This window comes from Schistocerca cancellata, chromosome 8, assembly GCF_023864275.1.
Source record: "Schistocerca cancellata isolate TAMUIC-IGC-003103 chromosome 8, iqSchCanc2.1, whole genome shotgun sequence".
Taxonomy (NCBI): domain Eukaryota; kingdom Metazoa; phylum Arthropoda; class Insecta; order Orthoptera; family Acrididae; genus Schistocerca; species Schistocerca cancellata.
This window is the reverse complement of record NC_064633.1, coordinates 506,845,600-506,917,688: the sequence shown is the minus strand read 5'-3', so window position 1 is coordinate 506,917,688 and position 72,089 is coordinate 506,845,600. Positions and strand designations below refer to the sequence as shown.

Here is a 72,089-nt window from a genome sequence, read left to right as displayed (position 1 = left end):
ATCGATTTGAGCAGGAGAATGCTGTCCCCCAGGGCAATGTTTTAAGTGCTATCCTCTTTGCCGTAGCTATCAACAGTATAACATCTACAGTAAGGAGTCCAGTACAGTGCTCCTTATTTGTGGACGACTTTGCTGTTTTCTGTTCCTCCTCCAGTGTGGCAACAGTGAGCCGTCAGTTGCAACTAACAGTGCGGCGGTTAGAGGAGTGGGCTGCAAAGAAGGGTTTTTCAGTTTTCTGTGGATAAGTATGTTTGTGTTCATTTTAATCGTTCTCGTCGACCTTGTAATTTGCCTGCCTTGCATGTGGGGGATACTGTCCGACATTTTAGAGGCACAGTGTGGTTTCTGAACCTAATTTTTGACTCCAGGTAGTCATGGCTGCCACACCTACGAGACTTGAAAGCCAGAACCCTGAAGGCACTGACCAACCTGAAATGCCTCAGCCACAGGTCTTAGGGAGCGCACAGGGCGCGTCTCCTCCAGTTTTATCGGGCCTTTGTGCATTCACGGCTGGACTATGGGTGCACAGTGTATGGGTCAGCGAGGCAGTCTCATTTGCGGATCCTTGACTTTGTCCACCATGCGGGGATTCGACTGACCACGGGTGCTTATCGGACCAGTCCCCAGCTCAGTGCTGAGGCTGGGCAACCGCCATTCGCAGTTTGGCGGCTGCTCCTGCTGGTGCGCGAGGCTTGTAAGTTTCTTGCGGCCCCAACCTCGCCTGCTCACTGGAGCAGATGAGACGTTCTCCCAGTATTAGATTTCTCGTCTGTTCAGATTCTTTGAGCGCGCTTTACTCTCTCCAGCGTTTGTATCCAGCAGATAAAGGAACCGAGACTATTCACGTCGCCCTCCTCCAACTACAGCGACTGGGAAAGAAGGTGTCTTTCTGCTGGGTACCAGGGCACACGGGAATTATGGGGAATGAAAGGGCTGATCGAGCAGCCAAGGAGGCGCGTCGTGGCCGTCAGGTATTTCAGTGTGTTATCCCATTGCGTGCCCTCACCTCGCTGTTGAGGTACAAAGTCCTGTGTCGTTGGGAACGTGAAGTAACGGACAACAAGCTCCGTGTGATCAAGCCCACAACTTGGCCGTGGCATACTTCCTTCCAGCCTCGTCGACGGGACGAGGTCATCCTTACTCGTCTTCGCATCGGCCACAGCCCTATGACGCATGGATTATTACTTCGGCGAGAGGACCCTCCGATGTGTGGTGCTTGTAGCGTGCAGATCACGGTGCACCACAATTTATTGGACTGCATTTTATATGCTGATTAGCGGGCTGCAGCGGATTTGCCGGAGGATCTGAAGTCTATTTTATGTAATGCTCAAACGAATGTGGTTCGAGTTTTAAAGTTCTGTGAATTGTCCCACCTTTTTAACAAGATTTTGGGGAGATATTTTTAATGTGTCAACGGGTTGGCTGGCTCACCCAAATTTTTTCGTAAGTGGTCGGCCAGTCTGTGCTGTTCTTTTAGCTCCTTTGTGGTTTATTTTCCCTCTTTTACTTTCTTGATTAGCTATCTTGTCTCCTCATTGGTTTCAGTGCATGTGAGAGCGCCTGTGCGATGGTCGTTGTGTGGTTGTTTCGTGTGCACGCGTGTACTACAGTTTTCGTTCTTATCCACATTCGTTTGTTTTCGTCGATGTCAGGGCGCCGATAACTTCGCCGTCGGGCGCCCATGATGTTCCCAAACCACACAGACACTGCATTTACACATGGTATTTTCCTAGAGTCGTTTATTCAGATACATATCACTTATTAAACGCCCAAATTATACGAGGCTCAACGAATGACTGAATATTTTAAGTATTTAGACATTAATATTAAGAAGGTTGATTACAAACATAAATTATCGATTTTCGGATAGCCTACATGCCATTTCACGCCATCCGCCACGATATAAAAGGGCCTTTTTCACCTCTATGATGAACCGACTCTGTCGATTGCCGTTGGCCGACAATGAAATACGCCAAGAACTTAGTACATTAAAGCAAATTGCATTAGCCAACGGTTTGTTGGCAAATGATGTTATGCGCCCGTACAATAGGATAAAAAAAACAGAAAGTGAATAGTAGGCAGACCACAATCACTAGGAAAAAGTTATAATAAAGAAAAGCTGAAAACTATTCCAATGAAATTTTACGGAAAAATGTCCCAACAAATAAAAAAGTGTTTAAGGAAATCTAAGGTTAGATGTGGTTTCCAAGTTAACAACACTCTGAAACTCCGAGTAAAACATGAGTTGAGTAATAATTCTGATAAATGTGATGGTTTTGGTGTTTACACGATCGCTAGTAGCAGTTGTGACAAATTTTATATCGCTAAAACTAGCCGTTGTTTTAAAATAAGATTCGAGGAGTATTTGCAGCAAGCAACGAAACTGCATTGCGAATGCATTTAGCAGAAACTGGCCACAGTACACGGAATACTGAGAGTTGTGTACTTATTTTACAGAGGGCACAGAAGGGTCACGCTCTTGACATGCTAGTTCAATTGAATTTTACAATGCAAAAAACATTAGGCCGCAAGAGCACTCAATGGACAAAACGATATTGTGCCGAACGCGTACATCCCTTTGTTTGATACCATACTTCACTGGCGACTTAATGCCACTCTTATTTATACCTACTTGCTGATTTATGTTGAGAACAGTTTGCATTTGCCTTACATCCATACATTAGCTCGCTCTAATCCTGTAACTGATTATATCCTACCTATTTGTGGACTCTATGGTCAGACTATATAGTTTCATTTGTTGACTGTTAATATTCTGTATAAACGTTTTCTGTGGGAGACACATCACGATGTATGAAAAGGCGTCTAGTGATTACGTTCTTACGATCGCTGCGTGCCTACGTAACATCCTGACAGCCGAGCCAACAGAGGGCGCTGATCATTGATCTGTCCTTTCTTCAATTATTTTCTCATATAGACATTTCATCTTTCCTAGGTAATTTATAGGTTGCTATAGGCAATGTATTACGTATATTTGATTTTTAAGCGTAAAATTGCAGATCTATTATCTTTATATATTTGCTTTTAACAATCATATATGATATTCATCTTTCATTTTATCATAATTGGTTTCTATAATAGTTATAAAAATTTAAAAGTCTGCGCATCAGAGGGTTGGATCCCCTCAGTCGACGACGTCAGGTTGCAACGCCTGGGCTACTCTCAGGTTGTAATCTCCGTCTTCGACGGTTGTGTCCGTCTGTCTGTCTGTCTGTCTGTCTGCCTGCCCGCCGCTTCCTGCTGTAGCTGTTCGTCCGTCCGTCCGTCCGTCTGTCCGCCTGCCTGCTCGCTGTCCGCCGCCGCCGCTACCGCTGCTGCCTGCTGCCTGCTGTCCGTCCGTCCGTCCGTCTGTCTGTTCGCCACCGTCGCCGCCGCCGCCGCCGCCGCCGCCGCCTGCTGTCCGTTCGTCCGTCTGTTCGCCGCCGTCCGTCTGTTCGCCGCCGCCGCCAGCCTGTGGCCGTCCGTCTGTTCGCCACCGCCAGCCGGTGCCTGCCGCCGCCGCCGCCGCCGTCGCCGCCGCCGCCTGCTGTCCGTCCGTCCGTCCGTCTGTTCGCCGCCGTCCGTCTGTTCGTCGCCGCCGCCAGCCGGTGGCCGTCCGTCTGTTCGCCGCCGCCAGCCGGTGGCCGTCCGTCTCTTCGCCGCCGCCGCCGCCAGCCGGTACCCGCCGCCGCCGCCGCCGCCGCCGCCGTGACCCTGGTCTACGGCCGTCTTCGTCTTCATCTGTCTTCATCTTCATCCGTCTTCGTCTTTCTCTGTCCCCAGTTTCTGTCCTTTCCTATTCGTTCTGTTCGTTATTGTTTCTCCCTTCCGTCATGTCCGCCCCCACCACCACTGCCACCGCTACCACCACCGCCATAGTTTATACTTCCCCTTCCGCCGCCTCCACCACTATCACATGGTGTGCCCAGTCCCACCCCCCTCCTTCCATCCCTCCTCTTCTCACTCTCCCTTCGCCCTCACTCTTTGTCGCCCCCTCTCCAGCTTCTTCCTCTCGATCTGATCCTTTCCCCCCACTCCCCCAGCCTGTCACTGCAGCTCCGGCTCGGGTGGTGGCCCGTTGGGCCACTGTCCATGCCCAGCTCTCCCCGTCGCCTTCGCCATCACTGCCGCCACCGCCACCGCCGTCGTCACCGTCGCCTTCGCCTTCACCGTCCCCGTCACCAGCTCCGGCGCCGACTCCGGCCCCAGGACCTGCCCCTCCCCGCCACATTCCAGTTGCTCCCATCCCCCACACCTCCTCCACCGCCGTCAAGCGCCCCAGTGGCACCCCTGCCTCCTCTGCTTCCAAAAAGGCTCCGCCTCGTCCTCCTTCCCCCACCCATGATGCCATGGATGTCTCCCCACCCGTCCCTGCCCCCTCATCCTCCTCCTCTACCACCTCCTCCTACCACTACCTCCTCTCCCGTCCTGATACCTCTCTCCTTGAAGCCTGGAACCTCACACTCTTCCTTCGCCAGCATTGTCCTGGTGCCCCCATCTCCCTCCTCACTCCTCGCCGTGATTCGGTGCTAATCTCCTCCCCCAGCCCTACCCTCCACACAGACCTCCTTTCCCGCATCCCTGTCGCCCGCTTTGGACCACATGCCTCCCTCACCCCTGCTCCTTCCCCCCCTCTCTCCCGCCAACCCCAACCCCCGCGTCGCCCGCCGACCCTCACCGCCGTGATCACTCGGTACAGTCCGGCGATCACGGAGGCGAAGGTGTTGGCAGAGCTTCAGGCCCAACCCCATCTGGAGGTGCGTGCGGTTCGTCGCATCCACAACGCTGCCGGCCCCACCCGCCTTATGCGGGTTTTTTCTGAGCACGCCCCCTGCATAGACCGTCTCCTGAAGGATGGTGCCCTCCTTTTTAACCAACGTTACAAAGTCGACCCCTCCCGTTCCCCTCCTCAATCCCTCCGCTGCCAAAGGTGCTTTCGGTATAATGCGCACCCTACATCTGAGTGCCGCGAGGCCCCCTCCTGCCCGCACTGTCGGCAAGCCCACTTTTTACGGCAGTGCCCCAATCTCCAATCCCCCCCCCCTCCTGTAATACCTGTAACCTCCCTCATCCCACCTACTCCCAGAAGTGTAAGGCCCGACCCCCTCCTACCACTCCCGAACTCACCGTTCCCGTCCGCCCTCTGGATGCCCCCACCCCTCCCGGCAACTCCCTTCGCCCACCCCCTACCACTGAGGACATCATCAGATTCCTCACCATCGTCCTTCAGAATGTCCATCCTTTTCAGCGCCCGCACACCCTCCAACAGATCTCCCTCGCCGCCCGTTGCGTTTTCCAGCTCAAAATGTACGCCACTTACTCCAACAACCAGGCCCATTTCACCTTCTCCCGTCTTGACACCCTCGTTTAAATCCCTATCATGGCGCGACAGCACCGTATCCTTTTCAACAACATACGCTCCCTTCCTGCCAACAAAAACCTCTTCCTGCACACCCTTGCCACACACCGCGTGGATGCCTTCCTCCTCAATGAAACCTTCCTGCAACCCCACCACACAGTACACGCTTCGCCCTGCCTCCTCCGCCGCTTCGATAATCCCCTCCCGATTGCGCGTGGCGGAGTTGCCATTGGGCACCACCGCCAGATCCCCGTTAGGCTCCAACCTCTCCTTCCCGACCCCACCGAACTCCTGATCCTTAGTGTCTTCTTCCCCGGCCTTACCGTTACCTGCGCCACCATCTATGTTCGCCCCAACACTCCTCTTCCCTTCGACTTCCTCTCCCACGTCGACCGTACCTTCTCCTCCTACGTGATCGCCACCGACCTCAACATCCATAGTCGTTCTGCTGCCTAGTTACGGCGGTGGCATCGGTTCCTCTCCACCCTTCAAGGCGACCTCATCCCCATCCCCCAGCACACCCATCCCGAATCCAACTCCACTCCAAATGTTATTCTCTCCTCCCCCAACCTCCTTTGTCGCATAACGGTGGATGTCCTGGAGCCTATTGGTAGTGACCATCTCCCTGTCCTCCTCACCATTTCAGACGGACGTCACCCCCGACCCGACCCTCATAATGACCCTCCCCCTAAGTCCATGACTATTCCCGTGCCAACTGGAATGCCTACCGGGATACCCTCTCCGCCCAGGTCGATAGCCACCCTTTCACCTACCACCACCCCGATGATGTCACCCATGCTGCCTCCTTTCTCCAGCAGACCTTGTCTGAGGCCGTGGAGGCCCACGTCCCTACTGTCGCCATCCACCCCCACCGTCCTACCTTACCCCCACAGGCCGTCCTCCTCGTCCGTGAATCCCGCCGTCTCTACTGTGCCTTCCTCCACACGCGTGACCCGGACACACTACGACGCCACCGGCAACTCCAACGACACATTCGTAATTTGCTCGCGGCTAAGAAACGCCGGGACTGGCGACAGACATGCACCCGTTTAAATGCTACCCTACCAATCAACTCGTCCAAGTTCTGGTCAGCCTTCCATCGCCTTACCGGAACTAAACCCTCCCCCTACTATCCTCTTCCCCACGATGATCACCCCTTCCCTGACACCCTTAGTAAGGCCAACCACTTTGCCTCCTACCTCTCCGATGTTTTTTCCATCCCCGATGATCCCCAGTTCAATTACTCCCTCTTCCCGGATATCCGCGATCGAACTGACACCTCTGTCCCTCCCCTCGCTCCTGGTTTCCAGTACTTGGACAACATTACACACACGGAACTCAATGCCCCTATCACTACACAGGATCTCATTGATACACTCCGCAAAAAACGCAACACCGCTCCTGGTCACGATCGTGCCACCTACCGTCACCTTCGTGAAGCTCCTGTCTCTTTCCTCTCCACCCTGGCCCGGCTCTACAATGTAGTCCTGTCCACCGGTTACTACCCCGACCTGTGGAAAACCTCCCATATCCTCATGTTCCTTGAACCTGGCAAACCGCCGTCCGCCATCTCCTTCTACCATCCTATCAGCCTTACCTCGGTCTTCAGCAAGGTCCTGGAATCTATCCTGACCCGACGCATCCACCAGCATCTCCGCCAGCACCGCCTCCTTCCCGTTACCCAGTGTGGCTTTCGGCCGTCCTTCTCTTCCGACGACCTTCTCCTTCAACTCACTCATCTCCTTTCCGAACAGCTTAATTCCCGTTGCTCCGCAATCTTCCTCTCCCTGGACCTCCAACGTGTCTATGACTGCGTATGACATTCCGGCCTCAAGCTCCAAACCTTCGCCCTTCCCATTAACTACGTCCGTCTGATCGGCTCCTTTCTCTCCCGCCGTCCTTCCTATGTCACCGTCCATAACACAGATTCCTACACCTTTTTCCCCTCTGCCGGTGTGCCCCAAGGCTCCGTCCTCTCCCCCCTTTTGTACCTTTTGTACATGGCGGACATGCCGCAACCGTCACCACCCATCCACCTTCTCCAGTTTGCCGATGACACCGCCTTCCTTACCCTTGCCACCACCCTGCAGCTCTCCCAACACCTACTCCAATCCCATCTTGACCGTTTCATCGCTTGGTGCAACCAGTGGTTGCTCAAGGTCAATCCCTCCAAAACCCAGGCGATCATTGTAGGCAAAACCACCCCTTCCTTCCGCCTCCTTGATTTCTATCTCACCATCTATGGCCGTCCTATCGCCCTCACTCCCACCCTTCAGTACCTTGGCGTCACCCTCGACCGTCGCCTTTCCTGGACTCCCCACCTCCGGACAATCCAAGCCAAGGCACGCTCCCGCCTCAGTCTCCTCAAGCTCCTCTCTGGCCGTACGTGGGGTCTGGACCCCTCCACCATCCTCTACACCTATAAATCCCTCATCCGCCCTATCCTTCATTATGCCCATCCGGCTTGGATCTCCACCCCCCCTCCCTTTTACAAATCCCTCCAAATCCTTGAACACCATGCTCTCCGCCTCGCCTATCGCATCCATCTCCCCTCCCCCACGCGGATCCTCTACAATCTCATCCCCTTCCCCCACCTTCTCCTCTTCCTTGAAAGGATACGGATCCAGTACACCTCCCGCAAACTCGATCCTCCTCACCCGCTCGTCTCCTCGCTCCTCTCCCACCCCTGCCTGCTGCCGCGCCTGTATTCCCACGTCCCACCCGGTCTCCATCTCTCCACCCTCGTTACTCTCTCTCGAGGTGGCTTCCGCCAGCTCCCCCTCCCTGATGATGTCCTCCTCCCTTCCATTTACCCCTCCTATCAACTTAGATCCTCCCCCCCACTCCCTGTTTCCTTTCCTTTAGGCACCCTCCCTCCCTTCTCTTTCCTTTTTCCCCCGTCCCCCATCCTCCTCGCCTCTTCCCCCGGGCTTCCCCTCCCCCCTCCCCCACTCTCTCCTGCCCATTGCATCTCTGCTCTCCCCTCTCCCTCTCCCACTTCCCCTCCTCCTCCTCCTCTCTTGGCAGGTCCCCGGGCTCGCACACGCTCTGTGAACATTCGCGCGCCGGAGATCGTCGCCATCAGTGTCTCGTGTGTGTGCCTTCGTCTGTGTTTAGTGTTCTTTCGTCGTCACGCCTCCTCTGTTCACGTGTTCCGTCGCAGCCGTCCGTGTTTTGTGCGCCGTGTCAACTAGTGTCAGTGATGTTTTTTCGTCAGGCGTGAACGACTCCGTGTTTTTTTGTTTTTTGGTGTCTACATTGTTATGCCCTCCATTTTTGATTGTATTCTCTGTGTCCCCTCTATTTTATTGTAAATCTCAAGGCTGAAGAGCGGCGTACTCAGCTGCTGACAGCCCACCTTATGTAAGGTGTTCAAAATTACAATAAAGGAAAAAAAAATAAAAGTCTGCTGCATGTATTTTACCTAATGTTTTTATCGGATTATGGTTCTTACATAAATGAAGAATAAATCTTAGCCCACAGTAGCGAAATGTATGAAGGATGTGGGCAAACAGATTTCTGGTAGCTACTGCACTTTAGTAGGTTTTGTACAATAACGACAGTTGCAAAATGATTGTGTGGACGTCGTGGCCTATTTTACACAATATTTTAGATCTATGTGATGACCTTTCGCTGAGTGTATTTATATGTTTTGACGATGCCATTATGGCTTTATCACATTAGGACATGGTGTAGAACAGGTACGCTTTACCTTATTTTATCTGTTCATTTCAAAGTTTTTACGATATTATACAGAGAGGATACAAAATATAGGCTGGCAATGGCAAGAAAAGCGTTTCCGAAGAAGATAAATTCGTTAGCATCGGGTATAGATTTAAGTGTCAGGAAGTCGTTTTTGAAAGTACTTGTATGGAGTGTAGCCATGTATAGACGTGAAACATGGACGATAAATAGTTTGTACAAGAATAGAATATAAGCTACCGAGATGTGGTGCTGCAGAAGAATGCAGAACATTAGATGGGTAGATGACATAACTAGTGAGGAGGTATTGAATAGAACTGAGAAGAAGAGAAATTTGTGGCACAAGTCGGAAAGATGAAGGGATCAGTTGGTGGGACATGTTCTGAGGCATCAAGGGATCACCAATTTAGTATTGGAGGGCAGCGTAGAGAGTAAAAATCATAGAGGGAGACCAAGACATGAATACACTAAACAGATTCAGAAGAATGTAGGTTACAGTAGGTACTACGAGATGAAGAAGCTTGCACAGTATAGAGTAGCATGGAGAGCTGCATCAAACCAGACTCTGGACGGAAGACCACAACAACAACAATGATAGTATATTCTGATACGAAATGCTGTATTGTGTTGAAAGATAGACTGCCCACTAGCTGTATATATATTTTATGTTGTCGATCTGAAGATGGCCATTACTGACTGAAAATGGTAATCGTCAAAGGAATTTGTAATGTGATCAAAGACTGGAATAAAAAAAAAAACATTTTAATAATGACAGGTACGGGAAAAACGCTTTCATATTACACCGAATGTAACTTTTTTGCGGGATGTATTCAAAAGAAAATAAAAATTGTACCATGTAAGTATTGTTTACCAACCAGGGTGACATTAACCAACGTGACAGCCTTTCTTTATTCGTTACTAAAACGTGTTCACGAGTACGTGTTTTTAAGAGATTCTTTGGAACACCCATGACATGCCGTAGATGATGGCGTGCGTCACGTAAATGGCACCGACGACCAGGCCTCGATCGCTTACGTTGAGATACTGTGCCCAAGCTAACGTCCAGTCCAAGTGCTGACGATACTTAGATCATATATAGTCAACAGAATATCGTCGACACATTCGGAATTAAAAACTACAAGGCAAGTTGTGATGTATCTATCAACAGTTAATTATTATAACATAGTGTAGGACTAAATAAGTATGAAAGGACAGCACCTAACACATAAATTTTCAGACAGTGTATTTTATTAAGTAAATCGCGTCTATTAATATGGAAATATTCGTAATTGTTGATACTCTAAGTCCAGTCAGCCGACAAATGGACCTTGATTCACTAATCACTCTGCTATCGACTACAGTAGTTAAGCAGAAGTTTTTTGCTTTCCTGTTTACACGTATGTAGTTTAGTTTTTTAGCGATAGTACAGGTGGCAATAAATCTCTATTGTGGCACCTCTGTTTTGCGGAAAGTAATTCCCCCTGCCTTCCCCTACGTTAGAGAACGGGTCTAAGCAAGAACTGCCGCCGATGCGCAATAAATCGCAGAGACAAAAGAAAAACTGTTAGTAACGATTCGAGGTTAACACACGCCCGTGGGGTCTAATGCAACTTTTTCTTGACTCAGTCATATACTGTCGTATCCACTGAAGGAAGCTGAAAGAGGTATTAGGGCACGTGATCGTACCATCATGTTGTTTAGTGAAGTGACGTTTCGGCCAATGACGTGAGACGTATTGTCTTGAACAACTTTGTAAGCTTATCTCATGTGAACGCAATGTAACCTTTATTTTAGACAGGACTGCAGAAGATAATTTTGATGTAAATCCTCCCCTAAGAGATACCGCTCTGATATTATCATCAAGCGCGTGATTTACTGGCCGAAAATCAGTTTCGTTCCAGTCTGGTTCATCGCTAAGACGTGATTTCTTCGTAGGCATTTCACTGTCACTTTCTGAGTCTTCAGTTTCAGAACAATTAACATCTGTTGTAGAAACACGAGACTGCATTGACACCCCTGCTGACGTGGAAGGTTTACGACTACAGCTTCCCGATTCTGTGGAAGAGCTATCAGTTCCGTCAAAATCAAGTAGTTCATCCTCACTGTCGCTCCTCGTTAGAATCTCCACGATTTTTTCCTAGGTGCATCCACGAGGCCAGCCCATTTTATTTGTAAAATACAGGACGCGAAAAACACTGAAGTAAATTCCGATGAGCAGTGAACTGTAGTGCGAAACCTAGCTTCACAACAGAATGAGAATCGGACGACAAGCTAGCGGCCTGAACTGCGAAAAGCTACTGAGACATGGGATGGGAAGTCCGCTGTGCGACCTAACTCGTCACCAGCGTTCCGGAGAAAACCAGCGGTCGCGACTACACACGTCATCAGCACCCAGGGAGCAGTAGGCGGCATGACGGGCAAACTCGTCAGCAGCAGTCAATGGGTTGATTGTAACCGTACGTAGCTCGAAAATGTGAAATTTGAACTTTTATGAGGAATTTAGATTCCTTACTACGAGATCTATCAGACAACAACAAGCAGTCAATAGCGTGTGGTCATTTCAGTCTAGAGTTTCTAAGGGATGCCGATAGGAAAAATTATGTGTAAACCTTTTTTGGGGCCTACAGGTTGATCTCAGTAATGAACTTAGTAACAAGGGTAGATAAATACAGTAGAGCCCTGACTGACACTGCTTCCTTCAATTAGGTTCAAAGCAAGAAAATAACTCTAGACCCAAACTGTCTGTGACCATGATGCACAATTAGCTAGCGTAAAATAATGAGATACTCCTCAAAGTAAATCAATTAGGATACTAAATGACTTCTCAAAAGAGATTTTTAAGAAGAGTTTAAAAGCAGTTATGTCAGAAGTCATAATTTCGACAACAGACTTAACGCTATAGCCAATATAGTAAAAAGGGAAACAAGGCAACCACTTAGAGAACAGGTTAACGTAACTATTAAACTGAATGGAATAGCTGTGAATGACGTGTCACAGATAGCAAATAGGATTAATAATCATTTCATAAGTATAGTGGAAAATATAGGACCAACACTTTAATTCAGAACTGTAGTGCCTTGAAATTTCACCTTTCATAAAATTCAGTGACAGGAATCTCCTTCTGAACTTAAGGAATTTCTGTAATTTTTAAAAAATAGAAGCTGATGCTTTATCTGAAGTGGTGTTTCTACTAGATATGTTAGCTTGAAATAAGCCCTGAAATATATAATGCTTCACTATCTCAAGTCGTTTTTCGAATGAGATTGAAATATACACTGGTAAACCCCACTAATAAAAGGTGATAAGGGGGATATGAATAACTGCTGCCTGTACCACTTACTGACACATTTTCTAAAATTTCTTGGCAATTAATACTATCTAGAAAGGAATCTTAGCTGTGCAACAATAATATCCGCAGTAAATCGTGGTTTGAATTTGAGGAGAGTTGCTCTCCTGAGAATGTCACTTACATGATCATTCACCATATTTTACAAGGATTAAGTAACAAAACAACGCTATCTGGTATTTTCTGCAACTTATGTAAGGCATTTAACTGCGTGAACCACAAAATTCTCTTGGATAAACTAAGGCTTCTGGCATCTGTTGGTGTAGCCAACAAATGAATACTATCATATCTAAACAAAGGAGAGCAGAAACTTGCAGATAGTAACTCAGCCAGTTTCGTCTGGGGACATTATTCTGACTTGCGATAAGTCACGTTTTGGCTTCCCCAAAGCTCTATCTTATGTTTGTCATTGTTCCTCGTATATGTAAGCGATCTTCCATCTAATATACCACAAGCGGAATTAGTCATTTTTGCAGATGACTCTAGTAGTGTAATCAATCCAAGTGTATAAACATTAGCACAAGAAATGGTGACCAGTGTTCTAAAAAGAATTCTTGACTGGTTTTCTGCAGATGACCTCAGCGTCTAAATTATAAATGTTCTACAGATTCAGTCTTTTATATATAGATGTACTGCAGTATTCGTGAGGAAATAATGAATAAGGTGGAAGCTTCAATATTCTAAGAAGTCCTTAACAATGAGGTTTTTAACAGAAAAATATCACGTTTTGGAACACCTACAACTACTTAGTCAGCTATAATCGCACTTCAGTGTAAATATTCGTAGAGACACGTCAGTAAGTAGATGTATTGGGCATTTATTTATTCAGTAAAGTAATATCGAAATTTTTTTTAGTTAACTTATCCTTAAGTAAGAAAGTATTCCATACTCAAAAACGAGTTGTAAGAATAATATGCGGTGCTCAATCACGATCATCCCGTGGACACCTCATTAAGGAGTTTGGAATCTTGACTACTACTTCATAGTATCCGTATTTCTAAGTATCTACTGCAGTTCAAAAGGAACAACGATGTACATAACTACAATTCCACAAGAAAAAGTGTTGTTCTTCACATCACATTAACGCTACAATTCTAGAGGAATGAGTGATGTTCTTCACACCACATTAAGATTGTGTTTAGCACAAGAAGGGCCGCACAATGCTACAGGAAAAAATAACTCTGTGATATAAAGTAACTGACAGACAGAAAACTAAAATTTTTAAACACACTGAAAAAGTTTCATGGTTTGTAGGAATTACTAACTTGTGTTGAAAGGTTTGTATATCATGATAAGTAGGAATGTTTGCCTGCATGAACGTCTTTGTATGTGTGAACACATGACTGATCCATTACTCTTTGGCTACCAGATCATGTAATAGGAGTTAGGTGACCGAGTGATAGAGACCACTGTGTGAGAGAGAGAGAGAGAGAGAGAGAGTCACGTCATCGGTGATGCAGGAGCTTTGATGACAGACGTGCTGAACAAAGACCAAATTTTATTTCAGATACTGTCTGTTGTGACAGGCAGTAGAGAATGTTTTTGAGTTGATTTCATAGTGTTAGTGCTCATCTGGAAAAATGTAACATGATACAAGTTCTCTCTTGCTGCAAGCTGTAACCGTGTAGCTATTGGAGAGTCATCATTACATTTTGCGTTGACTGACTGTTCTGTCGGTTCGTGGTACATTATTGAATACATTATGATTAAAAGCACCTAGAATACTGATTTAATATTCTACAATGTTTATTATTAATTTCACAAACCGATTTCGGCTGTTATGCCATCGTCGGGTACAAAGGTATCATTGTATCTGATGATGATGTAACAGCCGAGAACCAGTTAGTGAATTAAGCAACAAATGTTGTTAAATATTACTGCAGTGTTGTGTGTGTTTTCATTCATAATGTTTCCATTTTGTTCAACAGTATCTACTATACGGAATCCAGGCGAAATTACCAGTCATGTGCTCTGAATTCAAATAGTTTTTCTCCTTAACTTTTAGTTACATGCATTTAAAAGATAAACAATGATCGACGTTAGCAACTTTAACAATGATTGTTTCAATCAGTCTTCATTGTTCATGATAATGCCGAATAAAGAATATTCCTTGTAAGTTAATTTGATCCATTTCTGTGGTACTGTGTAATCGTAGTACCATTTCAGCTGAAGTTTGTCATCTCAGTTTGAATGCAAATCCGAATATTACTGCGTTGCCTCGCCTTACACTACTGTGTGGACAGCTAACTAAATTTTTGCAAAGATATCAAAATTCTTATATAGAAACAAAATAAATACTAAAGCCGTTGAAGACGCTGTGATCTGTTTCATGCACAAGCAGTTCAGCGTTTCACTGTACGCAGTTAAACAGACAGAGCAGAGCTGAGTTATCCTTTGCAGGCAGAAATCAGTGATAGTGCCTCAACGAACTTTGTGAGACTAAATTAGGAAACAGTATTGACCTTCCTTTTTTTTTGCATAACTCATTACAACCATTTTCTAACAGGGCACAGTTATTACGTAACAGAAACTGTGTTGTGATTCTTTGACGAGGAAGCCATTCTGTGAACCGTTGATATCCATTATTTGTGTTCAGTTTCATTTATAAATAAATTTAGCTTCGAGTAATTGCCATTTCACACACACGTAAGCAAATCACACAGTTAATATTTCTCTTCAGATATAAAGAAAAAAATACTATTCTACATCAGATTACACGGTCGACGCAGGACTCGGAATTTAAAGCACTTGCTTTCAAGTTGCTAGTAACACTTTCAGGCATTGTATTCTTGTAGAAACACAAAAATAAAAGTTCATGTTTCCCTTAAAGTGTGCAAACTGAACAGTAATGGTAAGTAAGAGATTCTGTCGCACACTGTCATCATGTTTAAGCATATAACATTCATCTATCTACTTTTTTTGTCTAGATTACTGTCTTGTTGGTCTCTTCTGAGTCAGCCGTTAGACAAAAAGCTCTGCGCTGCAACAGCACCCACAAAGAAACTAAATTTTTTTCGCTTGTCTTTTTGCCTATTTATTTAATATATCATCAGTATCACAAGTGTTCGAATTCGACATTGCATCGTAATTGAAAAAGATAATTTTATGTGGCAGCAGAGTATAAAAGTTCTTTAGCTTACTTGCAGTTTGAAGTGAAGGTGCTCTCTTTAAGCAGCTGTTTTACGTTTTTGCCTCCGGGACAGTGGTTAACTTGAATATTACATGATTATTAATTTTTTTTCTTGGTACCTTCACCTTTCTCTCATACCAAAATATATTCATTTTTTGCTGCGTTTTTGTTTCTTTTACTCTGTCCCTCTTTTGCCTATTATCTCTTTTTTTGTTTTCCTCCAAATTTCGTGTTTATAATTTTGCTTCTGTTATTTCAACATTAATACCTGGGTGTTTGAAGTCTTCTTCTGTTTCTTGAAACCAATCTTTTCTATTGAACTATTAACTACATCAAGAAGCCTCTTTGTGAGTCTGTTGCTGTTGATTCTGTGTTTGTATGTTAGACGGGGTTTTCGGATCATGTCTGTGAGACTGTGTTCATACAATTCTTTGGTTGGTCCCTTCGTCCATATACAATTTCGCAGAGACTTCATGGCTGCAGTCCAGTGATTCTTGCGCTTCTTGTCTTTTGTTGATAAGTACTGCCAGGTCATCTGCACAGCTTGTTTGAACACGTTATTGTTTACTAAATTCCTTTAAGTTTTCTTCCCATTGTTTGATAATTTTCTCCAAGACAATTTCCGTAAAAGCGGCGAGGAACCATCTCCTTGTCTGACCCCTGTATGTACACTCCTGGAAATTGAAATAAGAACACCGTGAATTCATTGTCCCAGGAAAGGGAAACTTTATTGACACATTCCTGGGGTCAGATACATCACATGATCACACTGACAGAACCACAGGCACATAGACACAGGCAACAGAGCATGCACAATGTCGGCACTAGTACAGTGTATATCCACCTTTCGCAGCAATGCAGGCTGCTATTCTCCCATGGAGACGATCGTAGAGATGCTGGATGTAGTGCTGTGGAACGGCTTGCCATGCCATTTCCACCTGGCGCCTCAGTTGGACCAGCGTTCGTGCTGGACGTGCAGACCGCGTGAGACGACGCTTCATCCAGTCCCAAACATGCTCAATGGGAGACAGATCCGGAGATCTTGCTGGCCAGGGTAGTTGACTTACACCTTCTAGAGCACGTTGGGTGGCACGGGATACATGCGGACGTGCATTGTCCTGTTGGAACAGCAAGTTCCCTTGCCGGTCTAGGACTGGTAGAACGATGGGTTCGATGACGGTTTGTATGTACCGTGCACTATTCAGTGTCCCCTCAACGATCACCAGTGGTGTACGGCCAGTGTAGGAGATCGCTCCCCACACCATGATGCCGGGTGTTGGCCCTGTGTGCCTCGGTCGTATGCAGTCCTGATTGTGGCGCTCACCTGCACGGCGCCAAACACGCATACGACCATCATTGGCACCAAGGCAGAAGCGACTCTCATCGCTGAAGACGACACGTTTCCATTCGTCCCTCCATTCACGCCTGTCACGACACCACTGGAGGCGGGCTGCACGATGTTGGGGCGTGAGCGGAAGACGGCCTAACGGTGCGCGGGACCGTAGCCCAGCTTCATGGAGACGGTTGCGAATGGTCGTCGCCGACACCCCAGGAGCAACAGTGTCCCTAATTTGCTGGGAAGTGGCGGTGCGGTCCCCTACGGCACTGCGTAGGATCCTACGGTCTTGGCGTGCATCCGTGCGTCGCTGCGGTCCGGTCCCAGGTCGACGGGCACGTGCACCTTCCGCCGACCACTGGCGACAACATCGATGTACTGTGGAGACCTCACGCCCCACGTGTTGAGCAATTCGGCGGTACGTCCACCCGGCCTCCCGCATGCCCACTATACGCCCTCGCTCAAAGTCCGTCAACTGCACATACGGTTCACGTCCACGCTGTCGCGGCATGCTACCAGTGTTAAAGACTGCGATGGGGCTCCGTATGCCACGGCAAACTGGCTGACACTGACGGCGGCGGTGCACAAATGCTGCGCAGCTAGCGCCATTCGACGGCCAACACGGCGGTTCCTGGTGTGTCCGCTGTGCCGTGCGTGTGATCATTGCTTGTACAGCCCTCTCGCAGTGTCCGGAGCAAGTATGGTGGGTCTGACACACCTGTGTCAATGTGTTCTTTTTTCCATTTCCAGGAGTGTATTTCGAATGACTCTCAGATTTTTCCCATTAATTTTATTTTCGATGTGGTGTCTGTAAGTTTTGGTTGTATGAGTGTTCCAGTGTGTTTGTCTATTACATATTCTTCTAAGGAGTCAAAGACAATCTGCCTATCTCTGGAGTCGTAAGTCTTCTTAAGGTCCACGAATGTGACGACAGTGTTGTTCTTTGTCTCGCCTCCAACGGCGTTTGCAAATTACATATCTGTTTAATACAGGACCTTTCTTTTCTTGAGTAATGCTTTGGAAAGAGTTTTGCAGGTGACCGGCAATACGGAGAATCCTCTGCGGTTATAAGAGTTTGTCTTGTCGCCCTTTTTGTGGAGTAGGTGTCTCAACATATATTTTCCTTCATGTGGAACTTTCTCTGTACTCCATGTTTCTGTAAAAATTTCATGGATTTTGTTTGTGATGGTTTCGTTTTTCAGCTTCCAGATCTCAGAAATACTGCCATCCCCTCCCGGGGCCCTGTTGTTTTTTAGTTGCTTATAATCTCTTCTACCTCTGTGTTTGGAAGCGGCAATGAATCTGGGTTTGGTGCTGTTTTTGTGAAGTGTATTTTTTCTCTAGCCTTCTCGTGATTGAGGAGGTTATCAAAATAAATTTTATGAATTTTACAGTTTCATTTAGTATTTGTTTCCAGAAATCCGTCTGTTCTTTTAAAGCAAATAGTTGGAAGGTGATGACCCTTCATGTTTTCGCTGAAAATTCTGCAGAAATTTCTCGTGCTACTTTCCTTGCAGTGTTCCCCGATTTCATTTAGTCTGTTTTTGTCGTAAGTCATTTTCTCTCTTGTAAATATGTTTCGAGGATTGTTTCTTGAATGTGGAAATCTTGCCATGTCTGTTTTATTCTATTATTGCTAAATTTCTTCCAGATCTGGATTCTAGGTTCAACGCTCTGATCACAAGTTATACCATCTTCGTTTTCGTTTCTTAGAAGGTTCTGAATTGTCTTCGAAAGGTATGTCCAACTTTGATTAATAATGTCAGTAAATTTTTCTTTTTTTGTCTTCAAGTGTTCTGGGTCCGGTCTCACAAATTTTTTCTGTGTTGTCTTTCTGTTTCTTGGGATTTACTTGTACCAGGTGATGGTTGGCCTCGAAGAATCTTTTGCGTTTTCTCAGATTAACAAATTTGGTTGTTTTTTTGTTATTATTATCGCTATGTGATGTGTTTGACATGCTCCCCATATGATTTTGGGAGTTCTCCATTTTGTGAGTTTTCGTTTTGGCTGTTGAAATCGTACTGACATAATTTTCAAGTTAAAATTCATATGGTAAAGTATCAGATATTCCCCATTCTTGTTGGTGTGTTTGCATGCAGTGTATGGGTCTGTGATTTGCTTGTACTTTTTCTCCTTGTGTAGTTGTGTAGCGAAGCTTTCTAATACAATTTTAACACAACTTTCTTGTATTTTGTTCGTATTTCTTCCACTTCTTCCCAAAAGTCTTGACCACCTTGTGTTTTTTCTGTTGTGATCGTTTGTTGGTTGATGTGCATTGATGACTGTCTACCTTTGGTTTTCTGATTTGAAAGTTACTGTAGACATTCTTTTTGACACTGAACTGAAATCTAGGATGTTAACTCATCTGTGAACTGCAAGTCCTGTGTCAAACATTGTTGATATTCCTCTTTTGACAATAGCTCTTGCTTTATATATCCTCAGTTTTCTATGTTGAAATGGTTTCCGTTTGTGAAACATATCCCTTCTATTGCGAGGATTTTGATGTGTAATATTTCCAGAACATCCGTAGACTGTTTGCATATGCCTATCTTGACCAGTGTATTTGCGTTGAACGCGCCAAATAGCGTTTGCAAAGAGTTATCGTGAAGCCCCGGCTCTTCTCTTTCTCATCACGTTCCTGGTCCCCCAGAACCCCATGACCAGGAAACACCAGTATATTTATTTGGACCTGGGGTACTGAATATTTTTCCTGTGGTTTCATCGTTATCTTTTCTGGCTGAAGATAATTGTGGTTATCTCTGTTGGAGATCACAAATTTTAAGAATTTGACTGCTGAGATCTAAACACGTTTGTAACAGTTGCAGCAAGTTGGTGAACAGCCGCTGACCACTATCTGCTGGATGCCAAAACAGACGCTAATGGGTGAAGGCCTACGTTAGTATTTGTTCCACCCTGGGTATTTCGCTTTCCCAGTATCACGCTTATCAGAGAAGGCTTCACCTACCCACCACCTGGGGAGGCACAAGATGCGGTATCTAACAACTCTCCACAGTTATGTCTGTTTCCATTAAACATTACTTTTGCCTTGCAGCAATATATAGTTTGGTAGCGATTTATGGTGCATTTTACACTGAATATTCATTTTTCTTTCACTGACACTTGATGGAATACATGTACTTTTTTACTTGAAAGTTTATGTTTTGAGACATAGATTTTGCTGTCATTTTCCTGTGTTTTTACGGAGTCTTGTGCTTCTTGTGAGGTTAGCCTAACGATTCTTCGGGTGTATTTTCATTTTCTGTCTTCATTTGTATTCTACTTGCTTTTCTTTTCTTGCCAATATAGGTGAGACGGATGAGTCACAGATTGAAAGTATTCAGCCCGTGCATAGTGTTTCGAAATGTACTGGAGGAATATATCAGGCGAAGAGCCAAGATACTTGTGTAAATTTAACTGTAGCTGAAACAGTGTTAAAGTGAGAGGAAAGATGTGGGATCAGAAGATGAGTTAAGGAAAGACACTGCCAGCTTGAGGCGGATGCTTAGTCTACTCTATAAGGATATCATTAAAGTAGGTCTATCAGACAGATCAGATGAACTGAATAGGATGTTTAGTACAACAAATACGAGGGTAGTTATTTGTAAAAGTAGGGTTAAGAATAATCATCGACATCAGGATGGAGAACTGAAAAAATAAGAACAAAATATTATTAGTAGGCAGGAAGAGAAAATGTTATTAATGAAATGAAACAGTGTAATTGAGAACATGGAAATAGTGGATGAGGACTGTGATAGGGAAGATGAGAGTATTAAGGAACTGGGAGAGATGATAGGGAATATTAATGTTTGTAATGAGAAGCTTGGGAATAGAAAAAGGTCTTTAAATAAGTGAAACAATGCCTAGTGACGAGTCAGTTTCTGAGAACCCTTAGTATAGTCATGTCAGGAAGTAAACATAGATAAATTAGAAACCAGTCTAATAGAGATAAAAAATAATGATGCTCTGACTGGTCAAGATGTAGCATGTAATGAGAGCATTGAGAATAATTATCAATTAATGAACAAAAATAAGTCGGAAACTTTTCCCATAGAAAGTAAATAGGTTTACTTACTAATAGGTCAGGAGGTAGTGTAGTGGTAAACAAGTTAATAACTACTCCAGCAGTAAGCGCAGGTGTTAATGTAGCAGTGGAACCAAATGTAGGGTGCAGTGAAATGTCTAATGAGGAAACAAACCCAATGCGAAACGAAATCTTATCCAAAACAAAAATCACAGCAGATCCGATCTGTCAAGATCTGCTATTGTTCCTCATACATGTAAATGATCTTCCATCTAACGTACAGCCTGCAGACTTAATCACTCTTGCAGATGACATTAGTTTTATAATTAGTCCAAACCTAATACAGTAATATGACATTGTGAACAACGTTCTTAAAAGTATCATTGACAGATTTTCTGTGAATGACCTCAGCGTCAGAATCAAAATGAATAAACATATTCAGTTTTTAGAATGGAACATCCCCCAGGCTGTGGCTAAGCCATGTCTCCGCAATATCCTTTCTTCCAGGAGTGCTAGTTCTCCAAGGTTCGCAGGAGAGCTTCTGTGATGTTTCGAAGGTAGGAGACGAGGTACTGGCGGAACTGAAGCTGTGAGGACGGATCGTGAGTCGTGCACGTGTAGCTCACTTGGTAGAGCACTTGCCCGTGAAAGGCAAAGTTCCCGAGTTCGAGTCTCGGTCCGGCACACAGTATTAATCTGCCAGGAAGTTTCATATTCAGTTTTGTATCTAAAGAAGTATTACACCTACGATAAGTGTAACTCATGGTGAGAAAATAATCTGTAAAGTGGAAATGTTAAAGATCTTATAGATCAGGTAATGATGAGATTTTAAACTGGAAAAATTACGTTTTGGGATTCGTGAAATAACTTAGTCAGCCACATTTGCACTTCATACTAATTCATGGGGAGAGACAAGTCAAAACGTTTTCGGCATATATTCATTGAATTATGTCATATGAAAGATATCCTGACGTAACTAATCTCTGAGAAAGAAAGTCTTCACTGATCAAAAACGTGTTCTAAGAATAATGTGTTCACCCACGATCATCCAGCATACCCTTGTTTAAAGAGTTTAGAATCCGGGCTACTTCTTCACAGTGTACATGCATTGACGAGCGAAAACGTTATGACCATCTGCTTAATAATTTGTTGTTCCATCTTTGGAACGCAGTACGTAATTGATCTTGGGTATGATGGATTCTACAGTTTGTTGGTAGGTTTGTGGAGGTATGTCGCACCAAATGTTCACCACAAGTCACGTATTTTCCTTACACAGTGGGCCGCTGATTTTTGTACATAGTGATGGTGCCTGATAGTGACATAAATGTTTTCAATTGGATTCACATCAAGCGAGTTTCACAGCCAAGACATCACCTTGAGTACACTACCATGCTTCTCAAATCACTGTAGCACGGTACTGGCTTTGGGACATGGACAGTTATCCTGCTGGAACATGACATCGCCGGAGGGGAAGACATCAAGCATAACGGGGAACTGGTGGTCCACAGCTGTCACCATGTCTTTGATTACTACCACAGGTCCCACGCGAGAGCAGCAAAGTGTCTCCCATAGCATATGACATATGGCTCTCACAAGCCTGCGTCCTTGGCGAGGTGCACATTTCTAACAACCATTCACGTGGATGTCGACGTGGTGTAGCAAAAAATTGATTCACCCGACGAGGTGACACGTTTACATTGAGCCACGGTCCAATCTCGACATCCCGTTCGCCAATGAATTAGTAAATGAGCATGTCGTTGGGCCAAAATACGAACACGTTGGGGGTCGTCTGCGGAGCCACATCTACAACAATCTACGATAAACAGTGTGCTCTGAAACATTTCTGCGTGCACCGGCATAGTGCTCTTTCGGCAGAGAAGCCGCAGATCACCGCATATCCTGCTTTACAGAGCAGGCAAACGTCCAAATCCCACGTTCTGTGAAGAATACTGGATGTCCTACGACATATCACCCACTGGTAGTTTCACTGCAGTTCTATCACTATCCACAGATGATCACTACAATAGCACGTAAAAATTCGATCAGCTGCGCCGTTTTCGAGATCCTTGTTCACAGTCTCTGGATAATAATAATATCACCTTTGCCAAAGTCGCTTATGTCAGTAGATTTCTCAAACTGCGGCTCGTGTCGTCACTAGAATGATTCCCAATCCGTCTGTGATCCACTTTCATACTTCTTCTAACGTGACACGTTCCCGCAATGTCACCAGGCGACATCCAACATCACGGTGGACAGTAGTCATAATTGTTTTGGATTACCATTGTATTCATTCTCTTGTGAAGTTTGCTGTTAGCCCAAAAAGAGCTGCACAATGCTGCAACCAAAATTATCCACTGACATAAAATGTCTGACAGACAGCAAACCAATATTTCAAGACACACTGAAAAAGTTTCGTGGTTGGCAGAAGTTAATAACTCGTGATGAAAGTTCTATATATTAAGGTAAGTGGCAATTTCTTTGGAATGTTTGTCATTTTGAGCGTCTTTGGATGACTGAAAACATGATTGATACGTTACTCTTTGGCTACCAGAGGCTCTATTAGGCGGAGGGGAAAGAGTGAGAGAGTCCGCTGGGAGAGGGAGTAACATGTGGTCGGTGACTGAGGAACATTGATGGCGGAATAGAGACTGAATTTTATTTGAGATGTTCCCCATTGTGACTGGCGAAAGAGGGTGATTTACATTCGATTTCATAGAATCAGCACGCATATGGAACATAAAAAGAGTTCTCATTTGCTGCAAGCGCTGACTGTGCAACTGTCGTAACGTAATGTTTCATTTTGTTCAACAGTACTTACGATTTGGTATACAGGACAAGCTATTAATCATGTGTTCAGAATTCAAATTATGTTTCACCCTCCTCTTTCCGTTAAAAGTATTTAATAACGAAAACAGAGAGTAACTTTTGTAGCTGAAACACCGTCTGAAGAAACTGACTCCACAGATTCCTATAATTGATTCGCCTCGATAGGCAATGAAACCATCCTTTCAGTGGGAATTCACAATTTCGTTCGACCTGCAGGAATCTCAAGGTAGTGAGACAGTGACTGCAGATAGATGACACTAGGTGGGAATGTGGGTCGGCCGAGAGCCATGCCGAGGTAGTCCACGAAATTGCGTTGAATGCTGTATCAAGGTGGCGCAATGGTTAACACAACTACCTGGTAAGCAGAAGATCTCGGGTCGAATCCCTGTCAGGCACATGTTATCGCTAGTCACCGCTGATTCTACACAAAATCCCAATGCAGCTGATATGAATAGTTAGTTTCTTTTTCTTTCGCTACCCTCCACCTTCAATTTACATAACATCTCTTACAGCTGCAGTTTCTGCGTGGTACTGTTCTTTCAGAAATGTCCAAAAGAACAGGCACCACTCATTCATGTAACTAAAGGACAAAGATGTAGAAGGTAAATAATGTTTATTCATTTTAACAAGCCTCAAGGGACTTCAAAAAGCCCTATGTTTCCAATTTCAAAATAACGCTTATAAATTACATGTTTTCTCAGAAAGCATTTGAGCTAGGAAATGGAAATTTTTACAGGTTATTTATTGGAGTATTGGCTAAAACTTAATACAGGGGCTTTTAAAATTTAGTATTCATCTTTTAGAGGTAAATTGTTTCTTGCTTTTTCAACACGTGAAAGTCCCCGTCATTACTTGTGTCCAAAAAGGAGAAAACAGCTGGTGTAAGTACAGCAAGGGATTGCTAATTGGTGAAGTGTACGCTAACAAACATAGTCTGCCTGGTATGTTTATGACATATTTTCAGAGAGTTAGCAGCACCAGAACTGCTGAAAAACTCAAAATCCCTATGAGAGTGTAAGTACTGTTGTATGGTCAAGAATCCCCAAGACTGTTTGCTCTAATGGAACACTGGCAAGACCTACTTCATTTTTATAGGGTGCTCCAGACCGACTTCATTACACTGCATACATCTTACTAATTCCGTTGAGAACTGATATATCAAATTTTTCATTCACATCCGATTCGCCCATAAAACATTCATACCAGCAAGGTAGGTTCACACACTTGGTTATCGGCACGACAATCAAGCGAGCGATATATATCAAACAATCACAGGTATGCATACCACTTCTTTTGTAATACTTATTTTCTCTCACATTACTAAAATGCGCATGATGAGCATGTAGTTTCATAAGTACAACATTCGACAGTTGTTTAACAGCACCACAGTGGGTCATGCCCATGTAGAACGTATTTCAAAAATATTTTAAAAATTGTAACGTCTTCTGAACCGAATATCAATTGAAATATACTATATCTATTGAACTGAATATCAGTTGAACTATACATCAATTGAATGAGGAAGTCTGCAGATTTTTAGAATTCGAAAAAGTAAATATTGATCATTTCATGATTTTGAACCTTTCCAGATCCCCTTAATAATATCCCCATTAAAAATATATTTGGAGGCATTACTTCTCAGCATGTCCTCATATTACACACAGCGATATGTGAGTGTGCAAATGAAATGTACTTGTTTGTTGACTTCTGAAATGTTTTAATGTAATGCCAGAGATGTATATGCAGATAAATTATGTGGAACTTTGACAAAATGATTAGTTGGACAGAGAAGAGGGTATAGAGTATAAAGCACACAATTTGTTTCTATCATCCTGTGATTTTAGACTGGTTGGAGATCAGAACGGGAAGTGAATGGAGGAGCATGACTTGATGTGTATATCGGAAATAGCGTAATTCAACATCACTTTTACACGTCATTTTAATACTACACTCTGACTTGTTGCAAAGTAGGGCTGTTCAAAATTTTCCACCTACTCAAATGTCTGCCTCGTTAGCTGAGTGATCAGCGCGACTGGATGCCATACAAAGGGTTCTGGGTTCGACTCCCGGCTGGGTTGGAGATTTTCTACGCTCAGGGACTGGGTTTTGGGTTCTCTTTACCATTATCTCATCCCCATCGACACCCAAGTCGCCGAAGTGTCGTCTACTAGAAAGACTTGCACCAGGCGACCGGTCTACACGCCGGGAGGCCCTAGCCACATATTTCGCTTCACTGACTCAAGTGAACTACTTCCCCAATCTTGGAATTTCAATACTGCATTGTTATCGGCTGGAGACAAGAACGATGCGTCCACTGATAAAAATGATTTCAAAACTGATAAGGAAGATGTCATCATGAATTGGAGGTCATTAACAATGACAAGCAGCACATCACTGACAAGCATGATGATATCAGTTCCCTAGGTCGGGGAGGGGGCGTAAGTGTTAAGTGTGCCGCAGTCGGCATAGCATTACTGTTACCGTTAAATCCTATATTCATTCTGCTATATGTTGTAAACTATTGGGGCCAGCAGTTGATGATATACTTTTCTTTCCCATCTTAGATAAGTCATGTAACATGCAATATGTATCTGCTTTTTCTTCAGTGCAGTTCAAGCTGCCCAGAGCATTAGCTCGGAATTCACGAATATTTTTTTAATGGTTTGCCAACTTACACAACTGTTACTGATTCTCAAGTGTTGCCAACACAATGTAAAACGTAAGAGCCATAATTGTTCGGTAGTGGGTCAGAGGGATCCGAACGTAAGTTTATAGACTGTCTGTCACATTGACATCTATTTTCTCTATACATGGTTTTCTTCATATATTACATCACTAAAGCTAACATAATCTCACTGATGTCATATGGGAAAATCGAGTTAGATGTCTATTATCTTGACATTAGTCAGCCAGTTGCTTCATCAAGATATTGACAGCGATTTAATAAATCTTGAACTATGCTTTAATACTCCTACAACTTCTTATAGAATTTTCGAATTCGTGTAATTTGTATGACAAATTTCTGGCTCTTGAACGCCAGCCATCAACATTCTCAAGACAAAAACGGAAACGATTTAAAAAACTATGAATTACGATGAATGAGTTTGTAAAATATCTCATTTCCTTACATTTTATTTTTGTATCTTATTTGAGCAGTTAGTAATTTACGATTATGAGAGTTGCGTAGTCGCATAAGGGGGGCTGGCTTTTAGAATATTTATTTCGTAGAACTTTCTTGTTAGAAATGTTACCATCCTCCAAATACTGCGTTGTGATCTTTTTGTGTTTTATACTTTCGGAATGTGTCATTGGATCTGCAGAGAATCATGTGTGGAACTGTGTGATGCATGACGATAATCTTAAATATTCTGAGAGCGAAATTTACCAGTGGGCTCATGAATTTTTCAAAGGTATTATGTTGGTATCAGTAATGCATGTTAATGTTAACTAATATATACGATGCAAATTTTGTACTTAAGGTATTCCAGTCCGTCTCCAGGTAGCTGAGGATCGATATATGTCAGTTAAGGTCAAATAACAATACATAAATGGTAGACAGCATTTTACCTTTTCAACAAAGCAGACGATTTTCTTGAGATTGTTTCCACTCTCGCCACTAATTACTTCACACCTTCCTCAGATACTGGCGTCACGGACTAGATTCTATGTATTCGATTTATGTAAACCTTGGTGGACGAACACACTCGCGAGCAATGATGGTGCTGACCTTGGATTACTAACTGCCTGGATCGAGGAGTTTAAAATATAAGGAGACATCCTTGCACCGAAAAGGTGAAGCAATATCAGCGACTCTCCGTGTTGTGGTCATATTGCAGTTCTTGATTTCACTTAAAACAGGAACAAGGCGTTCGGCTGTTTTGCCGTGATGTACGCCATGCCCGACGAGTGACAGTTGACGTTAAAAAATTAACTGTCTGGTGATGAGTACTCACTCACAAAAGTCTGTTGCTTCAAAGTACACACTCAAAACTGACTGTCAATTCCGTGCATTAATTCTCAGATGCTAGATTTAACAAGGGCTTTAACCAAGAAACAGAATTCTAAGCTAACCATTACAGCGGTCAGGCTTCCACTGACGTGTATGCTCGGCATAAAGAACGCCACCTCCCTTTCATACTAGCTTCCTTGGCCTGAATATTATTCCTTTCCTTTAGCAAAATGTGTAGTGTTGCGCAACTACTTCGTAAAAGCTGTTATATCTAAATGTATTCCTTAGTAATAAGCCTAAAAATAAAATTTGAGACAATTATTTCTAGGGAACTAGAACTCCTCCTAAACTGATTCCGTTTAATATGAGCGTATATCAGTGACTGCACACATAAGGCACACCAGCAGATACAGATGAAGGGTATTGTAACCGAAACCGAAAGGTTGGTTCTTCCAGTATAGTCTCTTACACTGTGATGCACTAGTATAAACAGAAAACTTTTAAGTAAACTGAATCCATCCACGGAAGTCAGCGCCTTTATACTGTTTAGTCTTATACACTATGATGGTTAACCAACCCTTGGGTGTGAATTGAATATACTTACATACTGCACCCACTCACTTTTTTTAAATATTCGTTGCTTTTTTCATTAATTAGTTTTCTAACGCCTTCATCCCACCCCCCCCCCCCCCCATGAACCATGGACCTTGCCGTTGGTGGGGAGGCTTGCGTGCCTCAGCGATACAGATAGCCGTACCGTAGGTACAACCACAACGGAGGGGTATCTGTTGAGAGGCCAGACAAACGTGTGGTTCCTGAAGAGGGGCAGCAGCCTTTTCAGTAGTTGCAAGGGCAACAGTCTGGATGATTGACTGATCTGGCCTTGTAACAATAACCAAAACGGCCTTGCTGTGCTGGTACTGCGAACGGCTGAAAGCAAGGGGAAACTACGGCCATAATTTTTCCCGAGGGCATGCAGCTTTACTGTATGATTAAATGATGATGGCGTCCTCTTGGGTAAAATATTCCGGAGGTAAAATAGTCCCCCATTCGGATCTCCGGGCGGGGACTACTCAAGAGGACGTCGTTATCAGGAGAAAGAGAACTGGCGTTGTACGGATCGGAGCGTGGAATGTCAGAACACTTAATCAGGCAGGTAGGTTAGAAAATTTAAAAAGGGAAATGGATAGGTTAAAGTTAGATATAGTGGGAATTAGTGAAGTTCGGTGGCAGGAGGAACAAGACTTCTGGTCAGGTGACTACAAGGTTATAAACACAAAGTCAAATAGGGGTAATGCAGGAGTAGGTTTAATAATGAATAGGAAAATAGGAATGCAGGTAAGCTACTACAAACAGCATAGTGAACGCATTATTGTGGCCAAGATAGATACGCAGCCCACACCTACTACAGTAGTACAAGTTTATATGCCAACTAGCTCTGCAGATGACGAAGAAATTGAAGAAATGTATGATGAAATAAAAGGAATTATTCAGATAGTGAAGGGAGACGAAAATTTAATAGTCATGGGTGGCTGGATTTCGAGTGTAGGAAAAGGGAGAGAAGGAAACGTAGTAGGTGAATATGGATTGGGGCTAAGAAATGAAAGAGGAAGCCGCCTGGTAGAATTTTGCACAGAGCACAACTTAATCATAGCTAACACTTGGTTTAAGAATCATGATAGAAGGTTGTATACATGGAAGAACCCTGGAGATACTAAAAGGTATCAGATAGATTATATAATGGTAAGACAGAGATTTAGGAACCAGGTTTTAAATTGTAAGACATTTCCAGGGGCAGATGTGGACTCTGACCACAATCTATTGGTTATGACCTGTAGATTAAAACTGAAGAAACTGCAAAAAGGTGGCAATTTAAGGAGATAGGACCTGGATAAACTGAAGAACCAGAGGTTGTACAGAGTTTCAGGAAGAGCATAAAGGGAACAATTGACAGGAATGGGGGAAAGAAATACAGTAGAAGAAGAATGGGTACTTTGAGGGATGAAGTAGTGAAGGCAGCAGAGGATCAAGTAGGTAAAAAGACGAGGGCTAGTAGAAATCCTTGGGTAACAGAAGAAATATTGAATTTAATTGATGAAAGGAGAAAATATAAAAATGCAGTAAATGAAGCAGGCAAAAAGGATTACAAACGTCTCAAAAATGAGATCGACAGGAAGTGCAAAATGGCTAAGCAGGAATGGCTAGAGGACAAATGCAAGGATGTAGAGGCTTATCTCAATAGGGGTAAGATAGATACTGCCTACAGGAAAATTAAAGAGACCTTTGGAGATAAGAGAACCACTTGTATGAACATCAAGAGCTCAGATGGAAACCCAGTTCTAAGCAAAGAAGGGAAGGCAGAAAGGTGGAAGGAGTATATAGAGGGTCTATACAAGGGCGATGTACTTGAGGACAATATTATGGAAATGGAAGAGGATGTAGATGAAGATGAAGTGGGAGACACGATACTGCGTGAAGAGTTTGACAGAGCACTGAAAGACCTGAGTCGAAACAAGGCCCCCGGAGTAGACAACAGTCCACTGGAACTACTGACGGCCTTGGGAGAGCCAGTCCTGACAAAACTCTACCATCTGGTGAGCAAGATGTATGAAGCAGGCGAAATACCCTCAGACTTCAAGAAGAATATAATAATTCCAATCCCAAAGAAAGCCGGTGTTGACAGATGTGAAAATTACCGAACAATCAGTTTAATAAGCCACAGCTGCAAAATACTAACACGAATTCTTTACAGACGAATGGAAAAACTAGTAGAAGCCGACATCGGGGAAGATCAGTTTGGATTCCGTAGAAATACTGGAACACGTGAGGCAATACTGACCTTACGACTTATCTTAGAAGAAAGATTAACGAAAGGCAAACTTACGTTTCTAGCATTTGTAGACTTAGAGAAAGCTTTTGACAATGTTGACTGGAATACTCTCTTTCAAATTCTAAAGGTGGCAGGGGTAAAATACAGGGAGTGAAAGGCTATTTACAATTTGTACAGAAACCAGATGGCAGTTATAAGAGTCGAGGGACATGAAAGGGAAGCAGTGGTTGGGAAGGGAGTAAGACAGGGTTGTAGCCTCTCCCCGATGTTATTCAATCTGTATATTGAGCAAGTAGTAAAGGAAACAAAAGAAAAATTCGGAGTAGGTATTAAAATCCATGGAGAAGAAATAAAAACTTTGAGGTTCGCCGATGACATTGTAATTCTGTCAGAGACAGCAAAGGACTTGGAAGAGCAGTTGAACGGAATGGACAGTGTCTTGAAAGGAGGATATAAGATGAACATCAACAAAAGCAAAACGAGGATAATGGAATGTAGTCGAATTAAGTCTGGTGATGTTGAGGGTATTAGATTAGGAAATGAGACACTTAAAGTAGTAAAGGAGTTTTGCTATTTGGGGAGCAAAATAACTGATGATGGTCGAAGTAGAGAGGATATAAAATGTAGACTGGCAATGGCAAGGAAAGCGTTTCTGAAGAAGAGAAATTTGTTAACATCGAGTATAGATTTAAGTGTCAGGAGGTCATTTCTGAAAGTATTTGTATGGAGTGTAGCCATGTATGGAAGCGAAACATGGACGATAAATAGTTTGGACAAGAAGAGAATAGAAGCTTTCGAAATGTGGTGCTACAGAAGAATGCTGAAGATTAGATGGGTAGATCACGTAACTAATGAGGAAGTATTGAATAGGATTGGGGAGAAGAGAAGTTTGTGGCACAACTTGACCAGAAGAAGGGATCGGTTGGTAGGACATGTTCTGAGGCATCAAGGGATCACCAATTTAGTATTGGAGGGCAGCGTGGAGGGTAAAAATCGTAGGGGGAGACCAAGGATGAATACACTAAGCAGATTCAGAAGGATGTAGGCTGCAGTAGGTACTGGGAGATGAAGAAGCTTGCACAGGATAGAGTAGCATGGAGAGCTGCATCAAACCAGTCTCAGGACTGAAGACCACAACAACAACAACGCCTTCATGCTAATCTTCAAAAGATGCACGTGTAAATTACACGTTGCTGGCCTGTACAGTACATAATGCTGCTGGCTGACTTCTCTTGATGATCGGTATATATTTATATTCATAATGAAATGTAAGTGATCTGTGGTAAACTAGCGTTCATAACAGAAGCTGGCAGGTGGAAACCAATTACGAAGCCCTTGATACCGTCGCTATGCTATGAAAGTAAACACTTTAATTCCACGTGAACTATCTGAAGGTGAGGCTGAAAACGCTCGAAACTTTGTCAATTAAATAAATTAATTTTTAAGAAAAGTGGCTGACGGCAGTTTTCTAATTTGAACTCCGTTTACTTACCTCGAGGAAACATTGGCGGAAATTAAGAAATTGCAAAAGTTTTAGGTTTCTGAGTTAGAATATATTCTTGCTGACAAAATCTTCAGATAACTTACGGAAATGCTACAGGTTGACTTCTTCGACAGCAGCCGATATTGCAACAGGTGCACACCCTACAATTTTTGAGGCGTAAATGCAGCGAGAGAGCACTGCGTAAGCGAATTTAAAATCAAGTGTACAGGGCGAATACCGAAAGATAATACACACACACACACACACACACACACACACACACACATAGAGAGAGACACACACCGTAGCTACTAGCCCCGTCACATAACAAAAATGAGCAATGTCGGAAGTTACCAGTAGCGAATATTGATAACCAATGTTTAGGGAGCATTAACACAGTCCTTCCGTTTTTTGACCAGGGAGGGAGCAAGATTCCAAGCATAATTTAACCAAAAACCTCTATTTCTATTGATAAGGTCGCTCGCTAATATAATCCCAATAACTTCCTTAATAACGCTATCCCAAAAGCTGTAACTGCATCCCGGAATCCCCGTGTTGTGATGTTCTTCAGGGTGACCGCTGTCAAGGCAATATTCTGCAATAACAGCTGAGACGGCTGTTTTGCGTTCATTCACGTTGGAGACTGAGATTGCCTCAACCGTAGTCAGAAGCAATGGGGAGCAGGTTGTCACCTCTTATTGCTAACCTACATATGGAAGACTTCGAGAAACGTGTCCTCCAGGTTTCAGATGTAAGTGGATGTATGGTATGAAGGTATTAGTTGACTGCACTCGATATATACTGCACTGTGCAGTAGAATTAATGTTTATTCCCTGGACTTACTCTAAACCTATGATCCTTTTTTTCACAACCGAATTCAATCCAATGCAATATTTGCTTCACGATGAAGGTGGAAAACCATAGCTGCCTTCTCTTCCCTGATGTGTCTGTCAGGAGGAATGTTGATGGTACGTTGGGCATGCCGTTTATAGGAAACCAGCTCTCTCTTACCTTCAGGTTGCTTCTTGTCACTATCCAGTTCAGGTAAAAGGGTACTTCGTCCTTTGCTTCCTAGGTCCTATGTCTTTTCAGACTCACAAAATTTGTACGTTGATACATGTTACATAAATGCTAAGTACTGCTTATATTGAACAGATTCATTCTGCTGCTTGTGATCCAAATAACAATATGATATTTTCTGGATCCTGCGAAAAATGTGTAACGCCAAAAGGCGTATGGTGTAACAAAGTCAATAAAATACTGTGGTCAAGACAAACAGTCTTATTATGGCTCGCAGATGCGTTAGTCACCTCGCTGTCACGTTTCGTCAGAAAAACGTAGCAGACTCGCACTGTCCTATCGACAAACCGTGAATCGGCTGAGTGATGATAATAACGAGATGCCACCAAAGTCTACAGCCCATTTACCTTACAGGGGTAACATTTGCAAGAGTATTGGTCGCATTGTGTGGAAAAATGATGTGAAATGTGGTTTTCGACCACTAAGATTAGGTCCCTTTTATTAGCTGGAAAGGCGACCATGTTTAGCGTAAGTCTGATGTCCCTCATACTCCTAGTAATGTGGCAAATAGGCCAGGCCATCACGACGTCGAGGAGTGGTGTACTGAGCCCAAACGTCTCATAGGCTTATAACAACTGAGCAAGTCTGACGAAGACCTTTGCTTACATTATGCTTGGAATTCAGCTCTTTCTCTGTTCAAAAACAGAGGTACAGAGTTAATGCAGTACCATACTTGACAGTTAAATACGTCACTGCGCTGCATACCCGTCAGTTATTAGGAATATTTTGTTATATTTAATTAAGGTTGAGTCTGCTCTTGGATGCCCTTAACCATCCAGTGAAACGAGATTTTAGACATTTCCGCAACCGAAAGCTGCCTCGATAAACGCAAATCACATTTCCCCTTTACCTCCAGTTTACTCGTCAATATCAACCTACATTTAAACTTTGAATCTCTGTCTCTATTCGTTTAACAAGCAATATAACAGAAGTTTGGAAGTCTATTATACATTCAGAAAACTGACGAATTTTTTGCGGAACCAAAACCGAAACATGTTTTAGAATGATTACTTTGAATGTTCCTCTTCCACGTATGACGAAAACAAAAGATCATCAAAATGAAATTTTCTGCTGTTTCAGCGTTTTCGTGGAGGTAACTACTGAAGGTTATACGGGTTTTATGTATTTTGGAAGTTAACACGTTTTTGAAGTAACAAAAACAAATAGCTGGAGCGAAATATTCAATGTTATGGGTGATTAAGAGATTTACAAAGTATTTGTGGAAGTGTAAGGTTCTGACACGTCCTCTAAAGCAATATGAGAAGTAGTCAGCCTGTTTCCCATTATTCTGCTATATCTGATGGCGGCAACAGAACCAAACAAATCTGATAACTTTATTATAGTCAGATATAGACAGTCTCGATCGCGTTTTCAGTTCTTTTATTTATTGCGACTGGTTTCGCTCGTTTCCTAAGATCATCTTCAGGATTTTGACTACTATTATCGTTGCTGGTAGTGGCAGGCGGAGCTAGGTACTTAAGCATAGGGTCTTCACTTTTATGAATCTTGCTCCGTCTGCAGCCACCGGCAGCCGTAATGGCGGTCAAAAGCCTGAGGATGGCCTGAGAAAAGGACCGGAACCGGTTGCTAAAAAATAAAAAATGTGAAAACACTATCGAGGCTGTTTTATCTGATTTTTATCATTTATACGGATTTCTGTCCTCCAGAAGGCTTTGTAAAATGATTATTTTGTATTACCAAAGAAATTTGATATATTACAAGCCCATATGTCTGTAAGTTCGATGGTATATCATATAAGTATCTGAGATATGTGCAGGAGGAGTTAATATGAGATTTACGCCCCCTTCGGATTTTTAAACCACAATCATACTTTTATTTGCTGTTGACCGTTAAATAATTAACTTTTCTCCGGATATTTGGCATAAACATTGAGTATAAAAAAATAGGATATCAATATACACGCAAAGGATATCTTTAAGACTCCACTTAATCATAAAACAGGGAGCAGTATAATGTATTCTTACATTACAAGAATAAACAGAAACTAAACGATATAGCACTACTGAGACACAAATACAATTCCCGCAATACTTTCTTTACAGAAGCGGTAAAGGGAAACAAGACACGTAAACGAAACAATCTACAGGAAGATATTTATTTCAAGAAATATTCATCTCTTTTTGGTGAAATGAGAAACGAGCACAGCTTTTAACAATTTTTGCTTTATTAATTAGCAGAAGATCCTCAAGTATCGTGACTTGTCGACTTCAGTATGGTTGGCCACGACTTCCCATACCTGTTTCATTACTTCGTCGCTTGGAGACTTGTCTGCAGTGAAAATTGTTGACACCTCTGCAACAGATATATTTACTTTCAGAAAAATGAACGTCTATTAAGATGTGTCACATTTACGTGAAAGAATTTCTGAAAGCACGAAATTTAGAATTCATCGTAATATACAAGGCTATGATAGACAATTGAGCATTCTCCTGGTGCGCTATTGTTATGCGAGGTTAACATTAAGTAACAGCATCAGGTCTACAGTACATCATCACTACTGCGTTCAGAGAGACGGTGAGTCATGTATTGAATTTGTTCTCAGCTTTTCTGTAAATTTATCTCGTTATATTCTTTAGAAAAACGTGTCCTACAACAAGGGTACGTTTTCGTTCAGGCACAGTAAGAGAACTGTGGTAAATATTTGAGCTACGTTGAAATTTTTAGGGAAATTATTATCAAATGCATTTGAAAACTTTAGACAAGCATGAAAATTACGAAAGTATAGTATGTCAGTTAAACATTAGCTCGATTAACCAACATGTGAAAATAAAAGAGTAGAATTAATCAAAGGGCTGACTTTTTCACAAGCCTAATCATTTTCGAATATTCCGTCTTATGGGAAAACTTAAGCTTGACAGGGTTTGTCGTAGCTGAGTCGTGTTCTACCAGCTAACGAACATGGAATAGATATTAGGAAAGTACATTAAAATTATGATATATATGGAAGCAGTAGTTAGTACGAAGCTGTAATTATACGAGCTGATACTTGAAGGACAGAAAAAGATTATTTGGGCTGATTATTCGTGATGCACGATGATCTTCCACCAATAGTTAAAGTCGGGGCAAGTTTAGAAAGAGAATTTCATATGGAATGAAATGGTCTGCTGTCGGCAATCGCAGCTCGTCACAACAGAAATATAACTTTTGAATTATTTCCACTGGAAAGACAAGTCCAGCCTCAGCTGTTCATCTACAGATTACGCAAGACGCTGAGTGGTTAGAGGCGCCATGTCACGGATTGCACGTCCCGTCCTGCGGAGGTTCGAGTCCTCCCTCGGGCATGAGTGTGTGTGGTGGTCTTAGCATAAGTTAGTTTAAGGTAGCTAACGTAGTGTGTGAGTCTTGGGACTTGAAGCGCTCAGCAGTTTGGTCCCTCAGGAATTCACACGCATTTGAACATTTTCACGCAAGACGTAGATGTATTCTACATTCAGACATATGTCGATTGCTCTGATGGCCTGTACTAACACTGTTTGTTGAGTTGCAGGCAGCGACGAATCAGCATGAGTCATCACAGCTTCCAGTAATTTGTGGAACAGTCGCACCGAGAATGGAGGAAAGGATCCCTACGCCCACTATGCTGCCACCACCATTTTAGCCACTGTGTACAATACTGTACATATGACAGTGAACATGTTCTCTCTGAAGGACGGATTTCAATGATAAGTATCGTTAACTTCCCCTTGCAAACTCAAAAGGAGAATTTTAACAGTGTTTTCTAGTTTTCGACATCCTCGACAACCGTAGTTCGTGACAGTATCATATTTGTTTCCTTAGATCCACAACAGAAACTGGAGTCCAACTCTCTTTAATGTACCAAGCATGATACCAAGTGGAATGTGATATACTATGCGTACGACGAGTGGTTGATCATGATTTACTAGACTGGAAAACCATAGCACAAAAAAGGCGAATGTGTCCTGGGCAGAGTTACAGGTGTAACAGATGGGAAACAGTTTTTCGACTTACCTGTCAGATTCAAAGACATTTAAACTGAAACGTATTGATATATTGCCTGTTTATATTGCTAATCCTTTCATGTATTATAATGCTTCATGTCAAGTAAAGTAAAATGATACACGACATCATGTCGTACAACATTACGCATGTCATCCAACACGGCATTTGTCATGTCGCGCAATATGAGAAAACGTGTTTAGGATGTATGCATCCCCACTTCCTGTTATAGATGCACCCCCACCCTTTGATACTTCCTGTAGTTGATGTATCACACTCTCTCGAAACACATAAATTTGTGTCTACTTCTTATGACACCCTTCTCTGGTTGTGTAACAGGGGATGGGTTTGGAGGAGAAATGCCGCCTCGAGAAAAAATCAAACCTCCTCCCCATGAAGATATAAAAAATTTATTTTAGCGTCCCCCCAGGAACAAATATACTCTCAGAAGTATTGTACCCAGGAACAAATATACGCTCAGAAATATAGTCCTCCTTAGCACCCCCCCCCCCCCCCCCCTCCCGGCCAACGGAAACTTTTTTGGCTCTTACTTGTTTGTTCTCCAGCCATTTGGTGTTATACATTGTTTACTGTGGCTGAGGAATCTACTGGATTTTGGTCACACGATCAGGGAACAGCACAATGGGGCGTAGGGCTTTACATCAGGAAAGAAATGGAATCCAGCGTAGTTGCAATAAGGTATGTTAACGAACGACTGATGTGGATAGATTTGACAGTGTCTAGCAAGAAAAGTAGTATTGTGTCAGTATATTCGCATTGTGAAGGGACAGATCAAGATAAGATGGATAGTTTTTATGAGGCACTCAGTGATGTAGTTGTTAGAGTAAAGGACAAGGATAGTGTTCTGCTCATGGGTGATTTTAACGCCAGGATTGGAAATCGAACAGAAGGGTATGAAAAGGTTATGGGTAAATTTGGAGAGGATATGGAGGCCAACAGGAACGGGAAACAACTCTTGGATTTCTGTGCCAGTATGGGCTTAGTAATCACAAACTCCTTTTTTAAGCATAAGAACATTCACCAGTATACTTGGGAAGGCAGGGGAACCAGATCTGTCATTGACTATATAATAACAGATCAGGAATTCAGGAAGGCTGTGAGGGACACACGTGTATTCAGGGGATTCTTTGATGACACTGATCATTATTTAATCTGCAGTGAAATTGGGATTGTGAGGCCGAAAGTGCAGGAAGTCAGGTCCATATGTAGGAGGATAAGAGTGGAGAAGCTTCAGGATAAGGAAATCAGGCACAAGTACATAACAGCGATCTCAAAGGTACCAGTTAGTTAAATGGAGTCAATTACAGTCATTGGAAAAGTAATGGACAAGGTACAGGGACACAGTACTAGAAGTGGCTAAAGAATGTCTTGGAACAATAGTGTGTAAAAGTAGGATGAAGCAAACAGCTTGGTGGAATGATACAGTCAAGGCAGCCTGTAGAAGGAAAAAGAAGGCGTATCAAAAGTCGCTGCATACCAGACCCCAGGTAGACAGAGAAAGTTATGTTGAAGAAAGAAACATAGCCAAACAGATAATTGCAGCATCGAAGAAGAAATCGTGGGAAGACTTTGGAAACAGGTTGGAGACTATGGGTCAAGCTGCTGGAAAACCATTCTGGAGTGTAATTAGCAGTCTTCGAAAGGGAGGTAAGAAGGAAATGACAAGTATTTTGGACAGGTCAGGAAAACTGCTGGTGAATCCTGTGGATGCCTTGGGCAGATGGAGGGACTATTTTGAAGAGTTGCTCAATGTAGGTGAAAATGCGATCAGTAATGTTTCAGATTTCGAGGTAGAATGGGATAGGAATGATGATGGAAATAGGATCACATTTGAGGAAGTGGATAAAAAGGTCAATAGATTGCAGTGCAATAAAGCGGCTGGGGTGGATGAAATTAAGTCGGAACTCATCAAATACAGTGGAATGTCAGGTCTTAAATGGCTACACAGGATAATTGAAATGGCCTGGTAGTCGGGACGGGTTCCATCAGACTAGACAAAAGCAGTATTCACACCAATCTTTAAACATGGAAACATAAAAGATTGTAACAATTACAGAGGTATCTCTTTAATCAGCGTTGTAGGTAAAATCTTCGCAGGTCTTGTTGAAAGGAAAGTGCGAATATTAGTTGAGGACCAATTGGGTGAAAATCAGCGTGGGTTTAGGCCTCTTAGAGGTTGTCAGGACCAGATCTTTAGCTTAAGGCAAATAATGGAGAAGTGTTATGAGTGGAACAGGGAATTGTATCTATGTTTTATAGATCTAGAAAAGGCTTATGACCGGGTTTCTAGGAGGAAGTTATTGTCTGTTCTACAAGATTATGGAATAGGAGGCAAACTTTTGCAAGCAATTAAAGGTCTTTACATGGATAGTCAGGCAGCAGTTAGAGTTGACGGTAAATTGAGTTCATGGTTCAGAGTAGTTTCAGGGGTAAGACAAGGCTGCAACCTGTCTCCACTGTTGTTCATATTATTTATGGATCATATGTTGAAAACAATAGACTGGCTGGGTGAGATTAAGATATGTGAACACAAAATAAGCAGTCTTGAATATGCGGATGACTTAGTTGTGATGGCAGATTCGACTGAAAGTTTGCAAAGTAATATTTCAGAGCTAGATCAGAAATGTAAGGACTATGGTATGAAGATTAGCATCTCCAAAACGAAAGTAATGTCAGTGGGAAAGAAATATAAACGGATTGAGTGCCAAATAGGAGGAACAAAGTTAGAACAGGTGGACGGTTTCAAGTACTTAGGATGCATATTCTCACAGGATGGCAACATAGTGAAAGAACTGGAAGCGAGGTGTAGCAAAGCTAATGCAGTGAGCGCTCAGCTACGATCTACTCTCTTCTGCAAGAAGGAAGTCAGTACCAAGACTAAGTTATCTGTGCACCGTTCAATCTTTCGACCAACTTTGTTGTATGGGAGCGAAAGCTGGGTGGATTCAGGTTACCTTATCAACAAGGTTGAGGTTACGGATATGAAAGTAGCTAGGATGATTGCAGGTACTAGTAGATGGGAACAATGGCAGGAGGGTGTCCACAATGAGGAAATCAAAGAAAAACTGGGAATGAACTCTATAGATGTAGCAGTCAGGGCGAACAGGCTTAGATGGTGGGGTCATGTTACACGCATGGGAGAAGCAAGGTTACCCAAGAGACTCATGGATTCAGCAGTAGAGGGTAGGAGGAGTCGGGGCAGACCGAGGAGAAGGTACCTGGATTCGGTTAAGAATGATTTTGAAGTAATAGGTATAACATCAGAAGAGGCACCAATGTTAGCACTGAATAGGGGATCATGGAGGAACTGTATAAGGGGGGCTATTCTCCAGACTGAACGCTGAAAGACATAATCAGTCTTAAATGATGATGATGATGATGATGATGATGATCAGGGACTTTAGTTAATAATTGAAAGACGCAAGTGTGCCAACACTTTGCAGCTAATACAGCTCCCTGAGAACTGAAAGTAAGAATACCTCTTAAAAATCGCAAATATGTCAAGATATATTTGCTTAAGTGTCTTTGAATTTGCCAGCTAGTTCTCATCTTCTACATCTTTAATGCAGCCCAGGTAGATCCGTAATCAATAAGTATCTTCTTTGACACGTAATCAAAACATCCTCGGTTCTGGGTTCTAACCTCATCACTTTCTGAATGTTAAACAAAAATTATCAGCAATAGAGTCCGAAGGCTTCCGACATAACGAGTCACCATCATTCTGCCAACTGCCAGTTCAAAAACAAGGTCGGAGGAGCGGACAGAAATTTAGGACACTCCCTTGATCAGGGGTAGCAGACTACCCCTAAATGGCGGAAAAATCAGCAATGATCGACGACATTAGGATGCTGAAGGCAATGGAAACCAGCGCATTAAAGACGCAATATGAATTCACAGAACAAATAGCCTGTAGCAAAAAAGTGTCATGATCATCTCTCCATTGGCAAATAATTTTGGGCTAGTCCGCCATTCATATCTCCAGAGGATGCTGTCAAGGGGGATTGACCATGAGAAAAACATGAACAGACAACAGAAGGATAGTGTCCTACAAGTAGGGGAGTCGAATGGCAGAAGTTTAGTTTGAATGTAAAAGGGAAACCAGAAAACCTCACAAGGAAAATTCAGTGTCTCAACATAGATATAGTGAAGTGAAATGGAAATAACACAAGTATAGGGTAATATCAATAACAGCAGAAAATGGTATAACGGGAATATGAAAGGGAAGGTAGGACAGAGATTGCGTTACTTTGAGCGGTTCAGTTATAAGGTTCTTTTTATCAGAATCTACAGCAAAGCAACACCGACCACAATAGCTCAAGTATACATGACGAAGTCACAAGCAGATGAAAAAAAAATAGAGAAAGTATGTAAGGATATTGAATGGGTAAATTCAGTACACAAAGGCAGATGAAAATCTAATAGTCATGGGGGAGTGGAATACAGAATACAGAATAAATGCACGTGCGGAGCACAGCACTGTATGATAGTGGATCATGAACAGTTGAAAAAAAAAAAAAACAGAACAGAAGAAACTCGAAGCGTTCGATATGTGGTGCTGCAAACGAATATTTATAATTGTGTGGACTGATTAGGTAAGCAATAAGGAGGTTCTCCCCAGAATTCGTGAGGAAAGGAATATGTGGAAACCACTGTCAATAACAATGGACAGGATGTTAGGACACCTGTTAAGATTTCAAGGAATACCTCCCATGATACTAGAGCGAGTTGTAGGGGGTAAGAACACGTAAAGGAAGACAGACAATGAAATGCATGCAGCAAATAATTGACGACGTAGGTTGCAATTGCTACTCTCAGATGAAGAACATGGCACACAAAAGGGATTTGTGGTGGGGACAGGGATATTTTTCGTTATGGTCCCCCACTTTCACTTTACTACAATTTTGAAGTTAGACCGCCATAGCATGGCAAACGACGTAGATTTTTGTTGACTCGGGCTACGACTATTCCGGTATAGAATATTGTATTGTCTTTGGAACGATGTTGCTTACATTGTGGCAACCGATACCATTCCAATAAAACAACAAGGTGCCCATTACAAACGTGTATTCGTCTACATTCTTAAAATATTTGAACCGATGGGCACAGGTCTGGAACATAGTAGACGTGCGCATAAAATAATCACGAAAAACATACTTGCCGCAGATGAAATTCGAATGAAGCTTGATTTTTGTAAGCTAGTTTTCAATTTTATTTTAAGAATGCATTTCTTATTTACGCAAATCTCTTTAATCCGTCTCCGTGCTTCCAGTTCATTAAGAACAAATTTCACGTGCTTCATTTGGCTCTAATTTAAACCATCGTATATCAGCCACTTAAAAAGATAACTGGTTAAAAAATTACGTTCTGAGTTCATCCATTTATTGAATTTTATGCAAAGTTTGAACCGATTCGTACAAGTACATAAGATGCCCTATCTCTTTTTTTTCTTTTGCACTGAACTCAGAAAAAATGGTGCCATTAGCTGCACACTAATTTCAGCCCAATTAAAATACTTTGGAAAGGAAATTAATCGAAACACAGAACTTGCCTGGACGCCACCTGCGCTTCGTCGGTGAAATCATGTTTTATATACAGTAACAAGCGACAGTAAGACAGATATTCGAATGGCTGTAAAGATGGCCAATGGTCCCGGATAAACCAAAAACTTTTTACCCCGTGTTGTTAGCTTAAATAGCAATCAAACACAAAGACCCCCCCCCCCACACACACACCAAAAAAAGATGTGAGTTAGCGCTCGGCCTTATCATACATACTTGTTACAACTCCTCCACGCAATAACCACTGAAGGTTAAGACTGAATCATTAAAAAGAGACGCGCCGTAAAAGTAACACAGAAAAATTTCCCGCGATTCGGAATAAATCATACATGATCAAATTAGATCTAGCGAATCATTTGTGGAGTACCAGAAACAGTATAAAATGTAATGGCGTTTCCGATAATCTACTCCCATCAATATTCAACAATAATTAATCTGGTGGCACATAGCCGCAGTTAATGAAGATGGACGAATAACTCACGTTGCCAATGATGGTTCATTTCTAAAGTACAATGAGTAAGTCATGTTTGCTCAACAAGCCGTAGTTCTGTGTAGTTATCACAATTTAATACTGAACATCGATTAGCAAATCAGTTACTTTTTAGTATATTAAATTGTAACAATTTCGCTTCACAGTGACTTACCTGTTCCCAACATACAATAGTGATCAATGTAGAAGTCGTCGTTAATGTACACGATGTTTCTGGGTCCGCTGATCATCCAACCAACTGAAAATTGTGCAAACGGAAACAAGTTTAGCAAACAGAAATTTATTGTTTTCCTCTCCACAGTCAACAGGTTAAAAAAATTGGAAGAGCAGGTAATATCATACTGGCATCTTACGTGCATTCATTGGCAACTGATAAATAACTCTGAATTATGCTCCATGTTATTGGTATCATTCAAGATGAGAAACGAAAATTTACTCACATATGCCATCGTATGAAGTTTGCAACTGATTCCCTTTGAGTGTTGCACTAGCTGTCACTGGAAACCTGTAAGTACACGAATAGTATGAAGGTATTAGTTGTCTATATTCGGTATATACAGCACTGTGCAGTAAATTTGATGGTAATTCCCCAGACGTACCCTAAACCTATGATCTGTAGGCCATACGTGCTCTAAGGTTCAAGAATAGCACTCAGCTTCCATATACAAAGCTGGAAACTTTTGATATATTTCTACATACATAAATAAAGTTTTGCATCACCGTGGTTCCCAGATCTCCTGAAGATAGACGTTGACTGTGGACATTGTATCACAGACACAGTCCCTGTGACTGTTCGGAGATGTCACTAAACCCGCTCAAAGATGTAAAAAACCATGCATGAGCAGCGCCTATTAGACGGAGGGGGTCCGACAGCCGATCAGTTCCAGTCATTCCACCAGGAAGGAGGTACACGGCTCGTCTTGTCTGTAGTTCAACTATGCCCAGACGGACAATACCGCGGTTCGATATCGTCCGCATTGTTACATTGTGCCAGGAAAGTCTCCCAACAAGGGAAGTGTCCAGCTGTCTCGGAGTGAACGAAAGCAATGTTTCTCGGATATGGAGGAGATACAGGAACGGTCGATGACATGCCTCGCTCAGGCCAACCAAGGGCTAAGGGCTACTACTGCAGTGCATGACCGCCACCTACGGATTATGGCTCGGAGGAACCCCTACAGCAACGCCACCATGTTGAATAATGCTTTTCGTGCAGCTACAGGAGGTCAAACTGTGCGCAATAGGCTGCATGATGCGCAACTTCACCCCCGACGTCCAGCTCAAGGTCCATCTTTGCAACCACTACACCATACAGCGCGGTACAGATGGGCACAACAATATTCCGAATGGACCGCTCAGGATTGCCTCTCCACCGACACGTGTCGCATATGCCTTCGAACAGACAATCGTCGGAGACGTGTTTGGAGGCAACCCGCTCAGGCTGAACGCCTTAGACACACTGTCCAGTGAGTGCAGCAAGGTGCAGGTTACCTGATGTTTTGGGGTGGCATTATGTGGGGCCGACGTCCACCGCTCGTGGTCGTGGAAGGCTCCGTAACGGCTGTACGATACGTGAATGCCATCCTCCGACCGCTAGTGCAACCATATCGGCAGCATATTGGGGAGACATTCGTCCTCATGAACGACAATTCGCGCCCCCATCATGTTCATACTATGAATGACATCCTTCAGGATAACGACATCGCCCGATTAGAGTGGCCAGCATGTTCTCCGAACATTCCTGGGATAGATGGAAAAGGCCTGTTTATGGACAACGTGAGCCACCAACCATTCTGAGCGATCTACGCCGAATCGCCGTTGAGGAGTGGGAGAATCTGGACCAAAAGTGACTTGATGAGGTTGTGGATAGTGTGCCACGACTACAGGCATGCATCAATGCAAGATGATGTGCTACTGGGTATTAGAGGTACCGTTGTGTACAGCAATCTGGATCACTACCTCTGAAGGTCTCGTTGTATGGTGGTACAACATGCAATGTGCGGTCTTCGTGAGCAATAAAAACGGCGGAACTGATGTTTATGTTGATCTCTGTTCCAATTTTCTGTACAGGTTGCGGAACTCTCGGAACCGAGGTGATACCAAACTTTTTTTTAATATGTAGAAAAATCTTCCAGCACAAACCAATCAAGCTACAAATTAAAAAATAAAATACTCTTCATTTAAAATATTTACATGAAGGAATACAGTCAGTCTATAACTAAACTGTTTCTGGGAGGAATTTTCTTATGAATGAGAGTGGCCAACGGAGGATTCGATTAGACACAATTTGGCCGTGTCTGTCTGTGAGTGTCCCTGTATGCTGTCAATGTGACGCTTCGGGTTGGTACCTTCGGTTTAGTAGTCGCAAATACTTAGACTAGACTAGACTGTTTGATTAAAGAAAATGTCAGGCTGTAGGTAATTGTCAAGTGACTTACAAAGAATTGTGGCTGAAGTAACCCTTAAGTTTCATCGTGTCGTTACTTTTGCCTGGATCCTGCGTGATGGTCAGACAGCCCTGGAGGTCCATTGCAAGCATGGGGTAGCGGTACTGCTCGTACCAGGTCTTGTGCGCCTGCGGAAAGACAACAGTGACAAAAGAGATACCTTTGGAAATTAAGTTGCTGCAATTCTGCAGAAGGACGAGGATTGAGATTACACAGGGAGGAGAAAGTGGTTGTGAGGATTTCAGAGTATCTTAACAAAATATGATGTGGTCTTCAGTCCTGAGACTGGTTTGATGCAGCTCTCCATGCTACTCTATCCTGTCCAAGCTTATTCATCTCACAGTACCTTCTGCAACCAATATCCTTCTGAATCTGCTTAGTGTATTCATCTCTTGATCTCCCTCTACGATTTTTACCCTCCACGCTGCCCTCCAATACTAAATTGGTGATCCCTTGATGCCCCAGAACATGTCCTACCAACCGATCCCTTCTTCTGGTCAAGTTGTGCCACAAACTTCTCCTCTCCCCAATCCTATTCAATACTTCCTCATTAGTTATGTGATCTACCCATCTAATCTTCAGCATTCTTCTGTAGCACCACATTTCGAAAGCTTCTATTCTCTTCTTGTCCAAACTATTTACCGTCCATGTTTCACTTCCATACATGGCTACACTCCATACAAATACTTTCAGAAATGACTTCCTGACGCTTCAGTCTATACTCGATGTTAACAAATTTCTCTTCTTCAGATACGCTTTCCTTGCCATTGCCAGTCTACATTTTATATCCTCTCTACTTCGACGATCATCAGTTATTTTGCTCCCCAAATAGCAAAACTCCTTTACTACTTTAAGTGTCTCATTTCCTAATCTAATACCTTCAACATCACCCGACTTAATTCGACTACATGCCATTATCCTCGTTTTGCTTTTGTTGATGTTCATCTTATATCCTCCTTTCAAGACACTCTCTATTCCGTTCAACTGCTCTTCCGAGTCCTTTGCTGTCTTTGACAGAATTACAATGTCATCGGCGAACCTCAAAGTTTTTATTTCTTCTCCATGGATTTTAATACCTACTCCGAATTTTTCATTTGTTTCCTTTACTGCTTGCTCAATATATAGATTGAATAACATCGGGAAGAGGCTACAACCCTGTCTTACTCCCTTCCCAACCACTGCTTCCCTTTCACGTCTCTCCACTCTTATAACTGCCATCTGGTTTCTGTACAAATTTTAAATAGCCTTTCGCTCCCTGTATTTTACCCCTGCCACCTTTAGAATTTGAAAGAGAGTATTTCAGTCAACTTTGTGTAAAGCTTTCTCTAAGTCTACAAATGCAAGAAACGTAGGGTTGCCTTTCCTTAATGTTTCTTCGAAGATAAGTCGTAAGGTCAGTATTGCCTCACGTGTTCCAGTATTTCTACGGAATCCAAACTGATCTTCCCCGAGGTCGGCTTCTACTAGTTCTTCCATTCTTCTGTAAAGAATTCATGTTAGAATTTTGCAGCTGTGGCTTATTAAAATGATTGTTCGGTAATTTTCACATCTGTCAACACCTGCTTTCTTTTGGAATTGGAATTATTATATTCTTCTTGAAGTCTGAGGGTGTTTCGCCTGTTTCATACATCTTGCTCACCAGATGGTAGAGTTTTGTCAGGACTGGCTCTCCCAAGGCCGTCAGTAGTTCTAATGCAATGTTGTCTACTCCGGGGGCCTTGTTTCGACTCAGGTCTTTCAGTGCTCTGTCAAACTCTTCTGGCAGTAACATATCTCCCATTTCATCTTCATCTACATCCTCTTCCCTTTCCATAATATTGCTCTCAAGTACATCGCCCTTGTATAGACCCTCTATATACTCCTTCCACCTTTCTGCTTTCCCTTATTTGCTTAGAACTGCTTTCCCATCTCAGCTCTTAATATTCATACAAGTGGTTCTCTTTTCTCCAAAGGTGTCTTTAATTTTCCTGTAGGCAGTATCTATCTTACCCCTAGTGAGATAAGCCTCTACATCCTTACATTTATCCTCTAGCCATCCCTGCTTAGCCATTTTGCACTTCCTGTCGATCTCATTTTTGAGACGTTTGTATTCCTTTTGCCTGCTTCATTTACTGCATTTTTATTTTTTCTCCTTTCATCAATTAAATTCAATATTTCTTCTGTTACCCAGGGATTTCTACTAGCACTCGTCTTTTTACCTACTTGATCCTCTGCTGCCTTCACTACTTCATCCCTCAAAGCCACCCATTCTTCTTCTACTGTATTTCTCTCCCCCATTCTTGTCAATTGTTCCCTTATGCTGTCCCTGAAACTCTGTACAACCTCTGGTTCTTTCAGTTTATCCAGGTCCCATCTCCTTAAATTCCCACCTTTTTGCAGTTTCTTCAGTTTTAATCTACAGGTCATAACCAGTAGATTGTGGTCAGAGTCCACATCTGCCCCTGGAAATGTCTTACAATTTAAAACCTGGTTCCTAAATCTCTGTCTTACCATTACATAATCTATCTGATACCTTTTAGTATCTCCAGGGTTCTTCCATGTATACAATCAAATATGATAAGGCTCAGTATCGATACCGATGGCGAAAGATTGTTCCAAAAGTTCGTGTTACACTATCTGCGTGCAATACTCCACTCTTTTCATCATCCCGGTCCTGGTGATACAACCGACAAGGATTTTAACTCCAACACTGTTTCGTCCGTGAGTTCAAGTACTTCAATAAATACAGTCTTGTTCCAAAAAGAAAGGAGCATTATATGATAAACCTCTCCATACTGTACCGATTGCAATGGACAGTTGCTATACTGACAATTAGAAAAAGTGGGGAAATAGATCCGCCGACGCACTTCCGTTCCTTTCTTAAGGCATTAGTCCGTGCACAGCTGTGTGTGCAGATACGTTACCAGCCTCAGCTACTGAACGGCGCTATGACTTTCTTTGAGATCTTTCATAAGTCACCTCTACCTCATCTAGTTGTATTCGCGATGAAGCTGGTACGTCATCTGATACCATTCGTGGGCATCGGGCTACACGTCATTCGATGGTGGCAGCCTAGGTTCAGGTTTCTTCTTGAGCTCGTATCAGATCTTACGTTAACTCTTTGCCAGCAAGAGTAATCCACGACGTTTTTCACAGTTGATGTCGATACTAAAGAAGGGATTAGTCTGCAAGGGGGAAAATCGCTGTTCTTAGTGTGGTTCCTCAACAACCCAAAATTCGTGAGATATTACTAAGCACCAATGTAAGATTAAACATAATGTAAATATAAATGACACAACAGTGGTCATTTCTGAAAAGCTTTACGTAATTAATGTGTTTTTGAGGATGAAAAGGACAATACACGTTGTGATTCGGATCATTATAATGCTATCGAAGTAAGTGACATTTGACAGACATTAAAGTACATGGAAATCACTAAAGATGGTGGAATATACGTCACATTAAAACAGTTTGTGGAAATATGCTGGAAATGAATTACATTTTAGACTACTTCGACGTAAGAAACAATACTTAATGACTGAGAACTGCAGTAACGATTCCTATGCACAGGAAATGTTATTCAATCAGTATATTGAGCAAGAACCAAAGGAAACAAAAGAAAAATTTGGAGTAGGAATTAAAATCCATGGGGAAGAAGTAAAAACTTTTAAGTTTGCCGACAACGTTGTAATTCTGTCACAGACAGCAAATGACCTCGAAGAGCAGGTGAACGGAATGGAGAGTGACTTGAAAGAAGAATATAAGATGGACACCAACAAAAGCAAAACGACGATAACGAACGAGATGTAGTCGAATTAAATCAGGTGATACTGTGGGAATTAGATTAGGAAATGAGACACTTGAAGTGGTAAATCAAGTAGGGACAATATAAAATGTAGACTAGCTATGGCAAGGAAAGCGTTTCTGAAGAAGAGAAGTTTGTTAACATCGACTATAGATCTATGTGTCAGAAAGTCTTTTCTGAAAGAATTTGTATGGAGTGTAGCCATCTATGGAGGTGAACCGTGGACGATAGCTAGTTTAGACAAGAAGAGAATAGAAGCTTTCGAAATGTGGTGCTACAGAAGAGTGCTGTAGATTAGATGGGTAGATCACGTTACTAATGAGGATGTACTAAACAGAATTGGGGAGAGGAGGAATCTGTGGCACAACTTGACTAGACGAAGGGATCGGTTGGTAGGACACGTTCTGAGGCATCAAGGGATTATTACTTTACTATTGGAGGGAATAGTGAGGGGTAAAAATCGTAGACGGAGACCAAGAGATTAATACAGTAAGCAGATTATGAAAAATGTAGGTTGCAGTAGTTATTCGGAGACGAAGAGGCTTGCACAGGATAGAGTAGCACTGAATGCTGCATCAAACAGGTCTCTGGACTGAAGACCACAACAACAAAAACACAGAAAACGAGACGAGAAATCTGCAAAAATTATTCAGAAATCGCAGTACCAGATTCAGATAAAATATATGGAAGGGTTGGAGGATATAACTATGAGCATTTAGTAAGAAATGCTAATGTATAGGTACAGAATTTCTCGTTTAAAAATTATTAGTGAGGAGAAGGAAATGAACTGTTCCCTGTACATGGCATATTTAGATCTTTTATATATGCGTATCGTCAAGATGCGAGTATTGTAAAGTTATCAAGATGAAAGGTGGACGTTCATATCTTATTTTGGGAAGTTGGCTACTGATTGTGCTGCTGAGTGCATACGGTGACTCTGAGTCAGAGATATTATTATCGCGAGTGGTAGCGAGCGAACAATTGTTGAGAGAAGTCGGACGCAGCGTGGCGTGGAGAGAAGCCACTCGTCCGGTGAGGTTCCAGTCTGCCCTGGACGTTCTACTGGCGCCAGAGGAAATTTTTGTATTAATCAAGAATTTTTAGTAAGTTGGCTTTTTACTGTGCGTAGCTGGTGCTTGCTTGCCCACTGGAGGGATTTTGTCAGATACGTGCATGCATAGTAGAAAGTAATATTCGTATATTTGTTATCACCAGATATGATTGAAGACATAGTGGAATAATAAAAGTTTTTTGTAATCAAACTGTCCAAGAAAAATAAAGGTCTGAGTAAAGTTTGTCACTGTCTAACGAAGTCCATGTTGTGCACAAACAAGCAACAACTACGCGCTGGAGAAAGGCAAATTACCAAAAATCTCCAATTAACACATCTGGCGCCACTAGTACGGTCAGGTCAGAACTCTCCTGAAGCGCGGTTTCTCTCGACGCCAGGCTGTGTCCGATTATTCTCAACAACTGCTCACTCGCTACCACTCGCGATAATAATATCTCAGATTCAGAGTTTGGGTAAGCAAAATTCAAAATCAATAGCTAATGTACTGCGCACAAAAAAAAAGAAAAAATAAGTAGAGAGAGAGAGAGAGAGAGAGAGAGAGAGAGAGAGAGAGAGAGAGAGGAAGAGAGAGAAAAGATATCAACGTCCAATTTTGAAAGTTTCAAATAATTTCGTTCACGCAACTATGGCCTTTAACCAAACTTCATCATAATTAAATTCTCGTGGAAAGCACACATAAACCGTAGAGTATAGTCAAGAAGTCGAGAGAAGGAGGCCTTATATTGCTGGTATTATTATCTAAAAGCGCTAAATAAACTAGCCATCAAAATAAAGAAAACCTCCAGGCATTAAAAAATGCACAAAATATTACTTAGAACATTATTACTCACCGACGACCAAATAATTCTTGCTAAAAATGATGAATATTTAGAAAGAGGTGAATACAAACTTCAAAGCGGTCTCACAAATTACAAAAGGAGAGTTTTAAAAGTGGCTTTACTTGGAAGAAGATCTTTTCATAGTAAAAATTTCAATCAATAAAAAAAAAAAAACTGTAGATCAGATCAGATAAGCTAGTTATATTTTGCCATTCACAAACTAAATGAAAATAGGAAACAAAGTTTTTGTCATTGTGGCTGTTGTGTTCTTCAGTCCGAAGACAGAATGGTTTGATGCAGCTCTCCATCCTATGCGAACCTCTTCACCACCGATTAACTACTGCAAAGTACATCCTTCTGGATCTACTTACTGTGTTCATCTCTTGGTCTCCCTCTACGATTTTTATCCCATCACATTTCCGCCAGTAATAAACTGGTGATCCATTGACGTTTCAGAATGTTTCTTGATTTGGTGAAGTTGTGCCACAAATACCTCGTCTCCGCAGTTCCATTCAATACCTCCTCATTATTTACGCGAATTATACATCTTCAGCATTCTTCTGGAGCACCACATTGCAGAAACATCTATTTTATTTTTGTCTAAATTGTTTATCGTCTATGTTTCACTTGAGGCATACACCTCCAGAAAAGACTTCATCAGACTTGAATTTGTAATCCCGATCAATTTTTCAGAAACGCTTTTCTTGCCAGTCTACATTTTATGTATTCTCCATTTCGGCCATCGTCAGATATTTTGCTGCCCAAATAGTAAAACTCGCCGTTTTCTAATATAAGAGAGGAGGATCAATTAATTTGTAAAATGAAACAGCGTCAATGTGGAAAATCTGTGGGTTCTACTATTAACGATGACAGTTTGAAAGAACTTAGGTAAACAACACTGCAGCGGTCGATAAGATCGTATTAGAAGTCCAGAAGTGGTTCCGAGAAGTGGGACCCCGACGATTATTCAAATTAATGTGTTCAACCAATAGAACATCGATCGGAGATTGATGACCATAAACCACGCAATTCCGAAGTTAGCTTAGGAGAGGCAAATCAAGAACTACCGCACTTTCATATTCTTACGTCATACAAAGTCGTGAAAAAGAAAATTGTGGATGTGTTGAATAAGAGTAAGGTCGGACACAGGAGCAGTAAAAATACCAGAACGTCGGTTCTAGTTTTCTAGTCGATAATGGAAACTAATATTAAGAGTCTCGGGACAATGGTTCAAATGGTTCAAATGGCTCTGAGCACTATGGGACTCAACATCTTAGGTCATAAGTCCCCTAGAACTTAGAACTACTTAAACCTAACTAACCTAAGGACATCACACACACCCATGCCCGAGGCAGGATTCGAACCTGCGACCGTAGCAGTCCCGCGGTTCCGGACTGCAGCGCCAGAACCGCACGGCCACCGCGGCCGGCTCGGGACAATGGATCAGTCGATCAAGGAAGAGTGTTCGGTAGCAGGAAGTGGCGAGAAAAGTGTGATGTCCTCAGATGAACATAACATACAAGGAAAGACGAGTAGTATACCAAATGTCTAAAACAGAAGGGGCATGTATACAAATTGTAGATAAAGTACTAGGTTGAAAAACGGAATACGAATGGACTCAGTCTTTCTTCCTTCTGTTTAACCTACACAGGGTGTAACAAAACGTGTACCAGCTTTTAGAATATATATGTGTGATGATTACAAAGCATTTTTATGTGTGACTAATGTTCCAGGTGCACCGTTTCGTCGCTAGGTTTTGACGCTAGTGATTTTCAGAGACGATGCTCAATCTGCAGTGTGACCAATATTGCTTTACATTTGTTGCTAATAATGTCTTCAGCTTACTTAATGTACATCAGAATATGCGTGTTATGAATTAGTTTGGAATCGTTTGCTGGTGCTGGAGTGCATAAGTTTGGTGCAAACCTCATTCCACAAACCAAACAGTTTACACAGAGTTTCGCCTGAGGGATCCTGTTTCACGAACACAGGTATCATGTTTCGAAATGTAACATGATTATAGTCTCCTCTCTGAAAATCGTTCAGGATACAGGTACCTTGCGCTATGGCTATTGCATCGTGTCTCCCCATAAATAAGAAGCATGTCAGGTAATTCTGTTAGAGTGAAGTTAGTCACCAAGACCCTATAACCACCAGTAGAATCTTTTATGTAAAGCATAACACAATGGACAGGTCTCTAAGATCTGTGATGTACGTATGTAGACTAGAGATACGAATGAAAATTTGTCCAAGGCCGCGATTCGAACCCAGGCCTCTTGATCACAAGGCAGACGCACTAACCACTATGTCACCCTGGCAAAGTGGCTCTGGACAAATGCACTGACTTGCGTAGCATACTTCCCTCCTCAGCCCAAAATCCCATTCATGTGTCAGCCGACTTAGTGTTCCCCCTAAACATCAACACCATTTCAGATGGTCTCCAACTGTATCACTTCAGCGTCTAACGTATCAGGGGATCCTGCCTGGAACCTACGCATAGGTATTTTAAACAAAATTAGGTACAGATTTTCGTTTCTTGCTTTAGTCAGCATGTTTACGTCATAGAAGTTTGAAGCTTGCAAAGGTCTCTGGTAAAACATACACTCCTGGAAATGGAAAAAAGAACACATTGACACCGGTGTGTCAGACCCACCATACTTGCTCCGGACACTGCGAGAGGGCTGTACAAGCAATGATCACACGCACGGCACAGCGGACACACCAGGAACCGCGGTGTTGGCCGTCGAATGGCGCTAGCTGCGCAGCATTTGTGCACCGCCGCCGTCAGTGTCAGCCAGTTTGCCGTGGCATACGGAGCTGCATCGCAGTCTTTAACACTGGTAGCATGCCGCGACAGCGTGGACGTGAACCGTATGTACAGTTGACGGACTTTGAGCGAGGGCGTATAGTGGGCATGCGGGAGGCCGGGTGGACGTACCGCCGAATTGCTCAACACGTGGGGCGTGAGGTCTCCACAGTACATCGATGTTGTCGCCAGTGGTCGGCGGAAGGTGCACGTGACCGTCGACCTGGGACCGGACCGTAGCGACGCACGGATGCACGCCAAGACCGTAGGATCCTACGCAGTGCCGTAGGGGACCGCACCGCCACTTCCCAGCAAATTAGGGACACTGTTGCTCCTGGGGTATCGGCGAGGACCATTCGCAACCGTCTCCATGAAGCTGGGCTACGGTCCCGCACACCGTTAGGCCGTCTTCCGCTCACGCCCCAACATCGTGCAGCCCGCCTCCAGTGGTGTCGCGACAGGCGTGAATGGAGGGACGAATGGAGACGTGTCGTCTTCAGCGATGAGAGTCGCTTCTGCCTTGGTGCCAATGATGGTCGTATGCGTGTTTGGCGCCGTGCAGGTGAGCGCCACAATCAGGACTGCATACGACCGAGGCACACAGGGCCAACACCCGGCATCATGGTGTGGGGAGCGATCTCCTACACTGGCCGTACACCACTGGTGATCGTCGAGGGGACACTGAATAGTGCACGGTACATCCAAACCGTCATCGAACCCATCGTTCTACCATTCCTAGACCGGCAAGGGAACTTGCTGTTCCAACAAGACAATGCACGTCCGCATGTATCCCGTGCCACCCAACGTGCTCTAGAAGGTGTAAGTCAACTACCCTGGCCAGCAAGGTCTCCGGATCTGTCCCCCATTGAGCATGTTTGGGACTGGATGAAGCGTCGTCTCACGCGGTCTGCACGTCCAGCACGAACGCTGGTCCAACTGAGGCGCCAGGTGGAAATGGCATGGCAAGCCGTTCCACAGGACTACATCGAGCATCTCTACGATCGTCTCCATGGGAGAATAGCAGCCTGCATAACTGCGAAAGGTGGATATACACTGTACTAGTGCCGACATTGTGCATGCTCTGTTGCCTGTGTCTATGTGCCTGTGGTTCTGTCAGTGTGATCATGTGATGTATCTGACCCCAGGAATGTGTCAATAAAGTTTCCCCTTCCTGGGACAATGAATTCACGGTGTTCTTATTTCAATTTCCAGGAGTGTAATTTTACTTGCCTAAGACGTCTATACCTGGGTTTCAAGCAGGGTTACCCACCTCTTACGGTGCTGAGGAACTACTCCAGTACAGCTGAAGGGCCTCTACATTGATGTTGGAGTTTACATGGCATAACAACAGGGTCGAGTCGCGAAAGTGATTTTGGAATGAGGAGGCAAGCGTACCAGGGAAAACAGTACAGTGGTGCCACGCCAGGGTGGCACAGCTGTTAGCGGATCTGCCTAGTGAGCCGGAAACTAGGTTCTAATCCTCACATTGACACAAATTTTCATTCAACGCGTCAGCCTGCATTTATATAGCTATAATGTAACTGTATTTACAGAGGCGTGAACACTGTTACCAGTAATGAAAATTTTTTCTTTCTCAGTGGAATATGTAACTGTGTTGAAATTCAGATAACAATGCCAACTTTCTGAATACGAGGCAGTGGAAATAGCCACGAACATTTGCCTAAATGAAGACGGGAGTCAGGTACTTTCTGAAACACTTCGCGTGAAGACAGTGCTGCTGTGAGGATTATGTCACAAAACAAAATAACAGATTTACTCAGAAGTGGAATAAAATATCTGGGTGAGAAGATTGCCCTGATAAGATTCGCAGTTGATATTTGTTATCCTCTGTGAAAATGAGAAAATATTACAGGAATTATTATAGGAATTCTGAGTACAAAATCTGGTTTCAAAGTATTCTAAAGAAGGTCGTAGGTACTGAGAAGCAGCATCGGTGAGATAGGTGACAAACGTATTACCACACTCGTAACAACTGAGCTGAAGAAATGAAGAAAATCTGCCACCTTCTAATGAAAGCAATACACGAAAGATGAAGTATAGAGGAGGTAAGATGCAGACTAGCACAGACAAAGAGAACATTCTTCACGAAAAGCAGCCTAGTAGTATCGTATGTTAGCCTTAAATTGAGTAAGAATATCCTGATGTTGTACTAAGGATAACAGTGTTATGTTTAAGTCAGTCTTGGAAGAATCGGGACAGATAAGAATCGAAGCGTTTCAGAACTGGAATTACAAAAGAAGCTGAACAGTGAGTCGAGTCCTAAGATATGACTGATGGGGCTTCTTCACAGATTCAGTGGGGGAATGAATATAAGAAAAACAGTTACTGCAAGAAGGGACAACATGGTAGGATAGATGCCAAAAGTACTGCCAATAACTTGAAAAAAATTATCACACACATTTACAAGGACCTTAACAAAACCAGAGCTGCGATGTAAGGGCCAGAGGCTTGTAACGAGTTATGATTTAACACTATACCGTGAAGTCTTTAAAATAAACAGTATCCAACCTTTCCGAGTCGACATCGTACTAACCGACTGCCCGAATTCTGATAAAATGTGCTCTCTGCGTTCTTCAGTCGGTCTCCGACTGTACCGCTATGATCTGTGCCACTTTCTCTTACCCAACGGGAAGTATTTGTAAGTTACCACTTCAATGTGAAATCACTAACTAAGAGAGTGATAAATTGTGATAAAAAGTTGATCATCTCATATATACAAATCATGAGTAGTTTCTGGAAGAACAGAAGTAAGTGAACACTATGTGGACAGAGTGCCCCAGAACGCATTGTCAGTTTTCAGGGAGGTGACAGGAACGATTGTTCGAAACAAGAAAGTCTAGTAAGCATGGGATCTAAGATGCATACATTAAGAGCTATGAGCACTTCTTCATCTTTGCTACTGTGTAACACATCTAGTGATCAAATGTTCACTGCATTTTAGAGTCTATGTTTATTAGACAATTTTGGTCCATACTACCTCCTCCATAGATATGGAATACAAAGAGCTTGCAGTAGGAGAGATTTGTTTCATACTATCGAAGATGAAGAAATGGTCATAGCTCGTAGCTCGTAAGACATCCATTTTAAGGCCATTTTTAATAGATGTTTTTGCTTCACGTGATGGTTCCTGTCATTTACCGGAAAACTGACCATATATCTTAAGACACCCTGTGTACTACGAATTTACCGCAAGTGCCGGACGCTACTTACTCCGTCTGCACAATTCTACTTAACTACCAAGTTATATTAGTCAATGTGTATAGTTGTGGGAAACTAACAGTTTGAATACGAATTTTGTCTTATACAGCTGTGTATTTAAGACATACAATAGTAGAGTGGAACATGTACGAGCGGTGAAATATTACAAGACGAGTAGTACATGCGTCAGATGACAAAGCGGTAGTTACCAATAGATCACTCGAAAGTCGTACAACAAGAACCTTCCACAACCGAACTGTAGCAGAATGTGACTCACTGTGGAGATGTTGAAGTTCTCGGTGGATGGTTCAGGCAGCGTACAGGCCAGAGCGCTCTCCGCCATGAGTAACGGCAGCAGCAGAAGGGTTAACGTCAGCGTCATCATCTCTGGGAATGTGAGATCGCTCAGTGGTCTGAAACAGAAAGTGTGACGCTACTCACTCGTATGAAGAAGAACTTAACATCTTCAGGTGTGCGGCATGTTTGTGTGATTAAGCCGGCCGGTGTGGTCGAGCGGTTCTAGGAGCTTCAGTCAGAAACCGCGCGACCTATACGGTCGCAGGTTCGAATCCTGCCTCGGACATGGATGTGTGTGCTGTCCTTATGCTAGTTATGTTTAAGTAGTTCCAAGTTCTAGGGGACTGATGACGCAATCTCGAGAAATTTGTGTGTTTAAAGATAATAAATGTAAAATAAATTTAAAAATTACTCTTTCAGCATTAAGGAACTCAAAGTACTGTAAGAATTCTTCAAAGACACCTATGGCAGAAGCTAACTAAACGTGTGTCTGTATATGAATTGATATAATGGACAGATATTCAGCCACAAAACACAACATAGCTTCTACTGTCATTAAGAAGAACTGCTCCACTATTGCGCGAAAGAACATCCTACAGATAGTACTGACCAGTGAAGCATAACTCATGATTGACAAAGAAAACGTTGAAACTGCACTAAATATATTGTACTGTATTTTTATGTGAAGGAGAACGGCTTGTTTCAGTGACAGCTACTGCTCGTGTCTAAAATTAGTGGGGATACTGCACCATAAAAGTTTTTGCCATCGTTTTAAAACTGTGTGGAGGGAAACTAACACATAAATAGAAAAACTCTTCAAGATCTTGATAAGATCCTAAAGGAACAAAATCAAACTTTTTTACTTAATTAAAACTAATTTGTTACAATTCAAGTTAGCCTATTCATTTAAAAATGTAATTCACTCTTCTTGTTTCAATTTACGATAGAAGACCAATATTTTTCTCTTTGATCTCTTGATTACAACTGAGGAAACATTTTTCTACTGAAAGCACTGCATTTAGTCTTTCCTAATTCATTCTGCTTCTTAGTTAAGTTTTGATTCATTACGGCGTTAAAAAGTAACGTTCTGTCTCTGATGTTTTCATGTGAACTGTAAGAGGATTTTTATCAGGTTGTAGTTTCACTAAGAACATAATTTAGATTATTTTTCAAGATAAATTTCAACAGGTCAACTAATTTGCATTATCGTGAATATCAGACCTACAGTACAATATACTGTATTTAGTGCAGTTTCAACGTTTTCTTTGTCAATCATGAGTTATGCTTCACTGGTCAGTACTATCTGTAGGATGTTCTTTCGCGCAATAGTGGAGCAGTTCTTCTTAATGACAGTAGAAGCTATGTTGTGTTTTGTGGCTGAATATCTGTCCATTATATCAATTCATATACAGACACACGTTTAGTTAGCTTCTGCCATAGGTGTCTTTGAAGAATTCTTACAGTACTTTGAGTTCCTTAATGCTAAAAGAGTAATTTTTAAATTTATTTTACATTTATTATCTTTAAACACACAAATTTCTCGAGATTGCGTTTGATTGAAAATTATTTTATGATGAGGTATAATCTCATGGAAAAACTCTAATCATACAGGTGTATTAAAATTTCAATTGGTTCTGCAACGATTTGATTTGTGTTTGATAATGACTGAATGGTGTTAGAAAGACCGCTGAAGATACTACTGATTTCCAAACCATTCCCCAAATCTGAACGAAGTTTAAATGAAAATTTTTAATATCTGTAGTAACTGAATAATCATTTTCGTCGTGTCGAAACAAGGGAGTTTAAAAATTTCTGCAAAAGAAAATGCTGTTCATTATTGTGGACACCATTTCACAGTACTTATTAAACTATGTATTATGCTCGTTGATTGAAAGTCTGCATGCCTTACTAACTTTCTCCTTAATAGTTATGGTCCAAGAATGACAATGAAACTCCTTTACTTAAGCGATTCGTTGAATTATCATGCGTTATAGCTTTTTCTTTAATTTTTATATATTTCTGAAACCGTTTTTGGCCCAATTTACATCATCACCAAATTTCAAACAAGGAAAGCAAAATAGTGTAGCCTATCTTCATAGGCACAATTCCATCTTCCCGTTAGTACCATTCAGAACTAAAGCTCCGAATATGCAACGACAGAAAGAGTCGCAAAACCACGAAGGAATTGGGGTACATAACCGAAAGACGGTAGGCGTGTTTGTACTTCTGAAATATGATGTCTATTCCCATTTCGGCACAGTCGCATAAGAATGGCTATAGTAGCACCACGATGAGGATGTGTATCAGGTTTGCTTTAAATACACGCTGTAAATGTCGTGAAAGTTAGTTACATTTAAGAATAGACGTCACGAGTTGATGTTAGCCAGGAACGCCTTTAAGAAGACAAAGGCGCCATTATCAACACCTAACTGAGTTTGAACGAGGTCGTGTAATATGGCTATATGGAGCTGGCTGTTCCTTCAGCGATACTGCAGAAAGACTTGGCAGAAATGTAACCGCTGAACGTGATTGCTGGCAGCGGGGGTCCCGAGAATGTCTTGTCGCAAGAAGACCATGCTCCGGAAGGACACATGGTAATACCAAGAGGGAAGACGGTGTTCGACGTAAGGTTCCACAGCATCGTACTGCATCTGCTGCAGAAATTTGAGCAGCAGTTGGCACAATAGTGACACAATGAACTGTTACAAATTGGTTATTTCAAGAACGGCGCCCAGCCAGAAGTCCTGTATCATGCATTCCACTGACCCCAAATCACCACCATTTGCGACTTTAGTCGTGCCAAGTCAGAGCTCATTTATTGGCAGGGTCGAGGTTTGTTGCTTTTTATGATGAAAGCTGGTTCTGTCTCGGTGCCAGTGATGGCCGTTTGATGGTTGGAAGAAGGTCAGCCTAGTACCTACAACGAACCTGTCAGCGTTCTTGGCACACTGGATCTACACCTGGAGCTATTGTCTGGGGTGCGATTTCATGATAGCAGGAGCATTCTCGTGATTATCCAACGCATCCTGACTATGAATTTGCACTTGAGTCCGATAATTCGACCTGTGCGCTGTCATTCATGAGCAGCATTATAGCGGGCGTTTTCTAACAGGATAACGGTCGCCCACATACCGCTATTATATGTCTCCAGTCGAGCACATGTGGGATATCACGGGACGACAATTCTAGCGTCATCCAGAAACAGCATTAACCGTCCCTGTATCGACCGACCAAGTGCCACAGGCATGGAGCTCCAGCCCACAAACGCGATATCCGGCACCTGTACAACACAATGCATGCACGTTTGCATACTTGCATCAGTCTTCTGCCAGTTACACCGCTTATTAATGCACCAGCCATTTGAAATGGCTAATATCCCGCTTACATAAAGCTGTTATCTTGCAATGTTAATCACTTAAATATGTTACCTAGAACAATGTAATCTCGATATTTCGATACACTAATTATTTCTAAGTGTTGCAGTTCTTTCCGTCGGTGTATTTTTTGTTGTTGCCTATGCCCGACTGAGGCATGAGAATATCAGGTGTTGAACAACCTCTTTTCTGAACTGCAACTTTCTCTGGGAGAGACAGCTGCCAAAATCTAAGTTGTTGAGGTACAGTTATAGGTCATAGAACTTACTTCCTGTGGATGCAAGGTCTCGGTTAAACATTTCTAAAAGAAACGAATAAATATGAATCAAAGAGCTGGGAGGATTATAATAACCTTAGTCTACCATTTCTCATATTCAGCTATACGATACACGGTTTTTAAACACAACAAACGCAGAGTAAACAAAAGGAAACCACCTTCCACCAGCAGCAAGCATGCCAGGCTCAGATTCATAGTAAGAACGGTGCTCTCACCTTGCAGCCTCGAGTGCTGCTTCCTATTGCTTATGCGAACAATAGCCGGACGCCACGCCGCTGGAGTTGTGAAACGCACAGTTCAATGCAAATATCTTTGTATCCTTATCATGAACCGGGAGGTGGCTACTGACATTAAACTTCAGTATTATACATTGAGGCAATAAAAGTCATTGTCTTACCTCCTAATAACGTGTCGGGGTAGTGCAGAAACTTGACGTGGCATGGTGTCAACAAGTAAAATTACCCTGCAGAAATATTGACCAACGCTGCCCCTATAGCCATCCATAACTGCGAAAGTAGCTGGCGCAGAAATATGTGCAGGAAATAACCTCTCGATCATATTCCATAAATGTTCAACGGCATTCATGTCAGGGTTCTGTGGTGACCGCATTATTCTACATCTACATCTACGTAAATACTCCGTAAGCCACTGTACGGCGCATGGCGGTGGGTACCCTGTATCACTGCTAGTCACTTCCCTTCTTGTTCCATTCTCAAACAGAGCGACGGACAAACGACTGTCTGTATGCCTCCGTATGTGGCCTTATTTCTCGTATCTTATCTTTGTGGTCCTTACGCGCAATGTATTTTGGCTGCAGTAGAATCGTTTGATAGTCACCTTCATATGCCGGTACTCGAATTCTCCAGAAAGTTCTTCAAACCAGTCGCAAAGAACAGTCACTCGATGACATGTTTGGGAACATGAAACCTATGAATGGCTGTAAATGGTCCACAAGTAGCCGAACATAACCATTTCCAGTCAAAGACAGGTTCAGTTGGACCACAGGACCAGTCCAATCTAGGTAAATACAGCCCACGCCATTATGGACCGAACAGCAGCTTGCACAGTGCCTTTTTGACAACTTGAGTCCGTGGCTTCGGGGCATCTGTACTACACTCGAACCCTACCATAAGCTCTCACCGACTAAAATCAGGACTCATCTGACAAGACCTCACTTTTCCAGTCGTCTAGTGTTCGGCGAATATGGTTACATAATGTTACTTAAAATCCGTCTTGATTGCAAAAGATTATTTTTTTTTATTATTCATATGACCGGTTTCGGTTCATTCAGAACCATCTTCAGATCTGATACTTCAGTTACAGGAGTAACCCGTCCAAATCCGGCAACTTTCACATGCTATGTCACATAAAACATAATTTTTTTGCAATCAAGACGGATTTTAAGTAACATTATAAAATCACTGATTGCTGTTATCCCATAAGACATTATGTCTGATTTTGCAAAGAATATGGTTACGACCACAGGAGAGCCGCTACAGGCAATGTCGTCTTGTCAGTAGAGGCACTCGCGACGGGTCTCTGCTACCATAGCCCATTAACACCTGAAATCGCCACACTGCCCAAACGGATACGTTAGTAGTACGTCATACGTCCACAGGCAGTGTTGCTTGTCTGTTAACACTGACAACTACCGCTGCTCCTGGTTGTTAAGTGAAGGCCGTTGACCACTGCGTTGTCCCTGATGAGAGGTAATGCCTGAAATTTGGTACTCTTATCACACTTCTGATACTATCGGTGCCAGAATGCTGAATTCCATAACCATTTTCAAAATGGAATGTCCTGTATGTATAGCTCCAACTACCATTGTGCATAAAAAGTCTGTTAATTCCCGTCGTGGGGCCATAATCACTTCAGACACCTTTTTGCATAATCACCTGAACAAAAATGACAGATCCGCCAATGCACTGTACGCGACACTACCACCATCTTTATAAGTGAATATCGCTACCCAATGACTCAGTGTACACTGCACAGTTACAACGAAAGATTTAGAGAGAGAAAGAAAGGAAGCCAGCAGTAGTGGCCGAGCGGTTCTAGACGCTTCAGTCCGGAACCGCGCGACTACTACGGTCGCAAGTTCGAGTCTTGCCTCGGGAATGGATGTGTGTGATGTCCTTAGGTAAGTTAGGTTTAAATAGTTCTAAGTTCTAGGGGACTGATGGCCTCAGATGTTAAGTCCCATAGTGCTCAGAGCCATTTGAACCTTTTGAATAAAAGGATTCAATATATCACTGTTATCGACGACATCAAGCACAAATAGCGACTGCTGCAGTTCTCCGGTTCCTGTGCACGGGCCGCCACTGATCAGTCCACAAAAGGGAAATCAAACATCATCGCCTTTATCCCGAAGTTAGCTGACAACATATATGGAATGATTTGTGTAGCCTAGCTTTTTACATAACTAAATAACTTATTAGCAAAACAGTATTGTACACGACGGCTAAACTGACATAATTCTGCTGTATTAAGTAAACTGTGGTTTATGCGGAAGGACTGAGGTAATAGTCTCCATATAGTCATCCTGATTTATATTTCGCATGACTTCCCTAAATTACTTCAGCGGGGATGGTTCCTACCATAATGCCATGGCCGACTGTCTGTGCCATCCTTGTCAAACTAGACCGATAAGTGTGTGAATTCATGTATATATGAACTTTTTTTTTTTTTTTTTTTTGCTGAATTGCCAAGACATGTCCAATAATCTCGTAAAAGTGATCCACGGATGAATAAAATTGTTGCTTCTACTACTGTTTCTGTGTTTTTCCAAAACATCAAACAGAGAACGTAGCATTACGAGGAGCAATGAAAACGAAATAGTTATGTCTTTGTTCTTAGGTTAATGGTAGCGACTGGATATTAGTAGTCGACATTCGCCAAAGATAATTAATTGAAGGTGTTATATACCCGACCGACAATTTTTATACAATACAATGTGTCATTTTCATTTACATCTATTTCACAGTTTTACTTTCTCTTGAAAAGAAACGCTCTTCATTTCTGTTGTGTTACGTTATAAATAAATTTATGTCATGAACTTACGCATGATCTTCATAACGGTACAGATAATAAATATAATATAAAAATAGATGTTGATGACAACACATATTTTCCATTAGCGTCTGCTATGTACAACGCAACCGGAAGAAAATGAAATACTTGCGAAAACATTTATTTCTTGTTTGTCAGCTGAGGACATTTACGGACTAAGAACTTACTGAATGTGAAAAGAACGACGTAAGAAAGGGTCTCCGATCTGTTTGATTAAAATAAAAAAGAAGAGAAGATTAGGATTTAACGTCCCGTCGACATTGAGATCATTAGAGGCAGGAACCCAAGCTCGGATTGCTTCCAGAATGGGAGTGAAAATAGGTGATGCCCTTTCAAAGGAATCTTACCGGAATATGCGTTGAGCGATCTAGGATAATCACGGATACGATCAATTTTGTGGCCGAATGCGGATTTGAACCGTTTGCCCCTCAACTGTCAGTCCAGTGTGCTAGGTTGTTTGATTATCAGCCATTCAGTCAATTTAAGGGACGGCGAAACATAGTGCCTTGACGGCGATTCGAACTCTGCACAACCACAACACCAATCACGTGTCTCACCCTTGCTACAGTCTTGTTGTCACACGAAACACGATATAAGATGGCATTTAAATTTTATGCGGAATACTCACACCTTGTCTGAAGATTGCAACGGTGGACTGAACCGTACCCTGCTCGCTGCAAAGCTACCGAAAGAGTGGTCAGGGTTAGTGGTGAAGCCTATTTTATGTTACTGAATTCAAGGCTGCGAGCCTTATTTACGAAATTCATACAGCTGAATACATAAGCCGGCGTGCGATGTTCAACAAACAAGTGTTCATTCCGTGTTGCATAACGGTGGGTGGCAGATGTTCTAGAACAGGGCTTAACAACTGGCTGGTTTTGAGCGCGAGTACTCGCGTCTGCTCAGGCACGTGCTCGCGAGCAGGTGCAAGGTCGCGGAGTAGGGAGGGAGGGGAAATGCGCGAGCACGCTTGAATGTGATCTTGCGTTCTTAGCAGACTTAACTAGCCGTCTGAATGCTTTGAACATTTTACTACAAGGTAAAGATCTGCTAATTACTCATTTCATAGATCGATTACGAGCTTTTAATATGAAATTGACACTTTGGGTGAGTCAGCTGGAAACAGGAAACCTAGCTCATTTTCCTAAATTATCATCCATGCAAGATGTTCACAAAGACTGTGAACGTTATTCACATAGTTTAGTTGATCAGCGCTTTCCAGATCTGACAGCATTAGGCAGTGATTTTGATCTGTTCTCTCCATATTCTGCGAATATTTAAGAGATTCTACCTGAGCTGCAGCAAGAAATTATTGACCAGCAGTGTGACAGAGAATACACAGACAAATTTCAGAACAGGAAAAACATTTTGGAATTCTACAGACACTTTCCTCAGGATAGATTTCCTCGTTTGCACGAACTGGCGGCTACAATAATATCAATGTTCGGTTCCACGTATGTTTGTGAACAACTGTTCTCTGCAATGAAATGGAACAAGACGCGCCTGAGAAATGCATTGTCTGATCGAAATTTAAACTGCACGCTGCACCTAAAATGCACAATAACAATTACTCCGAACATAGACGCAATTGTAAAGGACAAAAAGTACAAGATTACCGAGAATCCCACACTTCAGTTACACCTTTTTTTGTGTAACAGTACACAAATTAATGCGAATGTAGAGGCATACACTAAGCTAATAAAATTATGAGGCATGTGTACATTCTCCTTTATTTGTTTCATTTGTCGCAGTAATAATTCGTGAGTGATATCCCTCCAGGTGGCCGCGGATATACATTGACTGGCGACAGCTGTTGTATGCCCCACGTGACTTTCCCCACTCTCCGCTCTGGTCCGGTAGTGGGGGTAGCGTGCTCGCGCTGCTCCGTGCTCGCGCCTTGCTGCTCACAGCTTGCTCCGCGAGCACGTATGTTGTGAAGCCCTGTTATAGAAGAACATAACAACAAGACAGCTGCTTCATTGACGAATGCATCAGTTTCGTAAGCAGAAAGGCACCCCGTACAGAATTACAGTTTCAGTAATACAATTTATCAAAGAATTCCTGGAAGACCGTACCAAAGCAAGAATTAATGCCGGAGCTCACTCTTGACTAAGTTGAAATCCATTGTCCTTGTTATTGAGGTTCTCATGAAGCCAGATTTCGATAGCCTCTTTATATATAGTGTCTCAGTAATGAGGCGTGTTTTGTAGACATTTTGTAAATCCGTATTTAACTTTGTTTTTTGTTTCAAGGCAATGCTCAGCAATGGCTGAATTTGAGGGTCTGAAGGGAGGCGTGCTAGGTAGCCCGTGACGATCATGGGCTTAGTGGTCAGCGCATCTGCATAGTGAGCAGGAGACCCATGTTCGAATCCCAGTCTGGCACCAATTTTTTACTCAATCCATTGACTTAAATCAATAATTGATTTAAATGAATGGCAGCTAATGTCTTTCATTCTTTTGAGTCTTGATTCATAGTAGCTGCAGGACAAAAATAAAATGGTTTCAATCCATTCGGACACAGCCAAAAGAGTAGTCTCCATATGTATAACGAAGACGTGAGCAGGCATTGATCCCTTTAACGCAGATGCACACCAAGCTCGAACTCTTACACGACTCAGCAAAATACAACGAGTAATGAGTAAATCTGTCAAGGGGCAGCACATCACCACTGTGGGGATAAGCTGAGAACTTGGAGCTGACTGTGTCTGAATGGCGTAGTGGTTAGCACATATCCCTTGTCATCAAGACACCTGGGTTCGAATCCTGATCTGGCACAATTTTTCGCATTTCGCCGTTGGTTGAAGTCACTGCCCACTGGCAGCTAATGTCTTCAATTCCCTTGTTCCTGGGAACATATATCAACTACCTTCACTTATATTTAACGCTTCACATAGTCTTAGCCCATCTATACCATTAAACGTTAACACTGTTAAGTGGTAGCAATATTACATCAATAGCACTCACATATATTGAACCACCTGTTACACTAGCAAAGTGAATATTGAAAACCAATAAAATGCTGGCATCGTTCTTAATTTAAAATTTCAATCAAACATGTGTGCCGGACCGAGAATCGAACTCGGGATCTTTGCCTTTCGCGCGAAAGTGCTCTACTGCTCTACCAACTCTTGTTTTTTATCGTTGTGTTTGGTCGTTGCGGACGTCGCAAGACATTCTGTTGAAGTTCGGTGGTTGATCCTTCCACACAGTTTTTTATTACAGAGGCCAACCGGCTCTCTGACCGAACACGCTGAGCTACCGTGCCGGCTAGTACCTCGTCTTCTACCTTCCAAACTTTACAGAAGCTCTCCTGCGAAGTGGCAGAAGTAAAGCTGTGAGGACGGGGCGTGAGTCGTGTTCGGGTAGCTCAGTTCGAGTCGGTCAGAGGGTTAGCTGCCCTCTCTAATTAAAAAACTGAGTTAATCGATCAACAACGAACTTAAAAGCAGGTGTCTTACGACGTCCGCCCCGAGCATAGGTAACGAACGAAAGCGAACAAAATGAGATTAAAAAAAAAAAAGTTGGTAGAGCACTTGCCCGCGAAAGGCAAAGATACCGAGTTCGAGTCTCGGTCCGGCACACAGTTTTAATCTGCCAGGAAGTTTCATATCAGCGCCCACTCCGCTGCAGAGTGAAAATCTCATTCTGGAAACATCACATTCCTTTACGTTAGTTAAAAGGCTCATAGGTACCATATATGGAATCAAAGAGAAAATCCTAACTTATTACTAATTTTAAACTGGGGAGAAACAAGGAAGTCTCTTGCAAACCAAAGAAACCTCTCACTTATATAGTGACGAATACACTGTCATACACAGTTTAACAAAATACGAGCTGACGGGAGAGAGGCAACTATCAATGGCAACGTCGTAATAAATCACAATCACAGGTTAGAACAAAGTCGTTCGTACACAGATCAGCAACAATATCTGCCAAACCATATCACTCAAATACTGATTAACGATAACGTGAGCAAAACAGCGTCGTTCAAACAATGGTAAACCACACTGTATGTAATTGTCACGCACACCATCTCACAGCACTAAAGAGGGAAACAGACTATACGGCCTCTACCAGAACAGAAGCACGGCAAACAGACAATTCCGGCTATCACTGGCTTTGCAACAATTTATCCTTCTCCAAGCACAGCTGAGAAACAGACTAGCGTAATCCAGACACCTCCTTAAACATTCTAATCTGAAAGTGACATGCATACCATTAACCAGGGCACCGTATTCCGTACAACTCAGGGAGAAAGGGAAACAGACATACAGCCTACAGTCGTTGCCTGGAGCTTGACATTGCCATCGCCGCCCAGCGGTCGAGCTCCCATGGTGCAGTATGCAAAAAAAAGTGGTTCAAATGGCTCTGAGCACTATAGGACTTAACATCCGAGGTCATCAGTCCCCTAGAACTTAGAACTACTTAAACCTAACTAACCTAAGGACATCACACACATCCATGCCCGATGCAGGATTCAAACCTGCGACTGTAGTGGTCGCGCGGTTCCAGACTGAAGCGTCTAGAACCGCTCGGCCACACCGGCCGACTGCAGTATGCAGTGTGGTTGCCCACCATCCCGTTCCAGCAGACAGTCTGCGCAGTTTCTCCTCTAGAGGCAGACTCTTACCAGGACTCAGCACATTCCTACATGGCTGTGACCTCCTTTTTGGCCACACGTAACACTGCAAGCGTTCTCTGACATCGATAGGCTGATGCATTCCTGCAACTGCTCACCGTTGATCGTTGCTTAGGCCACGGATAGTACTAGTAGCACTAGATTTTATCTCATGTAATGCTTCAAATATTCAGTAACACGTGACGATCGTTCTTCTAGTGATTCCACGAGAAGCGTTTTCAAATATTTTCTAAAAGCTTTACAACCGGGGTGAGAAGTGTGTCGTACCTAATGGTGATTGCTTTGAAGGCCAGTAAAGGTATTTTGTTTGACATTCTTGTTTCCTGTATTTTCTGATACCATGCATCGAAGTTTTCAGACGCATCTTGTAAGTCTGAACTTTCATTGGAGCAACTGTATCACTGAGCAGGGTAGCTGATGAGGTGGACTTTCTCTTATATTTTGCGATGAGTTTCATGCTTTCAGTTTCTGACTCTGTGCATTCTCGTTTAGTCACAGATGAGCATGACGAGAAAACTTCGGTTGCAGCACTTACTTCTGGCTGAGGATGCTGCACTAATATATACAGCACGTTTTCCTTTTCATGCCACCATTACCTGAAAAATTACTTCCCTTTTTCCTCAGTAAATGTTAGTATACGTTAAAAACGATTGGACTTCTGCTTTATTCTGTTCTTGTTATCCTTGTTGTTGTTATGATCTTCAGTCAGAGGTGGTCTGATGAAGCTCTCAATATTTCTCCATCCTGTGCAAGTCTCTTCGTCTCCGAATAAGTGATTTATGCACATATCACATCTGTTGTTTCACATATATTTATTGTACAGAACGTCATTTCCTTTATCACCTGCGTGATCGGGCCCGGTATTTTCTGCAGGCTGCAACAGGCTTATATTATTACTGTGCGCAATTGACACTCATCACGCATTCCAACAAAGATAAAAGTTGACAAATGAACATTCGATCTCACTGTAAACGAACAAAGCAATACTAAACTTGAAGGAAAATATAAAATGCGGCAACAACGGTGCGCAGATGCTCCGATAATATATTAGCGGTTTATCATGTAGCATATTTTGAAAAAGAAAACTCCCATGTGACACACGAATCAAATTTAACAGGCCAAAATTCAGTGTACTCTGTTTATTTTTTTATTAAACTTTCCATCTTGAGAACCATAGTAATTGATTGTATTCACCTGTTTACACGAAGCTGCATCTTTACACGAAGCTGCGTCTTTGCATTTAAGAATACATAAGTCATTAGACCCCCCATGAACCATGGACCTTGCCGTTGGTGGGGAGGCTTGCGTGCCTCAGCGATACAGATGGCCGTACCGTAGGTGCAACCACAACGGAGGGGTATCTGTTGAGAGGCCAGACAAACATGTGGTTCCTGAAGAGGGGCAGCAGCCTTTTCAGTAGTTGCAGGGGCAACAGTCTGGATGATTGACTGATCTGGCCTTGTAACATTAACCAAAATGGCCTTGCTGTGCTGGTACTGCGAACGGCTGAAAGCAAGGGGAAACTACAGCCGTAATTTTTCCTGAGGACATGCAGCTCTACTGTATGATTAAATGATGATGGCGTCCTCTTGGGTAAAATATTCCGGAGGTAAAATAGTCCCCCATTCGGATCTCCGGGAGGGGACTACTCAAGAGGACGTCGTTATCAGGAGAAAGAAAACTGGCGTTCTACGGATCGGAGCGTGGAATGTCAGATCACTTAATCGGGCAGGTAGGTTAGAAAATTTAAAAAGGGAGATGGATAGGTTAAAGTTAGATATAGTGGGAATTAGTGAAGTTCGGTGGCAGGAGGAACAAGACTTTTGGTCAGGTGATTACAGGGTTATAAATACAAATTCAAATAGGGGTAATGCAGGAGTAGGTTTAATAATGAATAAAAAAATAGGAGTGCGGGTTAGCTACTACAAACAGCATAGTGAACGCATTATTGTGGCCAAGATAGACACAAAGCCCATGCCTACTACAGTAGTACAAGTTTATATGCCAACTAGCTCTGCAGATGATGAAGAAATAGATGAAATGTATGACGAGATGAAAGAAATTATTCAGGTAGTGAAGGGAGACGAAAATTTAATAGTGATGGGTGACTGGAATTCGTCAGTAGGAAAAGGGAGAGAAGAAAACATAGTAGGTGAATATGGATTGGGGGGAAGGAATGAAAGAGGAAGCCGCCTTGTAGAATTTTGCACAGAGCATAACTTAATCATAGCTAACACTTGGTTCAAGAATCATGAAAGGAGGCTGTATACATGGAAGAAGCCTGGAGATACTGACAGGTTTCAGATAGATTATATAATGGTAAGACAGAGATTTAGGAACCAGGTTTTAAATTGTAAGACATTTCCTGGGGCAGATGTAGATTCGGACCACAATCTTTTGGTTATGAACTGCAGATTGAAACTGAAGAAACTGCAAAAAGGTGGGAATTTAAGGAGATGGGACCTGGATAAACTGAAAGAACCAGAGGTTGTAGAGAGTTTCAGGGAGAGCATTAGGGAAAAATTGACAGGAATGGGGGAAAAAAATACAGTAGAAGAAGAATGGGTAGCTCTGAGGGATGAAGTGGTGAAGGCAGCAGACGATCAAGTAGGTAAAAAGACGCGGGCTAATAGAAATCCTTGGGTAACAGAAGAAATATTGAATTTAATTGATGAAAGGAGAAAATATAAAAATGCAGTAAATAAAGCAGGCAAAAAGGAATACAAACGTCTCAAAAATGAAATCGACAGAAAGTGCAAAATGGCTAAGCAGGGATGGCTAGAGGACAAATGTAAGGATGTAGAGGCTTGTCTCACTAGGGGTAAGATAGATACTGCCTACAGGAAAATTAAAGAGACCTTTGGAGAGAAGAGAACCACTTGTATGAATATCAAGAGCTCAGATGGAAACCCAGTTCTAAGCAAAGAAGGGAAAGCAGAAAGGTGGAAGGAGTATATAGAGGGTTTATACAAGGGCGATGTACTTGAGGACAATATTACGGAAATGGAAGAGGATGTAGATGAAGATGAAATGGGAGATACGATACTGCGTGAAGAGTTTGACAGAGCACTGAAAGACCTGAGTCAAAACAAGGCCCCGGGAGTAGACAACATTCCATTAGAACTACTGATTGCCTCAGGAGAGCCAGTCATGACAAAACTCTACCATCTGGTGAGCACGAT

At 42.7% G+C, this 72,089-nt stretch overlaps 1 protein-coding gene across 1 annotated transcript; it reads right to left on the bottom strand.

The window, feature by feature from the left end:
- Positions 1–35,159: 35,159 nt before the first annotated feature.
- LOC126094795 (uncharacterized) lies at positions 35,160–64,973 on the bottom strand. Its single transcript, XM_049909362.1, has 6 exons — positions 64,895–64,973; positions 57,527–57,662; positions 45,542–45,678; positions 43,547–43,611; positions 43,261–43,344; positions 35,160–35,372 (listed from the first exon to the last, which is right to left on the bottom strand). The coding sequence occupies exons 2-6, from the start codon at positions 57,632–57,634 to the stop codon at positions 35,251–35,253; spliced, it is 516 nt and encodes a 171-aa protein (XP_049765319.1). The 5' UTR covers positions 57,635–57,662; positions 64,895–64,973; the 3' UTR covers positions 35,160–35,250.
- Positions 64,974–72,089: the final 7,116 nt, after the last annotated feature.

Coding starts and splice junctions, on each gene's coding strand:
- LOC126094795 (XM_049909362.1), bottom strand. CDS start 57,634: ATGATGACGCTGACGTTAACCCTTCTGCTGCTGCCGTTACTCATGGCG. Junction 45,679..57,526: donor AGAACTTCAACATCTCCACA/GTGAGTCACATT, acceptor GTCTTTCCGCAG/GCGCACAAGACCTGGTACGA. Junction 43,612..45,541: donor TACTTCAGCCACAATTCTTT/GTAAGTCACTTG, acceptor GTGTACTTACAG/GTTTCCAGTGACAGCTAGTG.